Below are 55076 nucleotides of genomic sequence, written 5' to 3'. Positions count from 1 at the left end.
TATTCTTATATTAATCAACAAGACAAATTCAAAAATATGCATAAAGCAATACTTTGAAAGAAAAAAAGTTGCACCTCCAGAATAAACTTCTAAAATTTTTAATGCATGGAAACACCTTCCCCCCATTTCCCCTCAAGGACAAAATCAATTTTTATATTTAGGTTTCTTATATGACGTTTAAACTGTAGATGTTGATTACAAATTCAATGTCCAAAATTGATCCACTCTACTGTACATTGTTTTAATTTAATATTTGATGTGGGTATAAACATTAGACATAGATGGTCAATCTGACCCCATTTTTTTCTTAAAAAAAAACCTTTGTTCACTTTTTGTTGTATATGAAATACAGCCCTGTAGGCAACATTATTTGCAACTAAATTTTGCAATGATATAATTTTTAGGAAGATAACTTTATTATAAGAAATTAAATTATTTATAACTAACTTATTATATGTTGTGTCATACGCTTCACATTATATGATGGAAGAAATATTTTCTTCAAATATTTCACCCAAGGAAAGCTTTAACCTAAGATATTCAACAATTTATAGCTGATACATAATGTAAACAAAATTCCCTTGTGCTGTCTCTAGGTTATCTCTATTGTATAAATGAACGTACAAAAGAGGAGGAGAGAGAGAAGGAAATAGACAGAAAAGTGAGGGAGGGGGTAGGGGGAAGAAATATAGAGAAAAATAGACAGAGATATTTATTGTTCACCCTTAGATGATGTAAATTTTTTGATAGACTTTTTTGAATTTAAGAAAAAGATAGAGAATGAGACAAAACCAAGTATCATATTTTATTAATATTGCTTATACAAGAAAGGTCATTCAAAATTATTTCACCAATATTAAGGTCAAGTGATAAAAATTTAAATTTCCACCTACTTCGCCCCCAGAGGGGGCAATAGTAGAAGGAAAATTCAAATTTTGATCACATGACCAAAATTGTTGAAATAATTTTAATATCCTTTCTAGCATTCACAATATTACGAAAATATGATAAATAACTATTAAGAGTTTTCACTGAAAGTCCATGAAATCCAGATTTATCCAGAAAATTTGAAGAAAATTGTAAAGGGTGTGTTAATCAAATTTAGGAAACTATAAAATAAGAAAAAAGTTCTAAGAAAAAAAGCATTCATTTGAAAATTAGATTACCATAACATCAGACTGATGTCACCATTCTGTAATTAATTACTAGAAAAATCTACTAGAAACTCATTCACCCCATATTCATAAATTTTAAAATGCCACTAAATACAAGAATTAGATTATGGGGTTCCAGGATTGTTTTTTTACACAATAACACAATAAAGTTTTATCAATGAAATGATATTTTTTTGGAGAAAAAAAATTGTTAAAACCAGTCAAGCCACAAATTTTTCTGTCTGATATATTCAAAACTAACTCAGCGAGTTAGCAGCAATTATGTGCTAGTACCCAAAGTCAGTCAGAAACTGCTGAATTCTTGCACATTCCCTTTAAGCCAGTACCCAAAGTCTGAAACTCCTAAAAATTAAATATTCGATCTATTGTCCCCTCCCTTACTCCCTGGTATCTACTGCTGTTATGTCTGGCACGTACACAGGCGCAACATTATGGTTCATGCTATAATTTTTGTTGAATCGTGGAAACATGTTTATGAATTAAGCAGGTCACACAGAAACACCGTGGCCCCTGTGCCAACTTTCAATTGGGTCTTTGAATATCAGCCAATAGCGTTGCAAATATTAATACAGCCAAGTCGCTACAAAAGTGCAGACGAAGAAGGTCCCCAACATTGGATACAGATAGTTATCTGGATTATATAACTATACATTTATTTGTTATTTATTACATTAAAGTCTAGACGTTTGTTTGAGCAATATTTTGTTCAATTGTGTAAACGTGTTGATGAATTTAGCAGGTCATACAGAAACAGAAACAAATGCATAAATGAACAATGGGCCAAAATTTGGGTAAGTGGTCAAAATTTACTAATGTTTACTAGAAATTAAAAAATTAAGAAGATTACAATCCACATACTGAACATATTTTTTTATAACTGTATACAGTTACAAAAACATATGCATAAAACAACAATGAAGGTCAAACATTTTTTAGTGGTCATTTTATTTACAAGAATTACTTTTCCCGTATGATTTCGAAACCACCTAATATCCACAGAATTAGAACCGGTTATAGATCGAATTACAGAAATTTTCCACAACTATTAAAATAAAAGGGAGAGAACATTACACTAGTCCCCTAAATTTCTTGTTTGTTTAATCAACAACTTTGGGTACTTTATTTGAATTTTGTTTGGTTGGTTCATTTAGTTGAGTGTTCAATGTTTCAAGCACTAATTGTCATCTAAAGGAAGAGATGTTTTTGTGTATTACCATTAGGGATGTACATCAATTTATCAGACAATGTCTTATCCATTTAGATCTCTACTGACTGTTTGAATGTTGATATTTTAAAGGACATATTCCAATAAATATAGAAAGTCTAGATTATCAAATCCTTAATTGAACCTATAGTAACAAAGTAACAAAACAGACAATATAAGAATTGCTAATATGGGTCTCATTTATTGGTCAGCTTGTTCATCATTAGGAAAGGAGGGGATGGGGTAAAAGGGGTGGATGAGGGGTATCGTTATTTCGGCCAGCTGCTGTGAGTATATTAGAGTACATGAAAATTTGGTGCAACGTTCAATTAATACATTTAATGACACTAGGATAAAATTAAAATATCAACAAAAATAAAATGTGAAAATTTCCAATTTGAACCCTGAGTGCGATGGAAAAAGCTTGTTTTAAAATCAGATAAAAGTATTGAGAGTATGGCTGTTTGTGTGTGTGTGTGTGTGTGTGTGTGTGTGTGTATGTGTATGTGTGTGTGTGTGTGTGTGTTTTAGGGGCGAGTTTTGTGACTATGTCACCACTTAATAGAACACATTTTTAAAAACATTTATAGAACAATGGACTCGAGGTGAACAATACTAGTAGAAGGCTTTTGTACAATTTGTATACTATTATTTATACTATTGTACAATAAGATGTATAATTTGGAAAGAATTTTAATGTTAGAGGTAGATTTGAAATCTGCATCAAATTTTAGGATTTTTATAAAATTCGTTTTTTTTTGTATAATTCTTTATCTAAAAGCGGAAATACAATTTAAGTTAATTAATTTTAACATCTGTGATTGGTGGATTGAAAACTATCTGTGCTCTGATTGGAGAAGCTTAAGTGTCGTACATCATTCAACCAATTAGAGCGCAGGTAATTTTCAATCCACCTATCACAGATGTCAAAATTAATTAACTTAAATTGTATGTCGCGCTTTTAAACAAAGAATTATACAAACAACGAATTTTATAAAAAAAATCCTTAAAATTTGATGCAGATTTCAAATCTACCTCTAACATTAAATTTTTTTTTTAAATTAAAAACTTATATATCTTATTGTACAACTATCCTATTAACATTATATAAAAGTTACAGGATATCCCTCTGTCTATCTGTGTGTGTAGCAAGAAATGTTGCTAACCGTTAACCTAATATGGTTCTCCTTTACAGTGAAGCTTTTTAGATGTCCAGTGATGATTCATAACTAGTTGGGGAAGGGTAACTACAACCTCTCATGAGAAATATCCTAGTGAAAAAACAAGAATACCTCCATTTAAAAAACAACAAAATTCTAAATTGGTTTCTTGGATGGTTTTAGGCTATTTATTTGTATACACTTTTCTCTTCCCCTTTAGAATACAGAGCATGTTTTTTCTAGGGCTACTGAAGCTAGAAATAAAAAATAATGAAAACATTAAATTCTTTTCCATTTGAATGATACATAAAGCGATATGACAAACTCAAAATAACTCCTCAGTTGACTAAAATAAAAACTTTGTGTAAATATTTGAAAACTATCAAAACAATAGGAAACTATATTTAGTTTTTTATCAAGTGCAATATCTGATACTTCATTTGAAGGTATTTTTTGGACATCTTTAATCTTTATTATGCATGATCAAAAAGTGTCTATTAATTGGATACAAAATTTGATTCGATTTACTTTTCTAATCTAAGAATGAGACAAAAAAACAGAATACAAAACATATAAATCCTTAATGCTAAGGTTGGTCATGTTTAATTCAGGATTACTCCCTCCCTTAAAAATACTCGTATGTATTTATTCAAAACCGTGGAATATTGCTAATTTTCTGTTTGAAAAAATGAATAGATACGAAATCAACCCGTAATCTAACGTACATATTCCATCATGAGCAGAAATAGAAATGTTATAAGGTTGATACAGAGTATATACTTAAAGATCATATGCGCACATGTAACAGGAATCTTCATAATCTTTATGTCTTAAATAGAAGCTGAGAAAATAGTACAGACAGACGGACGGACAGATGAAAGAAAAGACTAAAATGTCCGTTAATTATCTAGTATGTTGACGACCATTGTCTGGATGTTTTAATTTTGCATGTAAATGAACTGCAAAGTGCATTGGCTTCGAATGTAGCATATAGGTGCTCTATAATTGAATGGAAAGAAGGTCTCAACCGACAAACCTTACCACATTATATAATAGAATACGCTATAACAAGTAGCATAGTATATTCTAAAAATAATTTTCCTTATTTTGTAAAATAAATTACTTTTTATTTAAATTTAAATTTTTGCTGTTTTGAATGTTAGATTGTTGGTCTTTATTTTCTATTATCCCATCACATGGTCAAGTCTTTCACTCATTGCAACTAACATTTAAACTTTATACCTGGTTCTAAGATTTTTTTTTGATCACCATAAAAATTAGAGTAAAACACTGCAGGGGGAAGGGGTTAAATAACTGTATTTCCCTTTATAAATAACCTTGTGCCGACTCTCATTTGGGTCTTTGAAAATCAACCAATGGTGTCGGGAATGTTAACACAGCCAAGTAGCAGAAAACAATTAGCTAGCATAAGAAAAAGGTCATTGAAAAAGGGGGGAGGATATACATCTATACTATAGATCTGTTTCATTAAAGAATATATCTCTCAGTCTAGCAAAGAAGCCCAGAAATAAGGTATAGCCCACAAGTGAAATAAATCTAAAATAATATTTGTGAAGCCTTTTTTACTACGATGTGTTAACCCTCAAAATTTTTTTAAAAATCAGTTGTAATTTCCATAATTTTTTAAAAAATAATTCAGTTGTTGGTTACAGCTGAAAGAAAAAGTCTGGCCTTAATTAAAAATAATTTATAAGTAAGGAGAGGGTAGTTTTCCTTTTGGTTTTTTGATTGGACAGTTTGGATTAGGTTTTATTATCTGTCAACCTTTCAGGGTTAAAGGGTGTTTACCCCCCGACCAAACTGTTATAATCTTCTATTAAGATTTAGCACCCCCCCCCCTTCCATATGAAAAATATACTTGACGTTGTTTCGCTGTGACGCTAGTGTGACAATATAACCTTAGAAACAGTCCTAATATTTTTTTTTGTTTAATTGGGCATCTCAAGAATGAAGACTTAGTTTGGAAAATTGGAAATGAATTATTAGAACAGGAAAGATCAAGATTCAAGTTAAGCACCAGAAACTGAGAAAAATATGGCAAAAATATTTAAATTTCAAACTTTCAATCTGTTGTTTATCATGAATATCAGCATTAAAACCTTTATTAAATTGTTAGATTATAAATAATAATGCACTCTATCTATATAGCAGACGCGGTTGCGCCACAATGATCAAGAGGCTTTTTTGTGCCAAATTTTTTTTCTGCGCCTCTCTTAATATTAGCACCCATCTCAGCTGTTTTAGGGTGAGTGTAGGCCCCTGTCAATGGCAGCAGATATCAAGGGATTGAAAGTTTTAAAGGTTGGATACCCCACTTATTTTTACCAGGGGAGTAAACCACCACCGCCCCCCCCCCCCCCCTACACACTCTACGCTTTTGATCACAACCCTTAACTAAAAAAATAATACCAATCAGGTCCTACGTCAAAGCTTAATCTGTTAAGTGGCTAGCGAGTAATTAACGGACAATAAAAAAAAACTCCATATTTGGAAGATTTTTTGTCTCAATTTAAAGATCTCGGAAACTACTGAACAGATTGGGTTCTCCATTTAAGAGAAGCTTTTCATAGGTCTTTTGATGGTTTTAAGCTTTCTATTTTTTAGGTCTAAGTCGTGGGATGGTTTTAGGCAATTTTTCTACCAATTCTTTATCTCTTTAGGCTTGATTCTGTACATATGTACATTTTATTCACTAATTTTTAAAATGTCAAGTTTTAAGTCAAAAGGATGGTTAATTCAGACGCATGGACGTTTTTTCTGGTAAATAAATAGTTGTACTTTAGTTGGTCAAATAATTTTTATCCTTAACCTTTTCTTCTTTTATTTATTGTAGGGTTACTAGTCCTGTGGGGCTTCCCTGTACCATAATAAACCTAACAGAACATTTTTATTACTTGCTTATTAAAAAGTTAAGCCATGTATTTAATATCTTTATCTACCATGTTATTAGTCAGGAAGGGAGGGGACATTAGGCTGTTCATTAAACTAGTGCCTAAAGTTTTATTCGTTGGCTCAACAACTTTGGAGACCTATTAAAATTTGATTGGTTGGTGTACATACGTTTCAACCACTAAATGCAAAAGGGGTTATTTTTCTTATCATCGTTTGGGATGCACATACATTTATCGGTCATTGTCTTATCCCTGTGGATACCTGGTTGATAGTATTTTAAAATACTTGTCTTTTTTTCCAAAGATTAAGTTAAGATAACGAAAGCTTTTTTTAATATTGTGTGATCAGAAAATTGCCTTGATTTTTTATGGTGCTGAAATAATAAAATGTGTAAGAATTAGAAACTAGTTATTTATCGTATTATAAAACAGCTTTCCGCGGATATTAAAATGAAAGATTAAAACCCGGACTTCGGCACCTCAGGGCTAACAAAACTGTTATTAATTTCATGATTTTATTTCAATATTCATGGAAAATTGTCTCTAATACAATGCTGTACATGTTTTTTCAGTATGACAGAGAACCAGTTCTAATCCAGCGGATATTGATCGGTTTAATAGACATTCTGGAAATTTTTTTGTAACTTTTAAAGTTCAGAAACCCCTCTCCTTTATTTTGAATTAAATTGAAAAAACGGTGAAGACCTATCTGCAGAGCTCATAGACGTTCAAGGGGGGGGGGGTAAAGTAGGGATTACCCCCCCTCCCCATTTAAAATTTACCCCTACCCTGGGGGTACCGTAAAAAAAAAATTTTACCCCCAAAAAATTTTACCCCGGGGGTACATTTTAAGGGGGGTAAACAAAATTTACCCCTGCCAACAGATTTCAGGGGGGTTAATTACCTACTAAGCTTGGACGCCCCTGGCAGAGCTATCCAATATAACTTAACCTAAAGAAAAAAAAATACACGAAAAACTTCTCACCAATCCTCATTTTCAAAACTTTTCAAAATAGGGGGAGGGGGGGTCTTGCTCGGCTAGAGACTTTGAGGGAAACCAGCGATGTAACTATTAACAGTTCGAGTCATGTAATTTAAGGGTGACTGGTTTAAATTCTCTAATAATAACAATTACGCCCCTAGAGGCTTAAAGCGGCACTTAAAAGTTTAAATGGGCGATTTCTCTTGGGAGGGTGGTGGTACCGTCCCCTAAAATAGTTACAAATCTTCTTAGGATCTATGAGAAACTACATTGTAAAAGAGAACCATATCGGTTCAGCAGTTAGCGAGATCCTTCGGTACGGACAGATAGACATAGATCCTGTTACTTTTATATAAGGATAAGCTCTAAAACTTTGGACAAATTTGTTGCAACACTATAGAAAAAACAAAAGTAAATTTTACGATGGGATTATGGCTCTAAGATTAAGGTATTCAGAGAAAGGGAAAAACATTACTGAAAATAAATATTATGACAAAACCAATTCAAGGATTCATGGTGCTTTTTCGCAAACTGGCAATCGTGCACAAAAACGCCACTTTATCTTCAAAATAAATTGAATGTTAGTCTTTTTTTCTATGCCTAACCCAGTGGGGGGGGGGGGTGGTTAACCCTGCGTGGAAAAGCAGCACCCAATATAAACTAACCTAACCTGACCAAAAGTTATAAACAAACATACGAAAAACTAAACCTACCTTATTTTCAATTTCTTTAGAAAATAAGGAGTGTTTTTTTTTACTTAACATGGTACTTTATGGGAAATTATCGGTTTGATAGTTCATAATGTTTGAAAAGAAACCTAAACAAATATTAGAACAGGACAGACAAAGATTTATAAATCTAAAACGGTCATATTTTTATAGGGTTTATTTATCAATGTACAATCCTATTATATAAAGTAGTATGCTTTTTTTTGTCTGTAGGGAAGGATTCTGCTAACCGATGAACTAATATGGTTCTCCTTTAAAGTGAAGCTTCTTAATGGTCCTAAGGTGGTTTTAGGCTTTTTTGCCCTTCCATATCCCTTTTAACATATAGCCCCTAGATGCTAGTCCTATTATAAAAAGTAGTAAGCTTTTTTTTTGTCAGTAGGGAAGCATTCTGCTAACCTATGAACTAATATGGTTCTCCTTTAAAGTGAAGATACTTATTGGACCAGATATGGTTATCAACTACTTTGTGAGGGAGGGTATCTCCACCCCACCTATAAAAATTACACCTACCCACCACTAATTTTTTTTAAAAACTCAAATTGAAATTAGGGGGTATCGACTTTTCCCCTCCCACCATACGTGCCTCTAGAGGCCTCTAGGGGCGTAGCCGCTAGACAAAAATAAATTTGTAGCAACATTTCAATATTAAAAGAAATTGCATCCCATTTTAAGATTCCTGGATGCAATAAATCTGTTAAGATATACATTTTTCTTAAATATTTTTTATAAAACAAAGAAAGTGACGTCATAAAAATGAGGGATTATCCATCTCTTTTTTATGAGTTTTCTTTCCACTCCTCCTCTTCTCATCCCTCTTTTTTATGACGTCAGAATATTTTTTGATCGACTTTCTTCATCTTCTTTATTCAAAATTGAAAACACTCTATGTAGTTTTTGATTAAATTTGATAGTATTAATAATAAAATTGATAAAAATGGTATATATGTATTATGTACTTCCAAGCGTATTATAAATTCTTGTAAAAATACCAGTTTAAAGATTATAAATGAGTCCAAAATCTTTTATTTTTTGGCTACTTGTCAATTTTCTTAAGATTGCTGTTTTCGGCAACAAATTCAAATGATTTTTAAAGATTAATAAAAAATAAGATAATTCTTTTGTCAAATTATTTTTTTCTTTAAAAAAGAAGTCAAGTTTTTTTTAAAATCTCAAAAAACAAATTCTTTAAGTTTGTCTTTACTCGCACAGGAGGGAGGAAACATGGGAATATAAATTTGCTTGTCCCTAAAAGTATAATTAACACGTTCTCTCATGGCTTAAATACTTTGGGAATTTTATTAAACTTGTCTAAAATTTTCCACCAATTGTTCTAACCTATGAAAGGGGCAATTCTATTGATAATAATTTGATGCTGATCAGTTTATCGTTCATTGTATTATCTCTGACGGTTCTTGCTATTACACCATTTACCATCTTTCAATACAAAGGTTTAGTGATTTTAAACATATAGACAAATAATTTTCTCGTATTCATTCGAATCCGGTAGATAAGAACCGGTTCTTATCCATACGAAAAAACTATGTCTAGCATCGTATTTTTTAGCCGGTGCCTTCGGCACCTCGGGGATAAAAAAAAATTGGTTTTAATCTCATAATTATACTTTCTATATCTGCGGAAAGCTGTTTATAATAAGATGCGAGAAATAACTATTATTCTTCAGTATTAATCCAATTACGATAGGATAATGGCAGGGAGGAAGGAGACATTGGAATGTTAATTACACTTGTCTTTAAAGTTTTATAATAATGTTTTCTTATTTGTTGGCTTAACAACTTTAAGGACTTGTAATTGGTTGGTTCATTAAGCTGAGTGTCCAAACGTTTTTAATCTACAGAAGAAGTAATTTTGTGTATCATTATAAACTAATAACAATTTAAGAGGAACATATCAATAGTTATTAAACGCATCGTATTATAGACATCTTTCCACGGATATTATCCCCAAGGGTTCGAAATCCTGGGCTAACAAACCTGGTATTACTTTATACGGTTTTTATTTTAATATTCGTGGAAAATTGTCTGTAGTACGATGCTTTACTATGGCTGATAACCGGTTCAATCTAACGAATATTAATCGAATTCGAAGCCAAACTGGAAAAACTTTCCAAAAAGGAGATCCCTTTGTCGGTCTAGCGTTCTGTGTCGTTTTAATTGACATACATACAGACAGTTTTTATAGAATAACATTGTTTTTTTTCATTTACTTTTATTAGGGTAATTCTTAAATGGTTTCAGCATGTTTCTGGACATAATTGTCTTTTGTTATTGTAACATTGACGTCATAATGTTATTTCTTGTTTATAATTGCTTAGTGATTTAGATCATTTAAGATTAATAAGTAGATTTTATGACACTATTGGGGGAGGGGGGGGGGGGATTAAAGGTAGGGGGGATGTATATATCTTGTGCCATTTAAATCCTGGTGGGAGGGGACATTGGGCTGTTTATTATACAAGTTCCCAAAATCTTAAAATAACGTTATCGTATTCGTTGCTTAACAAGCTTGGCGACTTTATTTGAATTTTTATTCGTTAGTTCATTAAGTTGAGTGTCCAAATACATATGTTTCACCTGCTAATTGTAATCTACAGAAGGGGCAATTTTGTGCATTATCGTTGGGGATGGATATCAATTTATCGTCCGTTGTATAATCCCTTCATATCCTTGCATCGATAGTGGACAATTTACTGCCACGTCTCGCGGTCGTAGCGGTCATGCGTCATATTTGAAGGGTGACGCAAATTTCAGATCTCGTTTTTCGCCGATTTTTCTTCATAAGATAAAAGCTATGCTTGCAAGATTGTTTAATTCGCTATAATATAAAGATAAATTTTTCTCAAATCGCGAAATCATGGATCTGAAAGTAGGGAAGAGAATAAGGGAGGGGTTAGAACCGGTTATAATAATGTTTTGTTTTCTTGACTTTAAATTAAACTCTACCCCTTGCATTAAAGTAATTTTATGTTTGGAGTGGTTGGGTTACAGGCTGGTGGCTGTCCTAGACAAAATGACTCGAAATAAGTTGCCCAGAAGATTTAGAGCTCAAATAATGATGACAAAAACGATTAGGGAAAAATTTTTTTTTTGGTTAGAAATAATAGTTATTTCTTTCATCGTATTATAAACGGCTTTCCGCGGATATAGAATGTACAATTATAAGATTAAAACCAGTTTTTTAGCCCCGAGGTGCCGAAGGCACGGGCAAAAAAACTGGTTTTAATCTTATGATTGTACATTTTTATATTCGTAGAAAGCTGGATATAATACGATGCTAGACATAGTTTTTTCGTATGGATGAGAACCGGTTCCTATCCATCGGATTCGAATGAATACGAGAAAACAAATTCTAGGATGACTACACGTCCATCTGTCTGAAGTTAAAGATCTCTGTAACTGCTTTGATAAGGGAGGGAGGGATGGGAAATTAAGATAAATCACACTGGTACCTAAAGTTTTATAACTAAGTTTTCAAAAACTTTGGGTACTTTTATTGAATTTTGATTGGTTAGTTCAAATCTAATAGTGTCCAAACGTTTCAACCAATAATGTTAATTACCAGAAGGGATAATCTTGATTATCATCATTGTGGATATATATTAGTTTATTGTTCATTATCTTATACCTTTAGATACATGGGTTTTAATTTTTTTGAGATGCTATTTCTCGTATATGTCATACAATTTTAGGAAAAGTGTCAATAATTTCAATAATAACATATCATAGATAAACTTTACATTTTCTTATATAACTCCATTTTTCTAATAGTACATTGTTTTCAGCGAGATCTAAAAGAACGAACAAACGGGCAAACAGTCATACAGACACCATTCTACTTTTAGATGGTGAATAATGAAAATTTTAATCTTGTACTATTTGATATTAACAGGGAACTAAATCCATTTTTCTAAAAAAAATAGAATAGGTACGATGCTTAATTCTTAACCATTGCTCCCGATTATAGTGAAGTTTCTTATATGTCCAGGGAAGGATTGTAACTATTTTTTGGGGAAAGGTAACTCCACTCTCCCAGAAATAACCTTTAGAAAAACAAGGATGACAACATCCATAAAAGCGAAGCACTGAAACGGTAGAACAAACGGACATTAACACCTATATAGTGTCAGAACTGAATAATCAGAATATAAATGTATAAGAGTCGAAGCAAAATTGTAAGTAAATTTGTTGAAAAACTGCTTTATACAGAATAATGTTTATGGACATACTTACAATTTTAGGACTTGATTATAGAGTTGCTTCGCTTAAAACATTATACTTTGTTGTCCCAGGAATCACTATACCAAAAATCAGATCAATCGAATGATTAGATTACATAAAAATTTGTTGTTAAAAAAGTAAAAAAATCAACATGTTTAAAATGGACGTACGGACATTTTGGTAATGATTATAGAGTTGCTTCGCTTTCTAAATCGTATCTAACTACTGCAGGAATCACCATGCAAAATTTGAAATCGATAGTACAATTATAACATGCCTAAATTAACGAAAAAAGCTATCCGTGACGGACGGACGGACGGACGGACGGACCGACCCTAATTATAGAAAAGCTTCGCTTTTAAAAATGTGTTCACCCCAATATTTTTTGAATTTTTTAATTTTAACACTAAAATCTATAGTGGATCTACAAAACATACCTAAATGATGCATCTATAATTCATTACTCTAATATCTAAATTACTCCCCCCAACCCCTTTGATAAATTTGTAGCAGTCAGTTAAAAAAATGTTATCATCAATGCAACTTGAAATATGATAACTAGTACTTTTCTAAACAGATAATTATGAAAAATAATTTTCTCAAGAACAAAATTGTGTTTTAGTGTAATTTTAACTTAAATAGTGATAATTATTCAGTAACTGTGATATATAATATGAGGAAAAAACTATTTTGCCTCTAAAACTCATACAGTTGAAAAATAAAAGTTTTATTTATATAATGTAAGTTTATTTAGTTTGAAAAGCGAAGCTTTTCTATAATCAGGAACTGTCCTTCCGTAACGGTTAGCGCATTCGTTAATTTAGATGTTAGAATTGTCCTATAGATTAAAACTTTGCATAATGATTCCTATAACAGTTAGGTACGATTTAGGAAACATCTCTAAAATCATTGACCGTGCATTCAAACAAGTTGATTTTTAACCATTTTGAAAGAAAAAAATATGTGATATGATATGATGTTTGGAATACTTCTTTCTATTACAACAAAGAATAGTTTTTCAAGCGAAGCATCTCTATAATCAAGACCTAAAAAGGAAAGTATGTCCTTAAACAGTGTTATGTTTTTATACAAATTTATTCACAATTTTGTTTATACATTTATATTCTGCTTATTAAGTTCTGACACTTAAGCAAATGTTAAAGAGCTTTGCATAATGAATGTTGTCATACTTGTTTTATGTAAATGGTACGTCCTTTTAAAATGAGCAAGTTATAAAATGTGATGTTATTTTTGAAAAAGAGAAACTAGTTAAAGTCAGATCCTGTAGTAGTCCGTCAGCCAATTTGACAATTTCCAGCTTTAGTGAAATGGACCCTTTTTATTAACCCACTCTCGCCTTCCTAATGTTTACAAAATATATTAAATGCAACGCTTGTTTAACAAAGCTTAGATTGCTTAGATTTCTTAAAAGATAAAAAAAATAGTTGCTGAAGTTTACATTCAATTATTTCATATCATATCGGTTCAGCGGTTATCAAGATCCTTCGGTACAAACAGATTAACAGGCAAACACACATACACAGATACTTAATTATATTTTACCTTGACGTCAAAGGTTTGCAAACTAGTGAAATGTACCTAGTGTCATAATTTTGTAAGATTGAAACCTGCTGAAAAGTATTTTGTTTTGAGTTATATGGGAAGTTTTTTCTTGAAACACTACTAATTATTGCTGACTTGAATAAAAGTTCATCAACATATTGTGAGAGGAAAAACTACTCCCAAAAATGTTTGGAGGTACCTATTGGACCCCCAACTTGTTAGCTATAATTTTGTGATAAGGGAGGGGAATCTGACATATTTTCAAAAATTCTTTAAAGGGGTGATACTCCACCCCCAATGCAATGTACTTTCTTTGTCAACATAGAAAATTATCTTATCAGATTAGGGAGTAAGGGTTTTTTTCTGAAAATTATGATCTCAATGACTACTGACCCGATTGGGTTCTCTATTTTAAGTATACTTCCCATAAGTAATGTGATGGTTTTAGGCTAATTTAATTTCTTGGAATAGTTTCAAGTTATTTTTCTAGCCCCGCTCTGCCCCTTTGATTACAAAGTCTCTAGATGCGTAGTCCCTCAGGGTTCTAAATGGATATGACAATGGCCGATAAATTGATGTACATCCCTAATGATGATACACAAAGTCACCCATTTTGTAGATTACAATTTGTGGTTAAAACTGTTTAGACACTTAACCAACCAATCAAAATTCAATATAAGTCCCCAAGGTTGTAAAGCCAAGGAATAAAGACTTTGGGGAACAGTGTATCGATCAGCCTAATGTCCCCTCCCTCCCTGGTAGCCCCTAGTTAAATCAAAATAAAGTAACATTAATGGTGGTTCAGAAAAGGGTACAAATTATGTGGTTGTGTAAACTGGCGCCAATATTATGTAAAGTGTAAAATTTCATTTCCCACTAAACTTAACTAAACTAACCAATCGTCACCTTACTTATCTAAATTATTCAGGGGATAAAGGGAAAAGTAGAAGGCCCGGGCTAACAAAACTGGTATCATTTTTATGATTTTTATCTCAATATTCGTAGAAAAGTGCCTGTAATATTATGCTTTACATGATTTTTCAGTATGGTTGAGAACCGGTTCTAATCCAGCGTATATTAATCGTTTTCGAGGCCATACTAGAAATTCTGTTCTTTTACCTTACTATTCAACAATCTTGAAAATTATTAAATTTATGTATGAACTTATTCCAGCTATAATTGAGAGAGAGATATATACATATGAAGAATATATATTAATATACATTAATTTTAGTTGTATTTCAGCTCCGTAACAGTGAACATACTACCAACATTCTAAGGTTAACACATTCAGGCTTTACTTATATCTATCTAAATATACATAGGACCAAAAAATAATGGATTATAGTTCCTTTCATAGCAACAAAACTTAAGGAGCGTTTCGTCGTATTTTCACAGTAGCTTTTCGCCCATTTCTAGCCCCTGCGGGGGGCTCTATTACTGCGGGGTCAATTGCCTAACCTAACCTAAAAAGATAACCTTTCAAAAGCTACTGTGAAAATACGACGAAACGCCAAATAATGTTCTAGAATCTATTTCAAGGTTTTGTTTTTATATTGAATATTCTGTTTTTCACTTTTTACTCCAGTGCTCACGCCCCTCTACAACCCCCTTTATATCATGTCCCACCCCTCTTGATCTCCCTGTTTTACTCCCGACCCCCCCCCCTGGATCTTAAATTCATAGGGGTAATAAAATTGCAATGGAAATGCCATAGTTTTCGCAAAAATTGTCGAGATGCTTCGCTTTTAACTTGTAACTTGTTGTCCTAGTTATCATTATTACAAAAATAGGATAATTATTTTAAAACTAATTTTTATGGTTAAAAACATTAAAAATCAACATATTTTACGGACTTTCTAGTAACGATTATAGAGTTGCTACGCTTCCTAAATCGTACCTAGCTCTTATAGGGATCATCATGCAAAGTTTGAAGGCGATAGGACAGTTCTGAAATGTCAAAATTAATGAAAAGTGGTAACCGTTACCGACGGACCGCACTTATTATAGAAAAGATTCGCTCTTATATTATAATAAGATATAAGTAATATTTTTAGCATACCCGACCATATAAAATGAAAATGGATTCTCAGGAAGAGTTGCAACACATTGCAGTGGTGGGGGCTGGGCTGGTGGGCGCACTTGAGGCGTGCCTACTTGCTAAAAAAGGTTATAAAGTAAGTATATTCTTCTGGCATTTTCCCTTAAAGTGCCTTGTTGAGCAGAGTAACCCCATCTTTAAAAAAAATTATTAAAAATTAAGATAGGATGGGTAATTTTTTATTTGTTAGTTTATTACTTCAGGTCAGATTAGGTTAGGTTATATTGGGTACTAGATAGCCTTAAGGCGTGCCTACTTGCTAAAAAGGGGTATAAAGTAATTATATTGTTTATAGCGTTTTCCAACAAAATGCCTTGTTTAGCACAAAAACCAACTCTCTAAAAAAATGAAAATAAGGGAGGGTTGGGTAGTTTTTTTTATTTTTCAGTTTATTTCTTTTGTTCAGATTAGGTTAGGTTATATTGGGTACTAGATAGCCTTGAGGCGTGCCTACTTGCTAAAAAGGGTTATAAAGTAAATTGTATATTTCTAGCTGCAAAACACGGATCATGGAAAGAAAACGAAGTAGTGGGTTTCATCTTCTTTTCAAAGTAGCTTTTCTCCCATTCCTAGCCCTTGCGGGGGGCTCTAACCCTGCGGGGCAATCATAAGCATTTAGATACCCTAACCTAACCTAAAATAACCTTTCAAAAGCTACTGTGAAAATACGACCATGTTGTGAATATAGATGTAGCACCAAAAGCAGATGCGTGCACAGGATATTTAAACCCCAATCCCTAAAACATTAACATTGAAGGTGTATATACAGAATACAGATATTTTGGGTAGAAGGTGAACTTTGAATATTAAGGGCAGGTCACACAAACCCCACAAATTTATAGACAGGCCTTAAAACAAGTATTACTTTAATGAAAACTTGCCAAGCCCCCAAAATAAATTTCTTAATAATTTTTTTACGTTGCATTGAAACAATATCTTTTTAGGAAAATTAGTGCTTTTACACGAGTACATGGTAAGCACTGAGACCCCCCCCCCCTTATTTTAACATAAATTGAAAATAAGGGGGGGGGGATGGTAGTTTTTTGTTTATTATTTTGGGGTTAGGTTTAGTTAGGTCTATGTATTGGGTACTAGGTAGCCCCGCAAGGTTAGGGAACCACTGGTATAGGCATAAAATAACTATCCCTACTCATTCTTTTAATCTATTTAAAAAAGATTGGGTAGGTCATGTGTGCTTAACAGTCACTTTGGGTGAAAACACTGAAAAAACGTGGATATGTATTTTTGTTATCATGACAAATAATAAAGTAACAGGATCTGTGTATGTGTGTATATCCATACCAAATGATATCTCTAATTGCTGTTCTGACATTGTTCTCCTTTACAGGGTAGCTTCTCATAGGTCCCGGCAAGATTTTTAATTTTTTGGGGGGAGGGTACCACCTCCCCCCTAAAATAAATAGCCCCTAGAAAAAAAACATCCTCCAAAAAATTAGTTTTTCTTTTTAAATCTAAAAAAAATGAGGTTATCGAATTCAACCTCTCCCCCCATAAAGGCCTCTAAAAGGCGTAGCCACTATTATTAGAAAATAGTAATAAAACGTTTTTTTTTGTTAAATTATATAAAATTCCAAAAAGTGCATTTTAATTACAAAAGAATGAGAATTTCAAGTTAAGTTTTGAGAGATTTAATCAAAATCTAGTTTTTCCCGCCGAAACTTCATGGCGAGCATGTGATAAGAGGTGACGGACCAAGTACATTACGTGAATGGAATTATTATTACTTGGATCTTACACTAGATTATATTGTACTCTAATAAAGTGAAAATTGTAGCTGGCTAAAATATCGATCCCTTTATCCATTCTTTTTACCAAATCCTCTCCTACTGGATGAACGAACTGACCAATAAGTGATGTCCATGTTAGCAACTTTAATTGAAGACATTTTTTCCCATTTCATAATATTGACGTATAATCTACATCCATTGTTTTTGGGTGCGCTAAACTCTTGAAAAATATATTTCACCCTTTTTATCTCCGAATTTTAAGCCCCGCGGCTGCATCTACGGATGGATAAAAATTTGCAGCTTTGACAGAAGGTTTGTTAGGGGGTCTACAGCTGAGTGTGGCTGAATGCGTCTGCGGCCTAGAGTGGCTGCGGCAGTTTAGACAGGGTTTTGCTAAGGGTAACTGCGGCTTAGAGTGACTTATTCCTTCACCAAGCCACTCAGCTTTCTAGAATTCATGCAGTTTGAAGGCTCGATTGCTGTTTTGTCCAAGCAGCATCTATCCTTCCAGCTGCTTAAAAGCCGGGTAGATGGGGTTTTTGGTGCAATATATTTTCATTAAATACTACTCGTCAGACGTATAGTCATACGGTCAAACCATATAAACAGAGTATCTGCACTAATGTAAAAAAAATCGGGTTATAATATATTTATAACGTTGTCACATATTGGACTTGATCCGAATTATATACTTTAAATTGACCAAAAAGCGACCAATCTTGTACTCTGTACTTTGTTCAGAGAGTATTATACAATCATTTTACTAAAATGTATCTTAACAAAATGATACTTATATTTTTTGCGGGAATTAGTCTTAAACTGTAAGTTATTATGGTTTTAGATTCATTTTAAAATACCAAAAAGGTATTTGTTGCCAATTCTTATCTAAAATTTAATTTGATAGGTTAAAAAATTAACAATTATTTTGTATATTTCTTTATAAACACTTTTAAAAGTACATATCTATATTTTTTTAAAATGCTTTATTAGCTTGCTTATATAAGCTGATAATATGATGAAAACTCGATATATAATAATATGGATGTTGCACCATATTTTCTTGGACTATAATAAAGATATACTCCCAGCTGGCGAAATTAAGATACCCCCCATCCAACCCCTATACCCTCTTCTCTCATCCTACAGGAGAAACTAACTGAAAAATAAATGAGGTTCATATTAGCAACATAGACGACAAATTTCCCCTCTCAATATATCCACTTATTCTATATATATCACTAGCGGATTCGCCCCTAGCCTCTAGACATACATCGTTTTACTTTGAATTACAGATTTGAAAGGATAAAGTTTTGTACTATGTTTATCAAATTAAAAATATTGCTACACGTTTCTCTGTGAAACAAAATTGAATTTAACCCTTAATTTTCTATTTTAATATCTGCAGAAAGCTGTCTATAAAACGATGTAGTAAATAACTAATATATATTTGTAGGTAGATGTGTATGACGTACGACCAGATATTCGTAAGATGGAACATGTAGCTGGAAGATCAATTAATCTCGCCATGTCTGTCAGGAAAAGAATATTTTAATTATTGAACACTAGCGGCTGTTGTTTAAAAAAAGAAAAGGTTTCGGTAACCTTGTACGACAGGAAGTCCAGTAAGTCATACAGTGAACGTCATTGAACGTCCTATTGGGTCCTTGTGGTGGGGGCATACAGTTATCAAACCTTTTCCTTCTCTATTGTTTTACTCTAATGTTAAATTGTTCAAGTAATTATCAAATACAACTCAAAATCCGTCTAATTTTGTGTTAAACCTTTAAGCATTGTTTTGATATACAATTTCAATATCGTCAACCCATTTAAAATGGACGTACGAACATTCTGGTAATGACCATACAGTTGCTACGGTTTAAAGATTGGATCTATCTTTTACAGAAACTATCATAAACATGATTTAATATTCTAAATTAAAATAAATAAATATTCTTGCCTACTTGTAGAGCACTGACGGCTTTGAAAGGAATAGACCTGGATGAACATATAAAGAATGAATATGGAATACCTATGCACTCAAGAATGATTCATAATAAGGAATTTAGTCATTCAAAAGAATTGTAATCTTTTAGAATATTTTTTAAGGACGTACAACTTTTTTATTTACTATTTTTGGTCAGGTTAGGTTAGCAAAAGTACAGCGGTTATAGGTCCCGCAGGGTTAGGGCCTTAAAGAAAAGAGTTAAGCATAATGGGAAAATAATATAATTCTAATCTACAGAAGGGGTAATTTTATTATCATCATTGGGGATGAACATCAATTTATCAGTCATTGTCTTAACCCTTTAGATTCCCGTTAAAATCTCTATCTAGTGTATTATTATTGTGGATGTACATCAATTTATCGGCCATTGTCTTATCGCTTTAGATCCCTGTTAAAAATCTCTATCCTTCTCAATTATGAAATAAAAACAAAACACCTTTTTCTTGATTTTTCCAGGGATCTAAAGGGGATAAGACAATGGCCGATAAATTTATGTACAACCCCAAAGATTACAATTAGTAGTACAACCGTTTCGACGCTCAACTTAATGAATCAATCAACATTCAATAAAAGTCACCAAAGTTGTTAACCCAACGAATAAGAAAACGTTAGTTTAAATCTTTGGGGACTAGTGTAATAAACAGCCCAATGTCCCCTCCCTCCGTGGATATTTTTCACTACAAGACCAATAAATCTTGATTATTTTAATTAAAACAAGTTTCAATTTCATATGATCATTTGATAAAATTCCAATTTGAAAATAAACCAAAAACAATGCCAAGGAAATGGATAAATATTTGACAAACAAATAGCATCTGTATTCAAAAGCTGCTTTAAAGCAGTTGGATTGCTATGGATGTTTATATTCCCCATATTGGTGGGAATGTTGACAAGAAAAATTAGAGGTCTAGCTTTAATAGCAGCCGAGTAATTATTCTTTCTCCATAGCGTTGCGGACTGACAGACAGACAAAGTAAATTGTAGAGTAACTTCGTTACTAATATATTTTTGTTACTAGGCGAAGCTATTCTTTTACTCTCTTTGTCTGTCCTTCTATTTTTCCTGAATGGAAGATATCTATTATAGAGCACCAATATAATCTTACCTAACCTTCAAGGAGGCAGGGGACATGGGGTTCTTTATTGCACTAGTCCCCAAAGTTTTATAATAATGTTTTCTTATTTTTGCTTAACAACTTCGGGGACTTTTAATGAATTTTGATTTGTTGGTCTATAAAGTTGAGTGTCCAAACGTTTCAACCAATTATTGCAAACTACAGAAGGTGTAATTATGTGTTTAATCTTTGGGAATGTATATTAATTTATCGGCAATTGTTTTTTTCCATAATATCCCTGCTTCTTAAAGGGATAAAGCCTTTTTTTAAATGGAAAAAATATGTAAGATTTATTTTACTAATTTTTCATAAAATGACTAAAAACGCTGAGCAGGACGGTAGCAAATATGGTATACCATATGGCAAGAAAAATGAATGTATTTATTCTGTAGGACGGAGATATGTTAATGAAATTCTTTTAAATAAAGGTAAGGCTTTATTTCAATTGATATTTTTTTTTTTTTGGGGGGGGGTGGGATTAAATTTTTCTAGGGGAGATTTCTCTCGGGAGTGCTGTGGTACTCCCCAAAAAATAGCTATAAATCTCTCCAGGATCTATAAGAAGCTAAATTGTAAAGAAGGACCATATCGGTTCAGCGGTCAGCGAGATCCTTCGGTACAGACAAACACATAGAGATCCTGTTACTTTATTAGAAGGATAAATTAGAAGTTACAAGGACAATTATGTCCATAAGTAGCGTAGCAAAAATAAATCTACAGCAAGTTTTGTGTAATAGGCAATGCAATGTGTGAGTCCTTGCCCAAATATTGGCGTATACATGTGACTAACGACTAGTGACTGAACTGATAGAAGAGAAAAGGGGCACTAAAGAAGATATAACTAAATATAATTTGGTGACGGACAAACGGACGGACGCACATACGCGTACGTGAACCAGTCAGGTTTCCATAAATAAATAATGAAAAAAACGTTCCAGAACCTTTATTGGGTAAGGTCCCTTTTGTGGCAACGCACCTTAAGGGGCGATTCTTCGTATTTTTCTCCTATTTCTAGCCCCCTGGTGGGGTTTCTAAACCTGCGGGGACAATTGCCTAACCCTGTTGGGCAATCACCAAACACAATATAACCTAACCTAATCTAAAATAACCTATAAAAAGCCATTTTAAAATACGACGAATTGCCCCTTAAGGGGCGTTGCCACGAAAGGGACTATTCCTTCTTTTTTTGACTTTAGAGGGGTTGGCAAGATCTTTTGGTACAAACATCCTCTCTCTTTTATTCAAGGATTCTAAACTGTAAAATTTTCTTTCAGGTGAGGAGTTTAGCAACATCACCTACCATTTTAACCACAAGCTAGTTAAAGCTGATCTTAACAAACCTGAGCTTACTTTTAGTGTTGACCAACATAATCAAAATGAACAGGTATAAATTCTAGTTGTTTTGGAAGATTTACATGGATAGGTTATTTGAAGATAGGTTTATGCCAAAGAAGATAAAGTATAGAATAGAATCCAGGTAGAAGATTCTGCCTGGCTAGCCTGAAGTAAAATTGGAACTTTTGAAAGACCAAAACGGCTACAAGGCTGTTAGTAAATAATATGATTTCAGTAATTATTCAGAAAATATATTCAAAATAAATTTCTTTTCCAATGATTTACTAAAAGCCATGTAGCCAAGAATCCAGCTTCCTCTTCCCTATTCACGATGGATTAAAAATGAATTTAATGTGCATATTAAGCCTTAAAAAAATAATTATGTAAGAAAATTTACAAAAAAAATAGTGGTCTCAGTATTTATATTATAAAACTAAATTGCGCTCTTATGTTTCTTATATTAGATGTTGATACAAATTAAACTTTTCTAGTTTTGTCCAACTAGTCATTGTGATTTGTACTTTATCATTATTGTCTTTACTGCGCAAGTCAAAGATTCCTTCAAATTTCCCAGAAATATTTAGGGTTTTCATTTCTATTCCTCCTTATTCTATGGTTTATGCAGAAGTTCACATTATTTGGTGACAATTTGGGATTTCTTAGGAAGCTATTTAAATGTTAATATTTTTTATTTATTACTGGCAGCTGCGACCCTGGCATCTCAGGGGTCTACAATCAAGAAATATGGAATTACAGAAAAATAGCTTAAAACAATACCTAGACTTTCTATAAAAAAAAACAAGATGGCTTAACACCATCCCAGGACCTATAAGATGTTTTACTATGAAGGAAAATTTTTAAAAATATGGCTGTGGTCGAAATCGTAAATAATATAACTCACATACTGAACCTTTTTTCAGATAACTGTAAATCCAGATTTAATAATTGGATGTGACGGAGCCTATTCAACTGTTAGGAAGGAGATGATGAGGAAACCAAGATTTAATTATTCTCAGGTATTAATATCATCGGAACGTTAATTATATATTTTCTTTGTTTATAGACAGATTTTAAGAATTTAAAACTTAAATTGTTTTAAGTGCAACAAGCATGTCATAGTCTTTGATTAATTTACATTACCGGCTAAAAATTAAAATTTTCTTGTTATTTGTTTGATCTATTTACTTTTTTTTGAAATATGTATCCATACCTTAGAGATAGTAACTGAATGGTTTAATGCTAGGTGAAAATATGGTTAAGTATTTAGCAGCTGAAGACAATCAGCTGTAACCAACAAAAAATAGTTATTCCACCTGTAGGCTATATCTTATTCCTGGAAAGCAATGCATTTTTAAATATATTTAATTTCTTGATTTTTTTTCTTAAGAATGCCCTTCAAACCTCCATTCGTCAATCTTAAAAACCTATTTTCTTTTCAGGAATATATCCCCCATGCATATATGGAGCTGAGTGTGCCCCCAGTTAATGATGATTTTGCCATGGAGAAGAACTACCTCCATATTTGGCCTAGGGGACAATTCATGATGATTGCTTTGCCTAACCAGGTACAAACCAAAGACTAAAATCAAAATTTAGATTCCTAAATCTATTCTTATTCTTAAATATGGTGGTCTTTGACATTATGATAATAAATGGTGCTTGCCCTCAAAGTTCCTTGCAAGCAAACAAGCCTCCTTCCCCTTTTTTTTTTTGAAATTAATCAATATTAAATGGTGGTATTTTTCAAACCCCCAATGCCCTACCCCTGCGAAAGACCTCAAACCTACCGGTAACCTACCGGGCTACCCTTAACCTAATATAACCTAACTTAACCCAGCTTAAGATAGAATACAAACACATGGAGCGAGGTTTTCAATGCTCGATTAGGCACTTTTAGGGAAACCAACAAAGAAATAAAGTACAGTCCTATTAAAAAAAAAAACTAAGTATATTTGTACATAAACATTCGATTGCAAACATGGCTTTATTATTCTTATGTAAGCAAATAATTTTGCTGATTTTTTATTAAGGATATTTGATGTAATAATGTCTATAATGAATGTACTTAACTTTTGTTTTCTATAAGTACATCATTAACTGAACAAGGAAATCCAAATACAAAATTCATATACCATATACTAGAATAAGAATGGAGGGAGAGGAATAGTTATTTCTTTCATCGTATTATAAACGACTTTCCGCGGATATAGAATGTACAATTATAAGATTAAAACCAGTTTTTTAGCCCCGAGGTGCCGAAGGCGCGGGCTAAAAAAACTGGTTTTAATCTTATGATTGTACATTTTTGTATTCGTAGAGAGAGGTTTATAATACGATGCTAGACATGGTTTTTTCGTATAAATGAGAACCGGTTCCTATCCACCGGATTCGAATGAATACGAGAAAATAAATTATACAAGTTAATATACTCGTTTTGTCATTAGTAAGCTTATCCTTATTAAAAAAGAATGATTTTACACAAAACTACCCCTTCTGTAGATTACAAATAGTTGTTGAAACGTATGGACACTCAACTTAATGAATGAACCAATCAATCTAAATTCAATAAAAGTCCCAAAAGTTGTTAAAACAACGAATAAGAACAAATTATTATAAAACTGGACAAAACTAACGTATTTTTGTTATTTCAGGACAAGTCTTTTACTTTGACACTTTTCATGCCAACAGACACTTTTAGTGGAATCAAAAATAGAGAAGATCTTTTACAATTTTTTCAAGATAATTTCAGGTAATCATTTTATAAAATTAAAACAAGTATATTTTTATTCTTGAGATGCCGAAAGCTGTTTATAATCAGATGCGATAAATAACTATTCCAGTATGGCATTGAAACCGAATAATAACCGCTGGATTAGAACCGGTTCTCAGTCATACCAAAAAATCATGTATAGCATTGTATTAAAGACAATTTTCCACAAACATTAAAATAAAAATCACAAAATTAATACCTGTTTTTTTTGTTATCCCGGGACTTCAACCCCTCGGGGCTACCAAAAATAGTTTTAATTTTAAAATTTCTTGTTTTGATATCCGCGGAAAGCTGTATAGTGTATAGTATATAATACGATGCGGTAAATAACTATTCAGGGATTCCATTGACCTCATTGGAGAAGAAAAATTAGTGGAAGATTACTTTGCCAACCCCTATCTCCCTCTGGTGAGCATCAAATGCAAGCCCTACAATGTTGGGGCCACCTCTGTTATCCTGGGGGATGCTGCCCATGCCATGGTTCCTTTCTATGGACAGGTAAACTTTTTTTTAAATTGAGGATTTTCTATAATTAGGGTTGGTTTATCGCTAATTTAGACATGTTAGAATTGTTCTATCGATTTCAAACTTTGTATTGTGATTCTTATAAAAGTTGTATACAAACAAGAAAGCGTGGCAACTCTATAATCGTTACCAGAAAGTATGTACCTTCATTTAAAACATGCAATTTTTTTACATTTTGACAACAACTTTTTAATTCATTTGTTTATTGGATTCCTAGAACAACAAGGTACAGTATTATAAGAGAAGCATCTCTGTAATTAAATCCTAAATTGAAAATATGTCCTTTTACAGTATTCCGTATTTATTAAATTTCTCAATAAATTTGTATACAATTTTGTCTCGATTTGATGATTTCTGTAATAGTTAGGTTCAGTGTAAGAAGTGTAGCAACTCTATAATCAATTCCAGAAAGTCAGTTTGTCAATTTAAACATGATGTTTTTTTTAGTTTTTTATTAGACTTTTGCATGACTTTAAAAAATCAAGTATCCAGACTTTTTCACCAATAATATCCATGAATAATTCAGGGCATGAACTGTGGCATGGAGGACTGTATAGTGCTGAATGACTGCTTTGAAAGTGAGGGAAGTGTCTCCTCTGCTTTGGATAAATACACAAAGGTTCGAAACCCGGATGCCGAGGCTATGTGTGATCTAGCACTGTATAATTATGTCGAGGTAAGGTTTATTTTATGAGACAAATCCTTAATAATCAGATGTTCAGTGGTTAAAAATGAAGGAAAAAATCACAAAACCTATTACCGATAGACAGACTAAGTAAATCATATACTTCTAGCGGCTACGACCCTTGAGGCCTCTAGGGGCACTTGACAGGGGAAGGGTTGAATTTGACAACACAATTTTTATTTTAGTTTTATAATTTTTTTAATGAGGGGTAATTTTTTTTCTAGTGGCGATTTTTATGGGGAGGGTTGTGGTGTCCTCCCCCAAAATAGTTCGCAGTGCCTAAGTTAAATTGTAACGGAGAACCATATTGGTTTAGCGGTTAGCGAAATCCTTCGGTACACACACACAGAAACATAGAGATCCCTTTACTTTATTATAAGGATATGCTTATTAAAATAGGGAATGATAACAAAAAAAATTCATTGTTCTATTTTGAATAGCAGTCGAGAAAATCACATTGCCCCATAGTGGTATGGCAGCTTCCCTCATAACAACACTCTTTAAAACTGTTGATAAGCTGTCGATTTCAAATTTTAAATGATGCTATATAAAAACACCCAAATATTATATGTAGATGCGAGACTTGGTGAACAAAAAGACCTTTCTACTTCGTAAGAAATTGGACAGCCTTCTACATTGGATGTTTCCAAACTTTTGGGTTCCTCTCTACACTAGCGTTACTTTTACCAGGTAGTTTTCAATTAGAAATAGTCCATATAATACTTTTTGATAGGGCTCGGCCGACAGACGTGTGTCATCCCCCTGTAAGCCTCAGGAGAATTAACCTTTAACGCACGGCTGCCAAGCCATGTTATTGTTTAAGAGAATAAGTTAAAGAGACTAAAAAGTATTTGTTTTAGAAGCAGCTTATACGTAGTGCCTTATAAAAATGACGTCACGCAGTACAAATCTATATTTTAGGCCAATATACATTTTACCATAGGTCAATTCCAATTTATACTGGCCTATCATTGGTCATTTGTATTGTATGACGTCATTTTTTATTAGGCACTGTAATCTGCTTCTTTGTTTCAAAATGATTATCTTAATGCTTCAAACAGAAGCGTGCAGAAGGGGTTGTAACCACCCCTCTGGCCTAATTAATTGTGGTTTATTATTGAGAGTGTATTCAACCCTCTCTCTGGCCAAATTAAAATGGGGTGGCTAAACCCTGAGACGGTCAAATTTTTTGAGAAATGTAAAAGTATACTCTTTAATTTGAAGGGTTTATGAAATACTGGAAAATGCTTGTTTATTAGCGCACCTAATACATAATTGACTCCTTTTCCTAGGATGAGATATCACAAGTGTATTTCCAACAAGGCATGGCAAGACTCTACCCTCACCTGGATAACAACTGGTGGCAGTATTGCCTGCCTGGCAGCCGCTATAATTACAGCCAGACAAAACTATAATTCCATTAACTGTTTAACCATGAAATTTGTTGACTTTGTTAGTAATTATATCAAGTAATTTTCTTGGGGAGGGAGGAGACATTTGGCTTTTTATTACAGTGACCAGTCCCCAAAGTCTTATGATAACGTGTTTAGCTTAACAACCTTTGGGTCTTTTATTGAATTTTTTGGTTCATTGATTTAGTTGAGTGTCTAAACGTGTCAACCACTAATTGTAATCTAAAGAAGGGGTAATTTGGTGTTCTATCATTGGGGATGTACATAGATTAATCGGCCATTGTCTTATCCCTTTAGATCCCTGACAATTTCTCTAATTTTCAACAACTTAGACTAATCAACTTATAAATAATCGGCGGTTTCCCCCAAAGTGGAAGAAATCACAAAACCTACCCTCCAGTACTTTTTTAAGCAATTGAAAATATTGGGGGGAATTAACCTTAAGTTAGCTTGTATTAGGAATAAAGTAAAAAAACTTTTTAAGAATAAAGATTGGGGGGGGGGGGGTTCCTGTGCTCGCTAGGCACCTTGAGGGAAACACCAGATAATCAACAATCCTATGACGTATTATTAGTTATGAGTACAGAGTAGTTGTTTTCAGTCTTTATCATTTGTTTCAAATTTATTCAAATAGTTTCATGCCTATATTTTTTTTCAGTATGGCTCGAAACCGGTAAATATCTGCCAGAATAGAACCGGTTCTCAGCCGAAATGGAACCATATTACAGACATTTTTCCACGAATATCAAAATTAAAATCATTAAATTGAAATAATTTTTGGTAGCCCGGTCCTTCAGTCCCTCGTGACTGACAAAAATGATTTTAATCTTAAAATCTTTAATTTAATATCAGCGGAAAACTGTCTAAAATACGATGCGATAAATAACTATTATATAGCAAATTTTAAAAAGTGAAATTTTATTTGTAAATTACGTCATATTCTCTAAATATTTATGATTCGAAGTAGTATTGCTTTTAATAAAAATTAGATAAGAATCTTACAATCCAAGTATATATCAAACATCTCAAAATATATCGGATCAAACACACAAACGTAATAATTTTTTTGTTGACATTACAGCTTTTCACAGACAGACTGACTAACAGAATGTAAAATGTATGTAAAGCAAATTTTAATAAAATTAAATTTAACCTAATATGTATTATGTATTTTAAACATTAAATTGTAATGAAATGATTTACTAATCATCATAAAAGTTGTAAATATGTATTCTAAAACTTAAAATATATTTTTTTATTTAAATCTTTTTTTTAAAGAAGTTGTATCAACTTTTTTTTTTATAGCTAGCCGGTCCTTTTAGTAAGTAGTAGATGTAAAATTTTTCATAGAATTCAGATATGCAATCGGTTTTTTTGTAGACCTCTTATTTTTTAAGTAATTTAAGTTTAAAAAAAAAAAATTAAGTCGATTTTAAGGTACTAAAATGCAACAAAAAAAAGAAAGAAAATGGCCATTATGAACAAAAATAGTAAGATCTTTAATTTGACACCTTACTTTTTCAATTCTGTCAGGTAATTATTGAAAAAATCGATTTTTTTAAACCCACGAGAATAAAAACTTTGAACTCAATTTTATCATTTCACAAGTAAAAAAATATGGGTTCATATATACCTTTAGAATCAGAAAAATATTACGAATCCATTGTAAGCAAAATTGAAAAAAAAGTTTACAATATAGTATATAAACTACAATAAAAGGAATTATATGAAAATATCATATTATATTGTACAGGCAACGTCTTAACTTTTGAATTGGGTATAAAAATGGGAAGGGGGTATAGAGGGGGTAAAGAGGGGGTAAAAAAGGGAAGACGATAGTGTTGCCAGAACAAAAAATACAATTGGCCATTTTTATATTTTTTTACTTTTTTTCAATTTTGCTTACAATGGATTCGTAATATTTTTCTGATTCTAAAGGTATATATGAACCCATGTTTTTTATGTCTGTTTGAGAAAATATTTAGGTCTAAAGTTTTTATTAAACCGAGGTTAAAAAAATAGATTTTTTCAATAATTACTCAACAGAATTTTAAAAGTAAGGTGTCAAATTAAAGATCTTACTATTTTTGTTCTTACTGGCCATTTTCTTCTTTTATTTTGTTGCGTTTTAGTACCTTAAAACCGACTTAATTATTTTTTAAAAAAACTTAAATTACTTAAAAAATAAGAGGTCTACAAAAAAACCGATTGCATATCTGAATTCTATGAAAAATTTTACATCTACTACTTACTAAAAGAACCGGCTAGCCATAAAAAAAAAGTTGATACACTTTCTTTACGTAGTATTAATAAAAATAGAATTAACAATGTTATTTCATTTCTCGATAGGATTATCTGAAATTAAAGTTTAAATGTACAGGGTGGGGCAAATAAGACCGGACAAACTTTAAACGGCCATAGCGCCAAAACTACTTGACCAATCAGTACGTTTGACCCCACTAAAAAAAGCATAGGTAATTACCTTTTAGCACAAAAAAATCTTTGTACGAAGATGGGCTCGTACTCCGAGCTGGCCGCGCTTATGTTCAATAAGGCAGATTCGAAATGCGCCGGTGGAATAATCTGGATTCTTGACTAGGGCCCACTAAATCGGATCTCAGCCAATCTGTATGCAACTTGCTGGGGATACTGTTAGATACATAAATAAGACACTAGAAAAGACTAAAGCTCTCTATCTAAAGTGGCTTGGCTGTAGTACTCCGGCATAGTGAAACGTGGCAGATTTTGAGATGACAAAAATTGTGTGAAATCGTGAAAATTTCTCGGTTCTTCAGTTAAAGACCCATATGGAACTTAAAAACTCATTTTTGACTATAAATTGCGCTGACAACCCTAGCTAAATCTTCATGCCTATTCCAAAAAGGTATAGAACGTCATTCCAGCTCAACTGTGGTCCAAATAAGAGCCTCCGTGTCAAAGGGTACCGTTACAGTAGGGTGAATTTGGATCCTACGGTTACTCACGTTCCTAAGGAAATGGGGCCTCCCAGCAGCCCGATCTTAATTCAATGGACTTTTGGGCCTGTGGCTACTTTGAAGCATGCACCAATAAACGTGCCTATACAACAAAGACCTCCCTCATTGCCATCATCAAGGAGAAATTCGCCAGCTTGGACAAGGACATGGTGACCAGGGCCTGTGGGCGGTTCAGGGGGCGGTTAAAGGAGTTAATTGAGGCTGGCGGCGATTTTATTGAATAATCTAATAGTCATATACATATTTTGCTTGCCAGTTTTTAAAATTCAATAAAATCTTTAAAATTGACGATTTTATGTTCATTTGTTTAGAAGATAGAATTTGTCCGGTCTTATTTGCCCCACCCTGTATATCTTGGAGATGCGATCCTCAATTTTCAAATTCTTTGAACGTACATATAAGACTTTTACAGAAATGCTTCGCATCCAAACTATCTATCTATGCTTGATATAAAGTTAACACTATATGGAGTAGAATCTAAATATTTGATTGATGTGCCCCTGCAATTATCAAGTAGCATTCAGGCACAAGACACAATTACTTTAGCTAGGCCCAAGGCATTATTTGTATCCTTTTATGCATTCATAGGCCTACCTCTACCTATATAACACCATATATGGGTAACGCTAGCCTATTCATGGTAATTTGTATGTGATTTGTTAATATTATATGTTTATTAAAGACATTATGTTTATTGTTAAAGTAACCATGTAACCGATCAGTACAAATATGTATGCCTACAACTATGTCTGATTTACGTCACAAATTAACATACAGACACTTAATTGCACAGACAAACACTAAGATCCTGGTTCTAAACTGATGTTATAGCATGTACCTCTTAAAATAAGTTAGTTATTTATTGACTCTCCTACCATCAACTTCTCTTCTGGCTTTAAAAGGTAATGACTTAGTTGTTTGGCATGCATTGTAGTTTAAATTTAGGACCCTTGGTACTTAGCATGAATTGAGCTTAGGCCTTATGTTAGAATTCTAACACTTAGCACAATTCACTGCTTGGGACTTAGGGCACTTTTCTGTCCTACATTACTTATGATTTTAACACTTATCCTGTAAATATTTTCATACTTAACTTATTCACTTGTAATATAAATACACTTTATAAAAACATTTTCCTTCCTTAATACTTAATATACTTATATAATTCCGATCGAATATCAAAACCAACCGATTATTCTTAGATTAAAGCAATATAATACTTCGCGTGGGTCTTTTGTTGAGCCTCCACCAGCTCAACCAAATTCGTATTATACTTGTGGGAATAGAGGGTTAAGCATTCTAACTAGACGAACCGTCTATGTGTATTGCAGTAAAAGTAGGTTTTTAGTAGTACTCATAGAAGAGCGGTCTCCATACCAAAATTTGGACAAACGCCCCATTCGCACTCACAATCTTATTATATAAAGTAGTAAGCTTATTTTTTTCTGTAACAAAGGATCTCACTAACCGCTGAACCGATTTAGTTATCTTTTTCAAATAACTATTATTATCAGTAGATAATTATAAAACAAAAATTGATGGATATTAATCATAAGATCAACAGGGATGTATACAAAACCAGAGAAAAAGAGACATGTTTGCTGAAATAAAACAAACTTGGCAACTGCCTTTGTAAAAATAAAGATGAAAAAGAAGTCATAACTGCCATAATATTTATTTTCATAAAGTAAAAAATTAAAACATAATAAATGCTAAAATTAAACATAAAACATTTTTAAAATTTTTAATGATTTTTCCGACTTTTTTTCATTTTCCAAATCTTTCTGTTCAGTGCCATTCAGCTTGTATATTCCTCAATCTGTAAATAATTTATCTTATAAAAAAAAGATTGATATAATGAATAGAATTAAAAGTTTGAAAATGTCAATTATTCTTTAGTTACAAAATTTTATAATGTGATTATATAAATGTATAATTTTTAAAAATATGCACTTATATAACTTTAGTATAAGCTACATTTTGTTACCTGTAGTCTTACAAACAGCATTAACACCATCCTTCCAACAGTAATAATCATTCATATTCCATCCATAATCTTTCCATAACTAAAACAAAAAAGTACAATGAAAACCACATAAAACCTTTTTAGTTTTTTTAGGAATAGTTTTTTTCCGTTTTTTCTTAAATATTGATCATGTTGGAATGGGTATTTCAAATATTCTTCATTTGGAAACATATTCCTGTAAGTGCAATATTACGAAAGTTTGATACATAATTTTGTTTTATTTTAAGTGAAAATGTATGAATTGCAATTTTCATTATTTTCAAAATTACAACAAAATAAATTCTCTAATAGAAGAATTCTTACCACCAAGCAGTGTTCATCATTGTGATTATTTGGTTCACCAGGAGCCCAATCAAAAAAGATTACTGAAAAAAACTATATATATATATATTATATATCCACAGAAAATATCACCTTCTTAAGAAATAAATAAAGTATAGCTGTTCAATTTTGATTTTTAGTAATAGGTTAGGTCATTCAAAGTTAGGTCACTTAGCCCATCGGGGCTTAATCCAACAGAAAACGTTGTTTTACTATGAAATATATATATATATACTTTTAACATAAACAATGCAAACTAGATTATTGAATATTGGCTATTCCTGTTTATTTGTAGACCTTTTTCTTGTAGGTTACAAATGTAGTTGGCAGTGTTGAAAATTTTTACTGTTGGAAATATTCAATTCCAGTAACATTTTACTGTGAACTGCTAAAGATTGCTAGTTTCAATGCTGGTTTTCTGTTATTTTGCAAAAAAAGACCCAACAAGAACTCATAGAAAATATACCAGGACATCCTTTAGACCATTCCCAACTTCCTTCAGAATCAACATCAGTTCCAGAAATCCATGCTTGCCATTCAACACTACTTTTAGCAAGCAGATCTAATAATAGTTTAGAATTTAGATAAAGTTTTGTTCGCCTTTGATAAAGTATTATAAAAGGACTTTAATATTAATCAGAAATACATTTAAATCTTTAAAATGGTGAACTCACTTCTAGCTAGCGGATCTAATAATACAGTGTGTTTTTTTATGAGAACTTTTTTGAAAGCAATTTCACCCCACTAAGAGTTATCAGAATTTAATGATCAATGGCTTATTTTCTTTGTTTGTAATGCAATTAGTAAAACAACAAAAAAATATTACAGTTTTGATTTAAAAAGTACAGTAAAATGTAAAATTCAAAACTTAGATGACAACATCTAAAAATGGTTTTAGTACATTTTTCTTATGCTCAAATCTTCTACCCTTTGTAAGAAAAAAAATTGGATTTTCAGTAGTCGACTTTGGGGGGCCAGTACTCCCTCCTTGATTGAGATATGGCCTTCAAACTTTGATATATTCTAGTACATGTCCCAATTAGTATCTGTATCAGTTTTTAGTTATATATCTCAACTTTGAAGCGTTTTGCAGCTATTCTTGCAAAAGGTAGAAGATTTGAACATAAGAAAAATGCGCTAAAACCTTTTTTAGATGTTGACTCCTAAGTTTTGAATTTTACATTTTACTTTACTTTTTAAACCAAAACTGTAATAATTTTTGGTGTTTTACTAATTGCATTAAAAAACGAAGAAAATATGCCATTAACCATTAAATTCTGATAACTATAAGTGGGGTAAAATTGCTTTCAAAATAGTTCTCATAAAAAAAACACACTGTATTATAGAATATGGATATATGTTTGTTCTCTTTTATGTAATGTATTATATATTTATTTTTATTATCTAGCAGAAGCACATTTTAATCTTTGGAAATAATGTAAATAAGAATTTGATGAAATTGGATTCTATTTTAAAAAAATTACTTCCTTGCTGAGCCCCCAACATTCTTAGAAATATCTAAACTAACTTCTTAGGCTCGAATTCAAACAGGCTAATTAGGCTAATAAAAAAAATTCATTTTATACCTACATGGCTAGATTTTTATACCTTTGACAAAATTCAATTCTTGGCTTGAATGTATTGTGGCCAGTTCAGCTCCTTCAGATTCACATCTTGCCTTGGCATGATACTGGTCTGGGAATGTCTCTGCAAATACTTTGAAGCAAAACCCTAAATAAATTTAATCATGAAGTCAGTCTTTAAATGACTTTGTTAACACCTAGTAGCAATTTCCTAAATAAATGTAGTATGTTTAGAATTAATCTTAAAGCATATTAGTGTTATTTAAACTTTTTATTTGAAGTAAAATATTTTGCATCATAAATGCATAAAATAGGTGAAAACATTAAAGTTTTTAGTCAGGCCTAGCTATTCTAACAATCAATTCTACAAAAAATCACGAAACCTTTGAAAGTATGGTGGCGATATATTTTTTTTCTTCATGTAACTGAAGTGGGATGGGTAAGAAGGGGGTTATGGGGAAATTTTCCTTTAGAATTGTTTGTCAGAATATCATTCCCTTTTCCCTGGTTTTTAGTAAATACTTAAAACATAAGAAAATATTATGAAGAACAAAATTAACAAATGACTTTACCATTGTAACTAGACCATCCAACTTTACAAGCTAAAACAAGAAAAATCACAGGTTAAAATTAAACTATAAGGATTTTATTGTAATTAATGAAATCTTGATTCAAAATTAATTTGAAGAGTTGAATAAAAAGCAAAAATTTTACAAAATACTTCTAAAATCAAAATAAAAAAATAATCAATCAACTTTAAACAAAAATATAAGAACATATATTACCTTTGCAGTTTGAGCAACTAGTTGCTGGACAATTAGGACAATCTGCAGGATGTGTTACTGTAGCATTTCTTACAGTAGGAGTTGTTTCTGGAGAATTTGTTACTGTAGTATTTGTTACTGTAGGAGTTGTTTCTGGAGAATTTGTTACTGTAGTATTTGTTACTGTAGGAGTTGGTTCTGGAGGATTTTTTACTGTAGTATATGTTACTTTAGGAGTTGTTTCTGGAGGATTTGTTACTGTAGTATATGTTACTGTAGGAGTTGGTTCTGGAGGATTTTTTACTGTAGTGTTTGTTACTGTAGGAGTTGTTTCTGGAGAATTTGTTACTGTAGGAGTTGGTTCTGGAGGATTTTTTACTGTAGCATTTGTTACTTTAGGAGTTGTTTCTGGAGGATTTGTTACTGTAGTATTTGTTACTGGAGGAGTTGTTTCTGTAGGATTTGTTACTGTAGTATATGTTACTGTAGGAGTTGGTTCTGGAGGATTTTTTACTGTAGTATTTGTCACTGGAGGAGTTGTTTCTGGAGGATTTGTTACTGTAGGAGTTGTTTCTGGAGGATTTGTTACTGTAGTATTTGTTACTGTAGGAGTTGGTTCTGGAGGATTTTTTACTGTAGTATTTGTTACTGGAGAAACCGATTCTGGAGGATTTGTTATTGTAGTAGTTGTTACTGTAGGAGTTGTTACTGTAGGCGTTGTTACTGTAGTAGTTGTTATTGTAGGAGTTGTTGCTGTAGGATCTGTTACTGTAGGATCTACTACTGTAGTATTTGTTACTGTAGGATCTGTTACTGTAGGATCTGGAGTTGGACATGTTACTTTGGGAGGACATGTTACTGGTGGAGGACATGTTGTTGGAGTCATTGTTTTCGGTGCATTACAGTTGTTTATACCAAAGCTTGAATACTTACCTCCGTTTGCTATAAAAAAGGAAGTTATCTCATAATTTCATTGGTTAAATTAGAATTAAAAAATTTGCACATATTTGTTTAGTATTTTTCACATTGAAAAATTTACCTTTTTTGAAGACACTTATTTTGCATTTCTTAGATTTCTTATTGTATTGCCACAGTAAACACTGTGTCTCAGCTTTGCAGGCTTCGGAACAATTTTCGGCTGAATCTTGAAATTTTATATTCTGCTTTATGATATTTGGTTTTCCATCATAAACCCCACAATTAGATTCTAAAAAAAAACATTTGTAATTAAAATTATTTTATAGTAAAACAACATTTTTACTTCAATTTCATTTATCTTTAACTTAAAGTTTCATGCTTTCGCAATCTTCAGAATGGTACTAATAGTTTTTATAACATAATTGGATGATTTTTCAAAAATTTTAGGAGATTTTTCATCATATTTAATTTTACATAAAAAAATACTAATTTTGAACAGCTATATTCTTTAGTTTCTTAAGTAGGTGATATTTTCTGTGGATACACTTAGAAAAAATTTCATGCCGTGTATTGAGAATAGATTCTTTGTCTGAATATAAGATTGCAACTTTTTCCATAAGACACAGTTGACATTTATTAGAGCCAGGATCAAAGGGTGGCTGCATAGAAAGGATACTCCACTTGATGTTATATTGTTGTCTTAACCTCTTTTCGAGGAAGCTTTGTGTTTATCAAGTTCGAAATTAATTCCTTATCATTATCCTAAAACTAAGCGCAAATGTCGTCTTTTTTGGCTTTCCTCTCATAATGTGGCGCGGCATGGATTGTTTATATATTTTGATGCGCACGTTCGTTACTTTTGAATGAGATATGAGTGTGTGAAGGTTTCGGAGAATAAAATTGGGCCTATCATTGGTCTCATAGTGTGTGAACGACCCTAGTATACCAGGGATTTGAAACCATAAGAACTTCAGGTAGAATTTGTTAATTTTATTAGGAAGAATGGTGTATAGGACGATTATATGTAGTTTTAAAAAGGCTTTAGCCAGCTAAGCATGAAACTTAATTATGATTAGTATATGTTTTAGTAATTTTTATGTGCCTTTATTTTTGCATTTAACAATGATTTATTAAACCAAATAATTTTCCTTTAAAGCCAAAGTTTCCAAAGATTCTTAATCGTAGAGAAAAATGATTTTTAAAAAAGCAATTAAGATTACGTGGTTATAAATAACTGGAATTATGAACTAATTGATTTTGTAATTTCAGGACTTTGAAATAATTTCATCAATAAATCTATATTCAAACCTGCTGTTGAAACTTGATGGTTCCTGGTATTGGGGGTTTGTATGTTCGCCAACAGATCTCGAGAACTTCCCGCTAATTCGGAAGTCAAACTCAACCAAAGTGTCATGGTTGAGACAATTGTAACTTGTCATTTTTTAATTGCCAAATATAACCAGATAGTTTTGTAGAATTTTGGAGGTGAGATTATTGAAGGTAGAGTTGTGGCATGGTTGTTATATCTTAATTTGAAAGTTGTTGAGGCCGTTACAATATACTTTTTGGTAGATTGGTCTGTTTGAACATCAGCTTGGTAGACTAAAGAATCAGTTAAGCATTTTACTTCAAGTGGACAAGTTGTCCCTCTCCTACAGTTACAATCAGCTTCAGTTGTATGATTTGTCTGTCCAAGAACTTTCTTATTATGGCTTGTGATTATGCTGGCCATAATAGGCATACAACTGTAGGAGATTTTGATGGTGTTTCGGCTGAAACACTTTTTAAAGACTCTCCTTTCCAATATTTGTGAACACAGCTGTATTGTAAGGAATATTACACCATATAACTTTTCTTGTTCTGGTGCGGTTTTGTTGACTATTATTTTGTTGCCTATCATTATTTGGAAAAATAAACTTGTGTTTCTAACCTGATGTTTCTAGGGCTTCTTGGTAGAAATGTTTTTCAGAATCAAACAGATTGTTCTTACTTGGCAGGTCTAAGGAACTAAATCTCTTCTCTAATTTTATGAATATGTTTAAAAGCTGAACTAATATTTTATAGTTAACAACAAATTATTTATTAATTAAAAAATTAAACATAGCACATGAATCGTTTTTATATTTTCTAAAAATAGAACCTTGTGCGTAAGATGTGCATTTACAACAAACTGCTATGGTCAGCCAGGTGAATAACACAATATTCATTTTCTGAATCTAAACAAAAAAATTTATATTCTACTTTTTTATTTTTGAAGGATAAAATTGCAAGGTGGAAAAGTTTAAACTAAAAGATTTACCTTCACATTCAAATGATGAGCAGAGAATGATACATTATAGAAACTACAACCTAGTTTTAATAGAGAAAACAAGTGTTTCTTTATAATTTGCTAGCAGCAACCATAAAGATCTCCAGTGGCATTTGAGTGAAGGACAGTTAGCCCCCCACTAATTTTAGTTCTCACTGAAAAAAAAAAGCGAGGAAAGGGTTTTAGGGGAGCTATTTAACTTGAGATGATGGAGTTTACCGGATACTATCCCCCAAAATAGCGATATATATAGTAGTTATTTATCGAATTTCCGAAATATTGATAAATGTTGGAAGGCTTTTATACAAAATCTAAATTAGCTTAGTTTTGATCACATGATCTAACAAGATGTTTCTCACTCTCTCTTCCCCCCCTCATTCTGGGGACAGGGAAGAAAGAAATCTCTTCCCGTACAATATTACATAAATACTTAATTTTGTTGTTTCATCCATATTTTTAAAAGCGAAGCTTTTCTATAATTAGGGTCGGTCCGTCATGGATAGTTTTTTTCATTAATTTAGGCATGTTAGAATTGTCCTATCGATTTCAAATTTTGCATGGTGATTCCTTTAGTAGTTAGGTACGATTTAGAAAGCGTAGCAACTCTATAATCATTACCAAAATGTCCGTACGTCCATTTTAAACATGTTGATTTTTTTAGCAAAAAATTTTTATGTGAACTAATCATCTGATTGATCTGATTTTTGGTATATTGATTCCTGGGACAACAAAGTGTAATGTAATAAGCGAAGCAACCCAAAATCAACCTAAAAATTTAAGTATGTCCATAAACATTGTCCTGAATCAAGCAGTTTTTTTCAACAAATTTACTTACATTTTTGCTTTGACCCCTATACATATATATTATAATTATTCAGTTCTGACACTATACAAGCGTTAATGTACGTTTGTCCTACCGTTTCAGTGCTTCGCTTTTATGGATGTTGTCATCCTTGTTATGTTAAAAATCAATTGTTCTTTGAGGAAGATACTGATTCTATCTTTATTCATAAGGTTAATTTTTTATATTATTAAGTATTGATTTAATGTTTGTGTATTCATTAAGATCTCGCTAACTAAATAACTACAAACAAAACCAATTAAGTTCACTATTTAGGGAAGCTTAACTTATAGAATAGTTTTAGGCTATTTTTACATTTAAATTTAAGTCTTATGGTTGTTTTAGGCTATTTTGTATGCTGAAAGCATTTCTAATAGTATTTTTTATAGGGTTTTGCTATAGAAATGTTTTTGTATGTAGTTTAAGATTTCTTTAACCATTGAACCAATTAATTTCTGCAAGTAATTCATGATTCACATAGGCCATAGAATCGTTTTAGGCTATTTTTTTCTGTCCTTCCTTAACCTTTGTGAATTGAGCCTCTAGATGTTAGGGGCGCAGCCATTAGTTACTTATTCTTATATGAAATATTTTGTTATTTTTAGTTTGTAAGAAGTACAATTATGAATTGTCTACATTTAGTTGCTAGAGTACGCATGCATAGAATGTAATATAATTTTAATTATAAAACATAAACTTTGCACTAAAGGTAACAATTCTGTACATAGTTAAAAGTAGAACATACCTGTCCGTCCGTCTGTCCATCTTAAGCCAAAGATTACTATAACTATTGAACTCTTTAGGGAAAATAACTAATGGTCCTGTGGTGGTTTTAAGCTATTTTCTTGGGGTTGGTAAAGAAATAAATACAATGTAAACTAGTAAAGATTTCTTGTTTAAAGCTTAGTATTCCTAAATTTGTGGTCTTCATGGGCCATATTTGTTAATGTATTGGGGTGGGTTTAGGCTATTTTATTCACATTATTTGCCCTCTGCTAGAAGCTAGATACATATAATATAATAACTAATGTGTCCTACTAATTGTCATATGTTAGATAAAGCCTACTGATTTCCATTCTGCCTGCATTAATTTCTGTGATGACATTTCCAAATGTTGGTGCATGCTTGCATATAGAGCAATTTTAAGATGAAATCTAATCATTACATTATAACAATGTTGTTAAATGTTAGCTTTAAATAAATGTTGATATTATTTATCTATGTTTATTTTTTGTTGATTAAACTACTCTATAAAGTTTTTTGGAATGTTTTGTTAGTTTTAAGTCAGGAAAATAAATATAAAATAATATTTTTGTGGCAAGCAAAAAGGTCATAAATTTTTGTTAATTGCAACTGAAAATCATGTACAGGTTTCATGATTTTTTTCAAATTAATCTCGTTGTATGTAGAAACTGTTTTTAGGTGTGTTTGAATATATCTGTTAGCGTTTGGGGCGGGGAAAAAGCTTTGGATTCTTCTGTATCAAAAAAATACCCCAAATAATTTAGCTGGATATTATATGTGATTGAATGGATCCTCTAATTATTATTTTTTTTCTTCTCCATTCTAGTTATAGTAAAATTTTGGAATAAAAATTGTCTTTTTGTCTATTCCTTTTTTTCAAAATATGAAATAACGTCTAATAAGAAAATGGAACAAAAATATTGGAAAGAAAATTACTTTTTTTTCAAAATTAATTCTAAGCATATTGGTAAAATAAATATTTGGGAAAGGAAATTATTTTTTTTCTAGTTAACAAATTTCATTATCTGCAGTTTGTTTAAGTTAAAATAATATATAAGTTGTTAATTTACTTATCTATTTTGTCATTTTCATTCATTTAAGAGTGTTATATTTTTAGTAATATTTTGAATACCGATTCATAATAGAAAATTCTCTGAACTTATTCATTTCTAAATTCTGATACTTGTAACAAAAGATTGAATCTAGGGGCATATATGTTGACACTAAATAGCTAGTATCATTTTATATCATTTGTGAAACAAATACACTAAAAAAAATTAATGAAAATTGGACCAAAGGACAGTCAAGATTGACTTTAAAGGCCCTGTATTGGTAATTTGGTGGTTTTCAGAAAGGAACGAAATATCCTTTTTGGAATTTTGATGGGATTATTCATTTTATGAGTGATATGTATTGAGATTAATGGTATAAGGTTTTGAAGACAACTTTTGTGTATTTACATCAAAATTGTGCATGGCATTCTATTGTTTATGTTTGGTAGCCATATTGGGTTGTGGATTTTTGTTGAATAGTTGGAAAGATTAAGTTAAGAGACATTTAAAAAAAATGTATAGTCATTTTTTTAGCCAAAAAAAGCGAATAAACATGTTTTTTAAAAACCCGTATATTTTTTATTTTTACTACACATCATATTTTAGATATACCAAAGAATTTTACTTTTTGCTTTAATTGAGCAATACCAAAGTGTTTGTAAATGCAAATTAGATTTTTAAATGAATATTAATAAGCATTTTTGATTATTTTGCACATAAACATAATAAACTGTAATAATTATGTATTTTTTTTTCTACATAGTCTCCACCGATTTTATAGTTTCAATAAAAAATGATGTACAAACTGTTTTGAAATTCATCTCATTCCTGGCAAAGTATCTCTATGACCTAGGCGTCCAATACGTCCTGGTTTGAAAGTCGGCTTGTTTTGATGACAGCTGTAACAGGCCCTGTAGCACAGTTACCCCAATTTTGTCAATGTTGTTAAATGGTTTATTCATATTATTGAAAAAATCATACATGATAAGATAATAAAAATACAAACAATTAAAGAAAATGCAAATAAAATAAATATATTTATAAATGAAATTAATGTAATTTTAAATGTGTATTAAGTTAATTGTAAAATTAATCTGTAATTTACTGCTAATAAATCATATCATCATGAGTGAAACAAAAGCTTTTCATGAAATGCACTTGAATGTATTTCTTATTTCTATTCAATTCAGGTTGCAATGAATCATTAACACAAGTGGTTAACAATTGCATAACAAAGAAACGAACTGAGTATTTCTTTTATTTTCTTATTTTAATGTTCATGAATCATTTGCTATATTGTTTTATACTTTTTTAATTATAAAGGTTTCGTGACTTTTTAAATGAAAAGTTTTTGAGCTCTGTAACTATTTTGGTCAAACCCGCGTGGCTCAACACGTTTCTTCTTTTCGTCGGGAAGGTGAGGGGTTCGAATCTCAACTAAACATCACATCATGACTAAGGAACTTAAATTGGTTCCTACTGCTGCTATGTGTGGTATGCGACATTAAGAGTTAGAGTACAATACAAATACAGTTTGACTAGACTATCTCTCTAATGTTTTTTTTTAATTTTTTTAGAGAGAATTTCAAGTATAAACTATTGTGTGATTATATTGCTTTGTCCCTAATCTCTACAGAAGTTAGGAATACATAGTTTAGAAGAAATGAATAAAAGTAAAGGATAAAATCCTCTCTAATTTCGCTCTCAACAAGGGAGAGAGAGAGAAGGGACAATGGGCTGTTTATTACACAAGTCTTCATAGTCTTATAATAACGTTTTCTTATTCGTTGGCTTTAAAACTTTGGGGACCATAGTGAATTTTTATTGGTTGTTTCATTAATTTGAGTGTTCAAAAGTTTCAACCACTAATTTTAATGTACAGAAGGGGTAATTTTTTTGTATCATCATTGGGGATGTTCATCGATTTTTCGGCCATAGTCTTATCTCTTTAGATACCTGACTCTTTTTTTTTAAATGACAGGTTTGGTGATTTTTCAATAAAAAAAAATATTTAAAGGTTTGAGAGCCCCAGAAGGTAATCATACGAGGGGCTCTAACCCTGAGGGCCCAATTACCTTACCCCGCGGAGCAATCACCTAACCTAACCTAATTTAAAATAACCCTATCAAAAGCTGTTGTGAAAATTCGACGAAACGCCCCATGTATCAGGTACAACAATGAAATTCTATACCAAAATAGTGTAAATAAAAACCTGTATCCTTGATTTGATGGCATCCATTGGAAAAACACATGTCCAAAAAGTCATTCCTAAAATCATATTAATCAAATTCAGGGACTTTAAGGTTTTAATTGTGATGTATTTTTCAGCTTTTAAAGGTTGAATTTAACTTGATTAGATGATATAATTAACATCCTTGGTCGTATCCATGAATTAATTTAAAGGAAAAGATATTAAACTTATTAAAAAATAAATATTTATCATGACGACATTAAAAACAACTTTTCCATCTTACTAATCTTACTAATAAATTCAAAATCTATCTATCTATCTATCTATCTATCTATCTATCTATCTATCTATCTATCTATCTATCTATCTATCTGGTGGCAGCATTGCCTGTCTGGCGGCTGCTATAATAGCCAGACAAAACTATAATTCTATAAACTGCATAACCATGAAATTTATTGACTTTGTTAGTAATTATATCAAGTAAATTTTAAATTATTTTCAACAACTTAGACTTAACGGTTTGCTGCAAAGTGCCAGAAAGCACAAAACTTTTTTTATTTGGGGGTAAAAATTGTTTAGGCACACCCAGTACATTGTTTAATTATAAGGCCATTACAAACTATGTTTTTTTTATCAAGGTTCAGAACTGTTTTAATCTGGTGGAACTATAAATTCTTTTGATTTTGGGCTGTGGTAAAAAATCTTGATAGTGGAGGTAAATATGCGTGCAAAGCGCACTGAAACTTTTATTTTAGGGATTATTTATTGGGGGGGGGGAGTACCCCCAAGGCAGGAGTAAATTTTATATACGGGGGGGGGGGGGGGAGTAAAATGGAAAAAAATCCCCCCTTCCCTTGTATGTCCTTGTGTTAGGTTGTATTAGTTATGACTACAATGTAGTTTTCAGTCTTAATCATTTAATTCAAATTTATCTAAATAGTTTCATGCCTATATTCAGTATGGCTCCAAAAATGGTATATATCTGCAGATTAGAACTGGTTCTCAGCCATATACGATGCGATAAATAACTATTATATAGCAAATTTTAAAAAGAAAAATTTTATTTGTAAATTACGTCATATTCTCTAAATATTTCTGATGTAATGTAAGACTGAATACGTTCGAAGTAGCATGGCTTTTATTAAAAATTAGACAAGAATTTTACAATCAAAATTATATATCACACTTCTAAAAAAAAAAAAATCAAACACACAAACGTGTCTTTTTTTTAGCTTTTCATGTTGCACTAAAACCTTACAGACAGACAGACCAAGAGAATAGACTAGTATGCAGGGGCATCCAAGCTTTTTAATTTGGGGGGGGGGGGGTGGAAATTTTTTTAAGAGGGGGGGTAATTTGTGTTTGGGGGGGGGGGATAAAATGCCGCAAATTTTTTGTTACCCCCCCCCCCCAAAATTTTTACCCTGGGGGTAAAATTTGCTTGAAATCTGTTGGCAGGGGTAAAATTTTTTTTTTTGGGGGGGGGTAATTTAATAATGTAAAAAGGTACCTACCTAATAATGAAATACAATCAATAATACAAAGTAGTGTCTGTCCATCTGTCCGTCCGTCTGAAACTTAAGATCTCGGTAACCACTGAACCGATTGGATTCTACTCTTCAGGGTGTATACCTACTGGTCCTGTGGTGGTTTTAGGCTATTTTTTTGGGGGGTGGGACACCCCCAACCCCCCAAAAACTAAAAAAATTCTTCCCCCATTTTTTTTGCAGAAGATTTCCCTGGTCCTTTTACGAATTTCACCTTAATTTTTTTTGATCATCTCTTGGGGCAAAGCCCCTAGAGGCTAGGGGCGAAGCCGCTAGTTGAATATACAGTAGTAAAAATGTGCGTGAAGCGCACCAACATTTTTTTGATAGGAACGTGAGTAACCGCAAGAACCAAATTAACCCAACTTTCAAGCTATCCATAGACACGGAGGCTCTTATTTGGACCACAATTGAGTCTATAACGACGTTTTTTACCTTATTGGAAATTTCATGACGATTCATCTAGGGCTGTCAGCGCCAATCCATAGTCTAAAATGAGTTTTAAAGTTCTCCAATCTTCCTTTGATTGGGCACGTATTGAGGCTTTGCTGAAAGATGGAATTTCAGTTCACTCCTCCAGGTTGTTTTTGGTCTACCTGAGATGAGTTTTAGAAAAATGAATACCGCGTTTTTTCGGCATTTTTTAGACATTGATTGATTGAACGAAGACGATAGAATTTCAACAGAGTAACAACAAATATTTTAGCCAATTGTACAATGTCTAACACAGCTCTTAAAAGATGCATTAATTAATATGCAGCAAAAATGAAATGAAGATAATTTGTTTTTCTTCTATGAAGGCCGTAAGAACAAAAGCGAAATAAGTAAATAAATAGTTGTATACTCTGTTTAGTCAAATAATCAATCAAGAAACGCGGCATTCATCTTTCAAAAACCCATCTCGGGTTTCCTCTTACCTATGTGGGAGTTCCAAGTCAAGGCTTGATTGGTTATATCATCATGCCCTTTCCTTAGAGTGTGCCCCAACCATCTCCATTTTCTCTGTTTTATTGTCAGTTTGATGTCTGACATTTCACTGCGCTCTAAAAGCTCAGCATTTGTGCTCTTAAGTAAGTACTATATGGGTCCCTGAAATCGAGAACCGAGAAATAATCACAATTTTTGACGTTTTTGACATCTTAAAATCTGCCACGTTTTACTTTGATGGAGTACTACGGCCAAGCCATTTCAGATAGAGAGCTCTAGTCTTTTTTAGTGTCTTACTTATGTATCTAACAGTATCTTCAGAAAGTTTAATATGCCTATCTCACCTACAAATGGGCTGAGGTCAGATCTAGTGGGCCCTAGCCGAGAATAAAGATTAAACCACCAGAACACCCAAGAAAGTAAAGATTTTATTTTATTATCAGTAGATAATGGAAATACAAAATGATAGACATTAATCATCAGATTATGTTTGCTGAAATAAAACAAACTTAGCAACTGCCTTTGTTAAAATAAAGATGAAAAAAAAGTCATAATTGCCATAAAATTTATTTTCATAAAGTAAAAATTAAAACATAATAAATGCTAAAATTAAAGATAAAACATTTTTAAAATCGTTTAATGATTTTTCCGACTTTTTTTTCCATTTTCCAAATCTTTCTGTTCAGTGCCATTCAGCTTTTATATTACTCAATCTGCAAATAATTTGTCTTATAAAAAAAGATTAATATAATGAATAAAATTAAAAGTTTGAAAATGTCAATTATTCTTTAGTTACAAAATTTTATAATCTGATTATGAAAATTTCTAATTTAAAAAAAAATATGCACTTATATAACTTTAGTACAAGCTACATTTTGTTACCAGTAGTCTTACAAACAGCGCCACCAACTTCCCAAGAACATGTGAAATCATTCCATTTCCATCCCGAAGGTTTCCATACCTAAAACAAAAAAGTATAATGAAAACCACATAAAATCTTTTTATTTTTTTAGGAATAGTTTTTTCGTTTTTTTCTTAAATATTGATCATGTTGAGATGGGTATTTCAAATATTCTCATTTGGAAACATATTCCTGTAAGTTTGATGCATAATTATGTTTTATTTTAAGCTTTCTTACCACTAAGCAGTCTTCATTATTAAAGGAATTACTTGGTTCACCAGATTTCCAATTGAAATAGGTGACTGAAAAAAACTATATGTATATCCACAGAAAATATCACCTTCTTTAGAAAATAAAGAATGTAGCTGTTCAATATTAGTATTTTTTATGAAACAAATTAAATCTCCTAAGTTTTTTTTTTAAATCATCTAATTTTGTTATAAAAATCATTAGTATTTTTTATGAAAATTGCAAAAGCATGAAATTTTCAGTTAAAGATAAATAAAATTAAAGTGAAAAGGTTGTCTTACTATAAAATATATAATAATAATGTTTATATATATATACTTTTAACATAAACAATGCAAATAAGATTAAATAAACTATAGAATATTGGCTATTCCTGTTTATTTGTAGACCTTTTTCTTATAGGTTAGTTTAAATGCTGATTTTCTGTTATTTTGCAAAAAAAGACCCTACAAGAACTCATAGAAAATATACCAGGACATCCTTTAGACCATTCCCAACTCCCTTCAGAATCAGCATCAGTTCCAGCAATCCATGCATTATATTCAACACTACTTCCATCAAGCAGATCTAATAATAGTTAGGAATATAGATAAAGTTTTGTTTGCCTTTGAAAAAGTATTATAAAAGGACTTTAATATAAATCAGAGATGGGGTTTTGAAAGATGAATGCCACGTTTTTTTCGACTTTCATGTTGCATTATCCATATAAAAACTAGGCCAGGACCTAATTTATGGCCAGGTTTCCTATCCTTTATCCCTGCCTTGATAAAATATCTAAACTAACTTCTCAGGTTCCAATTCAATTAGGCTAATAAATAAAATTTTATTTTATACATGGCTAGATATTTTACCTTTGACAAAATTCATTTCTTGGCTTGAATGTATTGTGGCCAGTTCAGCTCCTTCAGATTCACATCTTGCCTTGGCATGATACTGGTCTGGGAATGACTCTGAAAATACTTTGTAGCAAAACCCTAAATAAATGTAGTCATTAAACCAGTCTTTGAATGACTCTGTTAACACCTAGTAGCAATTTCCTAAATAAATGTAGTTGATTTAGTACGTTTAGAGTTAATCTTAAAGCATATTAGTGTTAATTAAACTTTTTATTTAAAGTTAAATGTTTTGCATCATAAACACATAAAATAGGTGAAAGCATTAAAGTTTTTAGTCAGGCCTAGCTATTCTAACAATCAATTCTACAAAAAATAACGAAACCTTGAAAGTATGGTGGGGGTATATTTTGTTTTTTTCTTTATGTAAATAAAGTGGGGTGGGTAAGAAGGGGGTTGTGGGGAAATTTTCCTTTAGAATTGTTTGTCAGAATATCATTCCCTTTTCCCTGGTTTTTAGTAAATACTTAAAACATTTAAGAAAATATTATGAGTAACAAAATTAAAAAAAAACTTTACCATTGTAACTAGACCATCCATTTTTACAAGCTAAAACATAAAAAATCACAGAATAAAATTAAATTCTAGTAATACAAATACAAAATACTTCTAAAATTAGAATAAGAAAAATAATCATTCAACTAAAATTGTAACAAAAATATAATAAAATATATTACCTTTGCAGTTTGAGCAACTAGTTGCTGGACATGTTACTGGAGGTGGACATGCTGGACAAGTTGTTGGTGAATTACAGTTTTTTATACCAAAGCTTGATTGCTCATGTCCGTTTGCTATATAAAATCTCATAGTTTCATTGGTTAAATTAGAACAAAAAAATTTGCACATATGTCTAGTATTTTTCACATTGAAAAATTTACCTTTTTTGAAGACACTCAGTAAGCATTTCTTAGATGTCTCATTGTATTCCCACAGTAAACACTGTGTCTCAGCTTCGCACGCTTCAGAACAATTTTTGGCTGAATCTTGATTTTCTAAATTCTGCTTTATAATATTTGGTTTTCCATCATAAACCTCACAATAAGATTCTAAAATTGTAATTATTATTATTAATGTGTTTAAAAGCTGAATTAATCTTTTATAGTTGTTAACAAAAAATTATTTATTAATTGAAATAATAGCTGCACGAGATACATTTAAAGAGTTATTGTACTTTGAGTAGTGAACTTTAATATGAATTAGTAAAATATGTTAGGCATTGGATAGATATGATTATGTGTAAACGAATTTGTAACTTTGACCTGGCCAACATCTAAAAAAGTTATTTTTCACATAAATTACATGAGAATGGTCTATTTTTTCCCAATATATATACCCAAAACACCAGTTTTATAGAATGATTTGTCGCATAATTCACAAGTGTTATAAAAAAATGAACAGGGCTCCCTTAGGGCAAGTTCTCTAAAGTTACTTTAAAAAATATAAAAAATAACATCCGGTTCTTTTTAGGACAGGTTTGTAAGTTTAAAAGTTTAAAGTTCTATTAATAAGTATAGGCGATATACAGTTGTATTATTGACAAAAAAAAGTTTTCGCCATTTATAACATGAAAATACGTTAAAAATAAAAATGTAAGTTTTTTTTTGAGGAAAATCATTGGTCAAACCTTTTAATTTTTATCAATAACTTTATATTATGCATTTTTACCTTATTTAAAAAAGAAAAAACTAAGAGTTCATTACATTTTTAGTAGCGAAGCTACTCTATAATTTATAATTTGAAACGTGATTTTCTCGGCTCCTATAAAAGATAAAAGGCTGAATTTTTTGACATCATTTCCATTATTAAGGAGCACAATTAACTATAAAACATCAATGGCGGCAGGACCGCTTTTTAGCAGGTTTTAGGCTATTTTTGTATTTTTCACATTTTTCTCCATATCTTTAGTGTTTATGGTCCGATTTCCATAATTTTTTCATTTATAGTATAAAAATTAAATTTCCTGTCGTTTAAAGAAAACAACTATGACGGTCAGACTGCCTTTAAGCAGGTTTTAGGTTATTTTTGTATTTTTCACATTTTTCTTCATACCTTTGGTGTTTATGGCCCGATTTCCAAAGTTTTTCAGTTATAGATATTAAAATTAAATTTCCTATCGTTTTAAGAAAACATCAATGGTCTTTTTGCAGGTTTTTGGCTATTTTTATATTTTTCACATTTTTCCTCATACCTTTGGTGTTTATGGTCCGTTTTTTAAAATTTTTGTAGTTAAAAATATCAAAATTAAATTTCCCGTTGTTTTGAGCATCCAGTGTGTAATTTACTTTGACCGTCAGTCTGTTAGTCATAGTACTGAAATATAAATATTAAGAAATTAAAAACAAATGTTGAAAAGGTTTTGTGATTTTTTTCCTAATATACAAGCTTTTGACAACTAATATCTAAATTCTTATTTAATTGTTTGTGCTTCGCTACTTATGAATGTTGTCATCCTTGTTTTCAATGCACTTTGTTCAACTATCTCTTTAATTAATACGACCTAGTTTTAACCTTGTGCGTAAGATGTGCATATACAACAAACTGCTATGGTCAGCCAGGTGAATAACACAATATTCATTTTCTGAATCTAAACAAAAAAATTATATTCTACTTTTTTATTTTTGTAGGATAAAATTACAAGGTGGAAAAGTTTAAACTTAAAGACTTACCTTCACTTTCAAATGATCAGCAGAGAATGATACATTATAGAAACTACAACCTAGTTTTAATAGAGAAAACAAGTGTTTCTATATAATTTGCTAGCAGCAACCCTCCAGTAGATCTCCAGTGGCATTTGAGGGAAGGACAGTTAGCCCTCCACTAATTTAAGTTCTCACTCACGGGTGGACCCTCAGATGTAAAAACTTTATTTTAATGTTTGGCCAAAATGACTTAGCAATTGTATCTGTAAGTACATCTAATAACACCCTTTGCTATTTTTAAAATCCTAGAAAATTTTTTTTGCAAGAAAATTGCATAAATTCGCAACCTTTTTTAGCACCACTACTTAACTCGAGTTTTAAAACTTTTATACAGTATGACCCTCGAAAAAGTATTTTTAAGCATCTGCAGCCCTTATTTCTCAATGAATTATTAAAAAATGCATATGTCCTTGTTCTCTATAGTATTCCACGTAAGTAGATATAAAAATATTTTTTTTACCTCCATTAACACTGGAGATTTTTAGTGCTAAAGTTTTGAAAAAGTGACTGAGGAAAAAGTAACTTTTAACATGAAACGACTTTTTTAGCAAAATTAAGCTAGAAATCCTTTTATTTTTGTTACTAGCAGAAACTTTATACAAAAATGAAATAAAAAATTTAGTTTTTGAGTAAAAAGCATTTTTTTACACATATTTTTTGAGTCTTTTTAGTTTAATGATATTTTGAAAAACTTACTTATTAGGCAAAATTGTTTAAGATTAAAAAACCAAATAAATCTCTATGAATATAGCAGGAAAATTGTTTTTGTTTCACAATCCTAACTTTAATAACAAAAAAGTTATAAAGAAAATAAAAATAAACATAATGATTTTTTAGTCTAAAAAGCTTAGTTTACCCCCTATTAAATAATTGAGATGTCAGAAAAGTAGGCGGAGCAACTGTCATAATTAATCCTTTTCTATAAATAAGGGTTAATAAATAACCTAAAATTTGCAAATAATCAATTCATTCAGTAGTATTTTTTGCCATTAAAAATTCATATTTTTTGGTGGAATAAAAAAGAAATAATTAGTTAACTTGTTTTTCTTTGTGTCTCATTATTCAGTTGCCAGAAAAAAATAATATAACCATCCAAAAAATAAGAGAAACAAAAAAAAATTCTTTTTCTCAGTCACTTTTTCAAAACTTTAGCTCTAAAAATCTCCGGTGTTAATGGAGGTAAAAAAAATATTTTTATATCTACTTACGTGGAATACTATGGAGAACAAGGACATATGCATTTTTTAATAATTCATTGAGAAATAAGGGCTGCAGATGCTTAAAAATACTTTTTCGAGGGTCATGCTGTATAAAATCCTTTTTACAAAAAATATCAATAATTACTTAAAATTAAACCTGAAAGAAAAAAAATCTCATTACACGTGTTAATTTTCATGTTTTAGGTCTTTTTTTGAGGAAAGTATAACTTCCACATTTTTGACAATAATATATTTTTTTAACATTTCAAAGTAAAATATAATAAAACTTAAACGATTTTTCTTGAATTATCAGTTGAAAATTTCATCAAACATGCAATTTAAGTGATGAAAATTTAATAAAATCATTTTTTGAATGTTTAGAATTACCAATTTTCTTCATTTAAAACAAAATGTCAACAAAATTTAAAAACATTCTAATATATAACTTTAAAAATAAATAACATTTTATAAAATGATGTTTTAAAAAATAAATCATTAAAAGGTATTAAAATGCATTTTAAGTTGCTTAAAATTAAAACGAGAATATCTTTTTACACTTTATTCTTTGTAATAGAGATTAATCGTCATTTGCTAAAAATGAAACATTTAATAAACTAATTGAATCTTTTTGTGACCATATTTAAAATTTTTTATTTTTACACTAAGGTGTTTTTAATAAAAATCTTTGTTAATTTCTGTTTTACGACAAAAAAAGAAAGGGACTTTTTTACTATTTCTAGGTTATCTTATGCAATCTAAACTATATAATATGAAATAAATTTTAATTGTCTTTCTTTTGAGCCACAAAACACTGTAAAATGTAACATATATGCAAAAATAACAATTTTTTTAATGAATATTATAATATCCTTATATGACATTGCGTCAGAGCTTATTCTTTAGATCATATGTTCATGAAAAATAGCCATAACTTGGAGGGTTGTGCTATTTATTAGAATATTAAATAAACTTGAATGGTAAAAATATTAGCATAACCTTTGTCAATTCAAATGCTTTAGGTATATGATTCGGAAAGTTAGTTAAAAAATAGAGAATTTGCTGTGTATACTGTTGAAAGACTTTCAAAAATGTGAATTACAAAGCAATCCTAAAAGATCGGGTCGTAGGCGAGTCTTAGTCGGGGTTTTTCTGATAGCAAATATTGCGTTATTGGTATACAATGTAAAAAAAAACATTTTAAAGAAATTCTTTAAATAAAACCCAACGTGTATTGACAGTACAAACATCTTAATGCTAGCAGACATATGTTTATCAACATTTGCCGAAAACTATTTCCACAAGAAAAATTATTCAGGTTTCTACTTTATAATTTTAAATATTTTTTTCTGATAAGATGTTTGACATATATCGTAAAATCATTTACCCAAAGAAATATTTTGATAATTTAGATTTCAGAGAAGATGAATCCCTTCAAAAAACTAAGACGACATTTTGCATCTTCTGCTATGACATTTTAGAAAAAAATATAAAAAAACAAAATTTAGTATGAAAACTATTTTTATCGATTTTTCTGAAGGTATTATTGTATTCTGTTGGTTTGTTATTACCATTTACTTATATCGAAAGTGCCAAACATTGTACCCTAACTTATTCATTTAATAAAAAACTAACCGTGCACTGAAAAAAAAGTGAGGAAAGGGTTATAGGGGAGCTATTTAACTTAAGATGATGGAGTTTACCGGATTCTCTCCCCCAAAATAGCAATATATATAATAGTTATTTATCGAATTTTCGTAATATTGATAAATGTTGGAAGGCTTTATACAAAATTTAAATTAGCTTCATTTTGATCACATGATCTAACAAGATGTTTCTCTCTCTCTCTGTCCCCCCTCATTCTGGGGACAGGGAAGAAAGAAATCTCTTGTTATATCACATGATCAAAATGTAAGCATAATCTTACAGAGATGGGTTTTTATAAAAATGCTGCGTTTTTTCGACAATTTTTTAGACATGTCGAAACAAGCGCGGCATTCGCAAAATCTTAACAGAGTATACAACTATTCATTTAATTATTTTAAATTTATTGTTATTTTGATCTATAATACAAAATAGAAAAAAAAACTGTCTGTCTCTTAGACTGAAGCTCAAGATCTTGGTAACTGCTGAACTTTGGGCAGGTACACAAGATTTGAGACCCCTTATAATAGAATATTCGATCCATTGTCCCCTCCCTTACCCCCCCAAAGGGGATCAACTTTTCATGATGTGGGTAAAAATCTTATTTGGAGGGTACAAAAAAATAATACTTATTTAGGGAGTGGGCTGGATTTCAGTTTCAACTTCAGGTTGAGCCTCACTTCAACGGGGGAAAGTAATGTGTTTTGCCTGTTTTGACACTGTAAATAATTAGGTATTTAAATGTTTAATTTTATTTTTATTTTATTTTATTGTTTTTCTATGAATATTTTAATATTTGTACTTTATAGAATAAAAGTAATTTTTTATATAATGTGTGTCATGAAATAAATAAATAACGTTAAAGGTACGTGGGTTAAAAAAGAAAATAATTTCTATGTTAAAATAATTAATCAGGAAACTCAATCAAGTAAACTCTTTTATGCGTAAATATAGTCATATTTTACAGAACATCTTCCTATCCTTATAGAAGCTTTTCTATAATTAGGGTCGGTCCGTCAGTACGTCCGTCTGGAACGGTTAGCTCTTTTAGTTATTTTAAGAACGTTAGAATTGTCCTATCGATTTGCATGGTGATTCCTTTAGTGGTTAGGTACGATTTAGAAAACGTAGCAACTCTATAATCGTTACCAGAATGTCCGTACGTCCATTTTAAACATGTTGATTTTAACTTTATTAACAGCTAACTTTTATGTGATAAAATTATTAGATTAATCTATTTTTTGGAATTTTGATTCCTAGGACAACAAAGAACAATGTTTTAAGCGAAACATCTCTATAATCAATTCCTTAAAATGTAAGTATGTCCTTAAACAGTATCCTGTATTTAATCAGTTTTATATCAAATTTACTGAACGTTTTGTTTTGACTTATATACTTTTTTATTCTGATTATTTAGTTATGACACTCGACAAGTAGTAATGTTCGTTTGTCCCTTCGTTTCAAAGCTTCGCTTTTTTGGATGTTTCCTTTGAATATTTATGACAGTATTTACAAGAATAGTGACTTCGCCCCTGTCCTCTATTAACTTTTTCATACAGGTTTAGGTGAGAATTTTTTTTGTAATTTTATATTTTTCAATATATTCGAAAATTTCATTG

General features: G+C 31.3%; 2 protein-coding genes across 4 annotated transcripts; one reads left to right on the top strand and one right to left on the bottom strand.

The window, feature by feature from the left end:
• The first annotated feature begins 12997 nt into the window (after positions 1-12997).
• cn (Kynurenine 3-monooxygenase cn) lies at positions 12998-28910 on the top strand. The gene is made up of 14 exons (XM_080178894.1): positions 12998-13139; positions 15208-15242; positions 16020-16139; positions 19265-19347; positions 19779-19871; positions 21267-21358; positions 22205-22314; positions 23186-23281; positions 23705-23830; positions 24917-25014; positions 25374-25533; positions 26087-26236; positions 26820-26935; positions 27538-28910. The coding sequence occupies exons 3-14, from the start codon at positions 16038-16040 to the stop codon at positions 27716-27718; spliced, it is 1407 nt and encodes a 468-aa protein (XP_080035020.1). The 5' UTR covers positions 12998-13139; positions 15208-15242; positions 16020-16037; the 3' UTR covers positions 27719-28910.
• A 3402-nt stretch (positions 28911-32312) lies between these two features.
• Positions 32313-50714, bottom strand: LOC145333683 (uncharacterized). Of its 3 annotated transcripts, none has more exons than XM_080178891.1 (11): positions 50585-50714; positions 50427-50502; positions 38196-38285; positions 36387-36554; positions 35369-36289; positions 35156-35185; positions 34609-34731; positions 33467-33562; positions 32983-33044; positions 32641-32719; positions 32313-32472 (listed from the first exon to the last, which is right to left on the bottom strand). In XM_080178891.1, exons 2-11 carry the CDS (start codon positions 50491-50493, stop codon positions 32468-32470), a joined length of 1641 nt encoding a protein of 546 aa, XP_080035017.1. In that variant the 5' UTR covers positions 50494-50502; positions 50585-50714; the 3' UTR covers positions 32313-32467. The 3 variants fall into 3 exon arrangements, with proteins under 3 accessions (XP_080035017.1, XP_080035018.1, XP_080035019.1); XM_080178892.1 differs by lacking the exons at positions 50427-50502; positions 50585-50714 and adding exons at positions 38406-38481; positions 38565-38696; XM_080178893.1 differs by lacking the exons at positions 38196-38285; positions 50427-50502; positions 50585-50714 and adding exons at positions 38406-38481; positions 38565-38696.
• Between the last annotated feature and the right edge of the window lie 4362 nt (positions 50715-55076).

The sequence above is a fragment of the Acartia tonsa genome, chromosome 12 (genome assembly GCF_053477335.1).
Source record: "Acartia tonsa isolate MP-2025a chromosome 12, ASM5347733v1, whole genome shotgun sequence".
NCBI lineage: Eukaryota > Metazoa > Arthropoda > Copepoda > Calanoida > Acartiidae > Acartia > Acartia tonsa.
The sequence above is the reverse complement of the archived record's forward strand: the minus strand, read 5'-3'. Positions and strand labels throughout refer to the sequence as shown.

Coding starts and splice junctions, on each gene's coding strand:
- cn (XM_080178894.1), top strand. CDS start 16,038: ATGAAAATGGATTCTCAGGAAGAGTTGCAACACATTGCAGTGGTGGGG. Junction 23,831..24,916: donor TGATTGCTTTGCCTAACCAG/GTACAAACCAAA, acceptor TTGTTATTTCAG/GACAAGTCTTTTACTTTGAC. Junction 26,237..26,819: donor CACTGTATAATTATGTCGAG/GTAAGGTTTATT, acceptor TATTATATGTAG/ATGCGAGACTTGGTGAACAA.
- LOC145333683 (XM_080178891.1), bottom strand. CDS start 50,493: ATGAATATTGTGTTATTCACCTGGCTGACCATAGCAGTTTGTTGTATA. Junction 38,286..50,426: donor ATGCACATCTTACGCACAAG/GTTAAAACTAGG, acceptor TCATAAAATTAG/AGAAGAGATTTAGTTCCTTA. Junction 33,563..34,608: donor AGAATTGAATTTTGTCAAAG/GTATAAAAATCT, acceptor AACTATTATTAG/ATCTGCTTGCTAAAAGTAGT.